Source organism: Coptis chinensis, chromosome 3, assembly GCF_015680905.1.
Source record: "Coptis chinensis isolate HL-2020 chromosome 3, ASM1568090v1, whole genome shotgun sequence".
Lineage (NCBI taxonomy): Eukaryota > Viridiplantae > Streptophyta > Magnoliopsida > Ranunculales > Ranunculaceae > Coptis > Coptis chinensis.
Window position 1 is genome coordinate 37,771,840 of NC_141458.1, and position 71,877 is coordinate 37,843,716.

Genomic DNA, 71,877 nt, shown 5'->3' on the forward strand with positions numbered 1-71,877 from the left:
AAATAAATAAAATAATAGATTCATATTGAAATTTTTTTTTTAAAAAAAACAAATTTCACAAAAACTGTGAGTATTAGATGATGAATTGATGATTAACAGTTTAGAACTCAAAAGTGAAATTGACAAATGGTTAAACTTGAAATTAGTGAAATAAAACAAGTGAGAGAGAAAGATTCAATGAGAGAAGTGTAATGACAATTTCTTTAATTAAGACAGTTTAATTAAGAGAGAGAATAAGAAAATGCATAAAATGTGGAGATTATTTCACTAAACGTGGGATTTCCCATTTGTTTTTATTCTTCCAATGAAATAATTTAATTAAATAAGCACACTCCTATAAAAACTGACTATCATAATCTTTTTTGGTGTTTTTTTTTATAAAATTAGATAATAATAAACAAATATAATAAATTAGGAAATATGAGGCCTTCCAAATTTGAGGCCTTAGACGGCCGCCTAACTCGCCTAAGGGTTGAGACGGCACTGCATATGCATACACTAGTTTGCGTGTGTTTTTTTCATCATTATGCATTTCTAATTCATCATTATGCATATGTATGCAACAAACATGCAAACATCACTAAACATGTGTACAACACACATGCACTGCATGTATATACCAAACATACACATGCAGTGTATATATAATACACATGCAAATATCATGATGCATATGTATACCACACATGCACACATCATTATCCATGTGCATGTACAACATACATGCAAATACCACTATACATGTATGCACATGTAAAATTGTATTTTAAATTATTTTATTTATTTTTTGAAATTTTAATTGTTTCGAAAATTATGTTTAATTTCCAAAAATTTCAAATATGTATCAATATTTAATATATTGGTTAAATATTAAATAAAAATTGCAAAAATTTTACATTTTGTGATTTTTTTTTTTTTTTTTTTTTTTTTTTTTTTTTTTTTTTTTTTTTTGCAAATTTTTAAAAAATTTCTAGAAGTAGGAGAGGTGAGAGGAGAGAAAGAGCGTACGTGAGAGGAGAGAGCGAGAATGAGAGGACGTGAGAAGAGAGTGAGAAACCCATGTCTGCAATCGGCTACAAGTGTTTTTTTTTTACATTAAATTACTTAAAAGGGGCAAAATTGTCTTTTTATGTTTTTTGTCCTAGGACCGTAATTCCCAGCCACACCTGCTTAGAGCCATAATTCCCACCCAATTCTTTCCTATGGGCCTGATCTATGTAGATAAAATGATAACCTATGAGCCCTAAACATATACAAAGGTTTTTCTATCACATACCTGCGTTTTAAATTCAAGGTTTCCAATCATCTTTGCACCTAGGCAATTTAAGTGCCTATTAATCGCCGCTTAATCGGCACATAAGCGCTATGCGCCACTCGACTGATCCGAGCAAAAAAAAATAGAGGTCTGAGCAGGTGTCACAAATTGGGCGATTTGTTCCGCTTAATCGGCCGATTTCCGATAAATTGGCATAACAAAAGCGCTGCTTAATAGTTCTGCCAGTTTTGTATGTTTGTTTTTTAAATTTAAATCCACAAAAAAACCCAAAATAGAAAAACCCACGAATCCATATTAAAAGGGGGAGGGTTCATGCTAATGATAAATCATGTTTTCATGTTAGGAAGCGGGATCATGCAAAGGCCATGATATTAGTTTATTTTATGAGATAAAATTCCTGTGTCAGTGATATTTATCATTACAGTATAAATTCATTAAGTGGTATGCTGAACGAAGAAAAAAAAAATCAACAAACTAATCTTGTCCAAATATATATATTTTAAAAGTTAAGCATGGGTTTTAGCAGACCCTAACCTGTATTCATGAAAATCTTGAGTACATTTTACCTTCCTTGTCCTCTTCTATGATTATTGACAAACAATCATCAAAAGGAGGGAAAAAATACATATATTTTTGAGGTGTAGAGCTAGAAAAGAAATTACCGAGGGAGGCTAAGTGATCAGCAGCCCTATTTGTTTCTCGATAAACATGCTGAAAGGTTATTGTTGGAATTTTGTTGTTAATTCCCTTATCTCCATTGTGATGTTCAAACAGTGCCATGGTGGTTTTGTTTCCTTGTTGAGAATATGGATCGCATTTAGGGAGTCTGAGGCTATCACGAGCTTGTAATTATCGATATGACTGCCAATGAGACCATATTTTATACATTGAAGCTCTTGAAAGAGCACTGATGGGTTTCCAAAGCTTCCAGTGTATACTAGCTTGACCTCTCCATTCTTATCTCGTAAAGTACCTCCAAAGCCAGTTTTGTCTTCTGTGACTGACCTATCTGAGTTCAGTTTCAGAACATCCTCTTCGAGCCTTGTCCACATGCTGGTGATGTGAGTGCATTCCTTCATTCTTGCTGTTACTCTAATCTTCTGCAGAAAGTCTCGATTTTGCACTATATCGGGTATCTCCTTGAGTTCAGATTGCAAGTATAACCTGGTGGTGGTGATGACATTAAGGGCAACTCCATGGGCTGGCATCTGCATATGATCAAACCTCCTAGAGTTCCTCTCGATCCAAATTCCATTCACAGTTGCACATATAAAAGCTTTCATGATCTCAACATTTATGGATTTCCCATTAACTGCTCTGAAGATACTAGACCATTCTCTATTCGCATTTCTTGCATCTGTTAGTATTCCCATGAACTTCTTGATTTCATTCCACACTTGTTTGGAGTAAGAGCATTCAAAAAAGAGATGCTTTGAGTTCTCTCGACTGTTAGCGCAAAATATACATTGTGAATGAGTGAGGCCTTTTTTGTGCATTAATCTATCTTGAGTTTGAATCGAGCCTGAGAAGAGTAGCCATGTACAGAAAGAGTTTCTAGGGTGTAATTTCCCCCATACCAATGATGACCATCTTGTGAAAGAAGTCTTGCTTTCCAGTCTGTGATTCTGGATGTGACCCTTTCTATTAAGGGTTGACAGTCTTTGATGCTCAATCTTGATGATACCAGTGGAATTCCCAAGTATGAGATAGGGGGTTTGATCAATTGGACAGATAGAAGATTTGCAAGACTTGAAGCTTCAACATCATTTAGTCCTCCAACTAGCATGGTAGTTTTTGAGGGGTTCATAGAAAGTCCTATAGCTGCTGCAAAAGTATCCAAAATGTCCTTGATGGCAATGATAGACTGAGCCTCTCCTTTGCAGAAGATCATGACATCATCAGCAAAACATAAGTGCGTGAGTCTTATCTTTTTGCATTTTGGATGCAACTTGATGGAGTTCATATTCATGCCTTGAGAGAGTAAACTTCCCAAAATTTTCATAACAATCACAAACAAGTAGGGCGAGAGTGGATCTCCCTGCCGTAGACCTCATTTCCCTTGAATATATCCTTCAACATAGCCATTTATAAGCAAGGAGAAATGGGGTGTCTTGATGCATAATTCTATCCAACTTAACATTTTAGGAGGAAAGTTAAGTCTAACCAACATGTTATGGATAGTTTCCCAGCTTACCATGTCAAAAGCTTTTTGTATGTCAAGCTTTATGGTGCATCTCGGAGATAAGCGATTTCTTTCATCGCTTCTTATTAGCTCATGGGAGAGAAGTAAGTTGTCTTGTATGCTCCTTCCAGGGATGAAAGCTGTTTGATTTGATGAGACTAAATCAGAGATGACCAATTGCAATCTGTTGGTGATGACTTTTGTAATGCATCGATAGATGACAGTGCAGCATGTTATAGGTCGGAATTGTGTCACTGAGGAGGGATGTTGTTGCTTAGGTATAAGGCATAGGAATGTGGAGTTTACCCCTCTTGGCATTCTTCCTACATTGAAGACATTAGTAACAACACAAATGAAATCTTGTTCCACAATTTGCCAACAAAATTTGTAAAAGAAGGAGTTGAAGCCATCAGGTCCAGGGGCCTTTGTATCATCCATAGAGAATAAGGCCTTCTTTATCTCTTCAGGCGTAATGTCCGCATCGAGAATGTGGATTAGATCATTACTGAGATGATTTTTTACTGTGAGGTTGTTGAAAAATTCAAGGTCCACCTGTAATCTAGCATTGCTACCAATCATATCTGTATAGAAATCAATGAACACTCTGATAATTTGGGCCTGATTGGTGACTGTGTTTCCTTCCTTGTGTGTTATGGACCAAATAGCTCTTCGGTTTTTCTTTTCTTTTAAGCAGTCATGGAAGTAGGCAGTACCTTTATCACCTTGAATGAACCAGTCATGTGATGATTTTAATTTGATCTCCAGTTCTGCTGCTTTTGCAAGATCCCCATATTTATCCATTTCTTGCTAGAGTTTGATCTAGCGGGTTCAACTGTAAGAGATTCTGTATACATTGTATCTCTTCTTTGGTCGCTTCTACCCTTGTGTGGAGGCTTGAGAAATGTAGCTTTGTCCAGCTTATGAGTCTCAGCTTGAGAATTTTGAGCTTTTGGAGAAGGACGTACATGGGATTAGCATCAATTCTCATCTCCTATGTTTCCTTTAGAATCGTCATGAACTCTGGATGATAGACCCAGCCATTGAAGAATCTAAAAGGGCTGGGTCTTTTCACAAAGTTATGCCATCTGAGTATAATTGGAGTGTGGTCTGAGGTCGTATGAGAGATAAATTCAGCTTCAGTCCCTCCATGCACACTGAGCCAAGACAAGTTAACCATGCATCTGTCTATCTTTGTCATAATTCTATTCTTTCCTTCTTGTTTATTAGACCACGTGTAAAAGTGACCTATAAAAACTTGAGATCCATGAGTCCATTTGATTGGAAGCAGTCAGTGATGTGCTCTATCTCACAAGGGTGGAATGGGGCTCCTCCAATTCTTTCCTCAGCTTTCATGACATTGTTAAAATCACCCATTAAGCACCAAGGCTGTGCATTCTGGGTGAGGCATGTAATATCATTCCAAAGCTCTTTCCTGCAAGTACTGTCATTTCTTGCATAAATAATAGTAAGGTAAAAAGAGACATTTGAGTGCAAAATTACCATGACATGGATGTATTGGTCACTTGCATTAATCTTTTGAAGTTGGACTTCAAACGAATCCCAAGCAACCCATATTCTGCCATTCGGGTCATGCTCATAATTGTTAATTACTTCCCACTTTGGGCAGCAGGCTTGACTAATAGAACCAAAATTCTCATCTTTTACTTTTGTTTCTGTGAGACCGAGAATAGTCACCTTATTCTCTATCCTCATTTTGTTTACTTCTTGCATTTTATGAGAGTCATTTATGCCTCTCGTGTTCCATAAACCTATAGGACCACTCATCTTGAGTTTTTGTGCTTTTTTTTCCCTCCTGACCCCTTGGGTCTGCCTCTATCTTTTTTCTTGGAAGTATTAGGTTGTTGTTTATACTTCTTGGATCTTGTGTTTGCAAAAGGAGGATTGGATTTGCTTGCTGGCGTTTCCAATATTTTCTCGTCGGGTGTAATCTCCTAGGCTGTTGGTAATGGATACAGATGTTCTTCAAAGTATTCAGTTTCTTGTTCAGAGACATGACCTTCGAGTTCAGCTTCATCATTCCCCAATCCTTCTATATCCAAATCTGTTGTTTCCTTGTAAATTTGGAGGCAGGCTTCCTCTGTGGAAGGAATCATATCAACAATCTCTGTTGTTGGATTCAAGAGAGGTTCCCATACCGCTACAGTTAGTAGGGATGTAGCATTAGATGTCACCACAGGGACATTTCCCTGTGTACTTGGGGCATTGCTTACCACTTCACAAGCACTTAGATTGTTACTTTGTGGAGGGGGCGTTTCCACCAATATTTCTGTTACTGCTGGTTCTTCCTCAGCATTTTCTTGTGATGTTGTAGTTCCTCGTGGTCTCCATTCCGCTGCTTGATTTTGTCTTTTTAATCTGCGTCTCTGGCTTTTGGAGATTAAAGGTGCAGGGCCTGCTGGGGCATTTGCATCCTCTTGGTTTGGAACTTGGTCTTTCCCTTTCTCTGATCTTAGTTTTTTACATTCAGCAGTTAGGTGACCAACCATTTTGCAATGAGAGCAAAATTTTGGAAGTTTACCCAATTATATTTCTTGCCAAAATTCAATGCCATGTTCCACCACTTCCACTGAGATTTTATCTGGGATCGGTTCTGTCCGGTCAATATCAACCAGTACACTAGCATGATATCCATTATCCCTGTCAAGAGTGTTAGCGTCAACTCTGATTGGGCATCCAAGTCCTCTTCCCATTGACATCAATATTTCAGCTTCCCAATTCTCGAGAGGGAGTCTTGGAAATTTCACCCACACAAGGGCTGAAGTCTGGCAATGTGTGTATGTGTTGAAGTTTGGTGTCCACTTTGTAAATCTCAGAAGTTGGCCTGCTATATACCATGTTCCTCCATAGATTTTGTTATAGTCATCTTCTGTTTCAAATTTGAAATTTGTATATCCTTTTCCCAAGGTTGAAACTTTAACTTTTCCAGTTAATCCCCAATCAGTGCTGACAACCGATCTAATTTTGTCCAGAGTTAACTTCATATCAACTCGTCCCACTAAGGATAGTTTACAAGCTTTAATGCCCTTTTCAACAGATCTTATGGGTAGTTTGATGGCTGGATGGTTACCCTTTTTAGTCGGCATAGGCAAAGTGGAGATGTCCACTGGGTTCTGGACTGGTGGTCTGGCCATATCCGCATATGTGCTTCCTTGATTTTGTGTGACAGCGGCATTTCTTCTTGCACCTTGGGCTGAGGATTCAGCACCAGATGTGGATTTGTAGAAAGCTTGGTGCCAACCTGGATCTAAACCAAGTTGTGAAGGAGCCATTTGATGTAGCAAGTTTTTGTAGTTTAAAGAGAGGAGAAAATAGAGTACTCCCCGTTGAGATCTTTGGCTTGCTGGTACCCAGGCAAAGAGAGTCTTTCTTTTTTGAACTCACACTGTTAACAGTGTAGGATTTTACCAGAAAGGAAAAGCAATTTCTATCTCTCTGAACTCAGACTTGAAGATTTTACCAGAGAGATTAAGGTATATTGAGAAATCAGTTGAGAAGAGAAGCTGATGAGTTTCATTACCTGTTTCAGTAAATTTTGGAGGGAAAACAGAGATAAAAATTCTCACCTACTAAAATTTGCTATTAGTGGTAAACATTGGTGCACTGGATCAAGGATTTAGAATAACTTAAGTAACCTCCTGTCGCCCACTAAAGTTCCCTATTGTTGGAATTTTCTAAAATTGGTCTTTAGGTTATCCAAATATTTGATAATTGGAAAAATTGAGCAAAATTATCTTGTCCAACAACCTGATATTTGATACATTAAACGGTTTACGAGCTATTCACTTTGTTGTATTAAGATTATGTGGCATATGTATTATAGATTAATTAAGGCGATTAATTCTGATTAATAGGATTAATCGCTTTGAGCTCTTGCCCAACTTGCTCCCAATTAGCGCTTAAGCTGCACATGACCAAGGCCTAATATTTCGAAATCAGGTGATATTTCAAACCCTTCAAAAAACAAAATATATCGGAAATGTCAATATATCTCTTTTTGTTGATTGGTCAAAAAAATATTGTGTCAATATATCGAAAAATATCATCGATATATAGCGATATATATCAGAAATATCGGGAAAAATAATAATAAATCAATCAAACATCGGTCAAAGTCAACAAAGTCGGCGGTCAAAATCATATATATCGGATATATCGATCAATATATATTGATATATCGGAAAACCCAATATATATCGGTTTGAAATTATATCAATATATCTATTAATATCTTAATATCTCTATATCGGAGGGGACAAAAACCAAAATATATCGCCGATATATCAATATATCGGCCGATATTTTCGGCCTTGCACAGGACAAATGACGATTTAACGAAGCTAGCGAATAATGATGGATTGAGCAGAAAAGCGAATGCATTTAAGCCCTTTGAACTTGGGGCTTTAAATGGGCTATGGGCTTAATCTGAAGCACAATTTATTCTGTTTGGCCCATGACTATGTCTTGTTAGTTATAGTCCAAATCAAGGCCCAAAATATCGATATCGATGAATATATCGATGTACTTAAAAACCGATATATATCCTATTTTTTTGGTGACCAGTCCAAACTATTTAAAATATCAAAAATATCGGAAATATATTGGAAATATCATATTTATATTAAAAAATGGTCAAAAAGTCAACCGATATATATCGTAAATATCAGATATATCGATTATATCAACGATATAAAGTTTTATATCAGAAATTCCGATATATATCGGAAAAAAAAGGTTCTATATTCGATGGTTATATGTCAAAAATATCGATATCGATGTACCAAAATACCAATATATATCGATGATATTTTGGTCCTTACTCCTTAGTCCAAATAATGAATGCCGAAATGCTGAACATTTTGATTTTGTGAAGCTTTTAACGATGGTAAGTGGCATTTCCAAAATTAAGATTTATAGAACGAGACATCTCCTGGACGTGGGCTGACATGAAAGCTGAAGTTTTGTTTTTAAGCAACGAAAACTTGTACGATAAATATTTTTACTTGATGTTTAGTTTCTAGAAGAAGGGATCAAATAATTAAAGTTGTTCAATGCATGGACCAAAATATCTCCGATATATCCGATATATTGCCGATATATATTGGTATATTGGTACACCGACATCGATATTTCGATATATATCCACTGAATATAGAACCTTTTTTTCCGATATATATCGGAATTTTGGATATAAAACTTTATATCGCTGATATAATCGATATATCCGATATTTATGATATATATCGGTTGACTTTTTGACTATTTTTTTAATATAAATCCGATATTTTCAATATATTTCCAATATATTTCCGATATTATATGTCCGATATTTTCAATATTTTAAATAGTTTAGAATAGTCACCAAAATAATAGATATATCCGATATATATCGGTTTTTGGGTACACCGATATATTGATCGATATCGATATTTTGGGCCTTGGTTCAATGATCCATGCATCCTTTATCTTTTTTTTTTTGATAATCTGCGTCCATGCATCCTAGAACCACACAAAATGCATAAATTTATAGTTGATAAAAAGTATAAAACACAAAGAGCGTGAGCTAAATTGATAATACATTATTCCATAGTATGAGAATATATTCACCTTCATTGTACATCTCTAACTTTTCACTAGCCCCTGCGTGATCACCAATTGTAAAATGTAGCTTTTTATTCTCCCCATCAAAATGCTCTGATTTGTATCATTGATTGATTTGATTCATTTCATCAACTTCATGTCGATTTTCATACATTTTTCAGTGTGTCAGTAGATATTCCGAAACAGCATTTTGTTCTTTGACCAACTGGCACCCTTCACACCCAGCCCATTGAGCCCAATACGAAATCGTTAATGTGCCAACCCTATTCCAAAACTTTGGAATTTATTTCACCCAATCCCGGTTTAATTTGGACTCGTGCCCATACTTAAAAAGCCAACCTACTACACTCTTCACTCGGTCTATAAATAAGAGAGGACCAGCAAATAGCCCCAACACCCAATTTCGCATCCAATAGGGTTTTGAGTCATCCCATAATTTTGTTCATTATTTTCTTGTTACCTTTAAAATTGTTTTGTCTAGTGTCTTAAAAATCAGTTGATTTTGACTTATTAGATGTCTGATCTGATCATGCAAAACGTGACACCCCAATCTCACACTTTTTTACTAGATCTGTAAAATCCTACTTGTTTACACTAAACATTATAATCTTTTACTTGATCTGTAATTTTCGCTTGTTTTTACCAATTCTTACTAAATTCTTGAAATGTTGGCTTGGATTAAACATATGATGACAATGAGAATGTGAAAATTATTACTTGGAATGGGTGAGAGGACAGATCATTATAATTTGTGTGTACGAATGTCTTTATGTTGTACACTCCGGAAGGTCAAGTTTTTATCCATCTGGTCTGATGTTCATTATGTTTTTTTAACTTTTTCGCTTGTTTAGACTTTTAATTAATTGTTGTTGGGGATTAGATTTCTGCAACTTAGTGTCCTTATATTATTGTATTGTGATGTTTAAATTGTGTTGAACTTATGATGATAAGATAATAATCATGGACGTTATAATGAGTTGGAGTAGATGATAGTGTAGGGTGTTAGTACTTGAGTGTATGATGATCATTTGGTCTTTCTATTTATGACTCTTGTTTCTTCTTATAAAGTGTATTTATATCGGTTATTTGTTCTGTTTGAAACGGTCGATTTGTTTTGTTTTTGTGGATATGTGTTCTATGATTGTTAAATCTATTATCGGGGTGTATAAAAGTTCAATAATGAATTTCCAATTATGTCATTTTATACTATATAAAGCTGCTTTGAATATCTACTTGCGTGTTTACACTCGGTTAATTTTAACTGGACATTTGGATATATGATGAAATTTGGGTTGGGCATAATTACTCTATATGTAGATGAGAGGATAGATCATGTGGATATTATTCAGGTTATCTTTTGGACATCCAAACATGTTGTGCTTCTTTAGTATTCTGTTTTAATTTTAATGGAACATTTTATTGGTTGATGCATGTGTGTTTGCTGTTCTGATTTAATGTTGCACTCTCCAGTTTTAATGATCTTTTCGCTCATTTTATAAAATTCAAATATATTTATTTGATGTTCATTTTATTTAGTGGTTCAATGCTTCTTGTTTGCTACTCTTTTTTCTTAAGAATTGAACTATAATTATTTCCTTAAATCAGCCTGAAATTAATGTTAAAAAGGTGTAACTCTTATTCGGCCGGATAAGATTTTCAAAATGAAAGGAATTGTGTTATCTTTGTGATTTTGCGAGGGTCAAATATTTCACACCATCTTTAATAATGTTCTTCTTTGATTCTTTTCTGAACATATGATGACAACATTGATGGGCATAATTACTTTGAACTAGATGAGAGGATAGATCATTATAACTTGTGAGTGCAACAGTCTTGTTTTGTGCTAGGTGAAAGTGGTACTTTAGGAGTGCATGAGAGATTATTGGTTGTCGTACTCTATGATTTAATGTTGCATTCTCAGGTTGTAATGATCTTTCTCCCATCTTATCGAGTTCCATTCCATCTGTCTGATGTTCGTCTTGATTTGTTTATGTAGTTTCTTCAACACATTTTTTTCCCAACCATTTCCTTTCAGCTTTTATCATCGTGTACTTGGGACTAACGTTTTTTGTGCCAGTATGCTTTATGATTTCACAGCTTGAGAAACAGTTTCGTTCTTATGGAATGCTTGAATATGTCAGGTACAAGTCAGTACATGTATGACAAGTTTTTGCTTTGGCTCCTAAAAGACTTTCTGGGTTTTTTAGAATCAATCTAATGTTTCTTGAAACTCTCTTTTCAGGTACTGTCATACAGTTCAAAACATCTGTCCCGGACTGGCACTCCAGCAATATTTGCAATCACAATGTGTGGATACTTAAGAGGTAGTTGATCAATTAGATTGAAGTTTCGGTGTACAAATTTGATCTGGCATACTGCAAGAGCGATGTATTGAAGTTGAGTTTGATGTCAATAGTTTAAACATGTGGCAGTGTCTTTAATGCCATTTGTGTCGGCATCGTTCAGAGAACTGAATTTATGAGGTTTAATGCCTACAAGTACCTTATGGAAGAACATATTATGTTAAGTTTAGTGTAGTTTCCTGCTTGTTTCTTATTTATGCGGTGGTCTGCCTCCTTTTAGAGCCAATCACATACACAACTCTTAGGCTTACCCAAGAAGTTTGTGGGAATTTTATCTTCTACAGATAAAGCAGAAAGTCCTTTAGAGCATTTTTAGCAGAGCAACCAAAAAAACACCAAGCAACTTTAGGAGCAACAAAAAAAACTACGCGGTTTTGCCAAAACCGTGCTGTATAGCCAACGCAGTTTTGGCAAAACCGCGCCACTAAAGCCCAACTAACAGGCCTAAGACCACGCGGTTTTGAGAAAACCGCGTCATGTATCGCACATAAATTTTTTTCTTTTTTTTTTTTCCCAATCTTTGGTAAAACTGCGTCATATAAGCCCAATTAGAAGTCCAAGCCCACGCGGTGTTAGCAAAACCGCGTGGTTTTGGCAAAACCGTGTGAGTGATTTGATACAGCACCAAACCTGGAATCAAATATTGGTCGATTTGGTGTTTGGTTTGGTGTTTTCATCAATATGTAGTTTTCCTGAAGTTGAAAAAACACCAAATTTTGGAGAATTTGGTGTTTGAGGCTAGGTTGATATCACTGCTAAAGATGCGCTTATGAGGCAAACTTTGTACCTTTTTTATTGAATCATTTCCAGAATGTCAGAATTTGAACTTAAACTCTGCTCAGGCAGAGAAATTTCCATGCATTCAGCCTTCAGAGAGTTCTGCACCGTAGCTCTCCTATATACTGCTCCAATTAGCTCACTGCTTGTCCCTCTACCAATGTTGCTGTTTCATCAAAATAATTCTTAGGCCAATCTTCTCTTGCTCAGCTTTCTCATGATCCATCCATTCTCTCTCAATGCCAACCCTGATCCAAACCCGAAGGCTCTTGACCATTCACATCTCAGAAACAAATAGTCTTCAGTCTCAAGCTCTTTCTGACGGTTGATGAAAAGATACATTTCAGTGGAACTTCAGTGTTAGGAACACCCTAACAATAGATAAAGCTTCCAGTTGAATAACTGTGTACCTGCATTCACCTTCAGTTTCCAAATGCTTCGAATAGTTTTATAGTTAGTTCTTGAACTGTCCCCTCTATGTAGTTCACCAGACAAGAATGTATACACTGACGTACCAGATAATTTTCCTTGTACACCCCACACCATTTAATCTTATCATTTGATTCAATCAACAACATTACATTCCATGGAGCTAAGGGCATCTCCAATGGAGGGTGTAAACAGTATAGTGTAAAGTTTACACTCCTAAATATCAAAAAAAATTTCCAATAGATATGGTATACCGTAGATAATAGAGTATTAGTTGATAGAGGAGGTGGGGAGTTGTCCATCTCACTATCAGTTGATAAATAGGTTAGGCGACATTTTAATCAACGTCCGAACAAAAAAAAAAAAAAAAATTGGATGTCACACTTTAAGTAATATCTTTTTCTAATTCTAAAGTAATTTTTTAATCTCGAACGTCATTTTAAGTGACGTCCTAGTTTAAATTAAAGAAAGGACGTCCGAGTTTAAAATCTTTTTTTTTTTACATTCATTGGAGAATATAGAGTGTGGATATTTATAGGCTATACAATAGTATATAATTAGAGGTGTAAAATCCTAATGGCACCTACATAAAGCCTAGGTAGAGGTGCAATTTTATACCCCCATTGGAGATGTCCTAATAAATAAAAGTCCAAACGCCTACTCTTAATCCTTGTAATGGTTCAATAAATTTGAAATAGTTTGCTTCGTAATGAAATTGAAATATTGGCTTATGCAGCGTGGGATTGGTGATTTTAACCAAGTTGTATGGGCAACCAAAATTTTCGTTAAAATTATTAGTTCTGATGGATGCCAAAAAGCTGTGGTTGGGTATTGGACATTTATGTAATTGGCAGTGTAATAGATGAATTTCCAGCCATTACACACGAATCTACCCATTATGTTTTCACAATGTGATTGTGGCTGAAGGCCTGCTGAAATTCTTTGGGGTCTATATTGGGCGCCACTAAAATTAGATTGGGCAGCCTTCAGCCCAAGCCCAAACAAAAGCCCAAACAAAAGCCCATTACACCCCCACTAAATTGAACAGGAAAACCTATTCTAATCGGTCATCTCTCTCACGCAAACCTTTCGAAACCCTAACGAAAAAACTCCAAATTCAAGTTTCAATTCGAGTGCAAACCTTCGAGTTGAATTACCACAAATCAAAAATCTAATTAAAACCATTCGAGTTTGTCCAACAATTTGAGTTTCTCACCGTTAAAAAACCTCAAATTCGAGTGCAAACCTTCGAGTGCCCGATTGAATTACCACAAATCAAAAATCTAATTAAAACCATTCGAGTTTGTCCAACAATTCGAGTTTCTCACCGTTTTAATTCCTGTTTGGACAAACCAATCACCACATTCGAGTTTTAGCAAAATTGAAAGTTGAGAGAGCGGTGAAAGCTTGAAATTTCGCCATTGAAGCAAAAAATACAATTCAATATCTTGCATTCATTTCTAATTTGAAGGTAAGAACTTTTGCTTGCTTTGTCCCTTTTGATTTTTGTATCTGTTTATTTGTTGAATTTCGTTGAGCTTGGTGTTTATTTGTTGCATTTCGTTGTTGTTAAATTTGTTGTTGTTAAATTTTGTTGTTGTTCAAAAGAGTTAGGGAGGAGTTTTTTAGTGGAGGTGGAGAGATGGAGTTTGTTTGTTTAGGTGGGTTTAGGAATGTTAGAGGTGTGTATGACTAGAATGGGTTGAAGTTGGAGTTGGACGAAACGCAATATGATTTCAGTATTAGTTATGAGATTAAATGTGAGAGTGATGATCCTGAAAATGTTAAGATAGTACTCACTACACCAGATTTGCTGAAATAGGACGAACTATCGAGACATTATTCCTTGTCTTAAATTTAAAACGGGCTTTTGAGTCCCAAAAATGAAAAAACCCGTCGCAAGGCTTTAGCTCGAATAATAAACGACTTATTCTTTTGTCCTAAATTTAGGACGGGCAAAAGTATCTCTAATCTTCTTTGATGTAAATTAAGCCATTCAATTGAACCCTATTTGCCTTCTAAAATCAAAACTAACATTTTGCCTTCTTCAATTCGGTCCTAGCTCCAGAAACCCTTGTCTTGCGCTTCTTCTTCCTCGAACTCACTCCACTTTTTCTTTTATTCTCTTCACTTCCTACTGTTAGATACAGATTTTTTTCCTTCTTGTTTGCACGACTTCATTGAGGCATCTTTCACTTACTTTGGATTAAAGAGATCGAAGGTCGTCAGGTTTCTCTCCATCACCCTCTTTTCTCTTTGCTTAAGCATGCCTTTTTATGTTAATTCAATTTCGTTTTTTGGTTTAATTAAAGTGGGGGTTTTCAATTTTCTAGGTTTTTAAAATTGGGGATTTCAACATCACCGATTGTAAGCTAGTTATTTTATTGGGAAACCACTGGTTTGATTAGATGTTAATCCTTGATATTGAAACAAAGGATGGTAGGGCGATGTTGTAAAGTTTTAAGACATTTGAATGTTTGATTTATGTGTGAACTTGTAGTGGGTAAGTGATAAACTGTAAAAATGTGATACTCGCAGGGATGGTGTCACAGATGATCTTTTCGCAACCCAACTGCCCAATTGATTCCATCTTGTTCATACTTCATCATGATCCTTCGAATTCTGACGAGGGTTCTGTGACATTTGTAGATATTGCGGAGTATAGAGTTGATGACAATGATGTCGAGTTTTTCAGTTCCCGTATGCCCCCTAAGGGGAGCTCTGGTCATGGCAGGTTAGTAGTGTTTTGATGGTTAAATATATACTCATTTTCTCATCGTGTTCATGTAGTTAATATATTTTGTGTATTTGTTTGCTTATGGCAGTAGTCGGAGGCGTCGTTCGTTCTTCTTCTACGACCATTAGGTATCTGATTACCATATGTATTTAGTTATCTTTCATGAGGCTTGTTTAATTGTGCCTTAATGTCTGTTCTGGTCTTATGTTCAAATTTTGAAATTGTAGTTCTCATTTTATCCGACGATACATTTGCATTGGTACTTTAAGTTTCAATTTAGACTATAGAGTACCAATTTTTGTTCGTTTTAATCGATGCTACATTTTTTATCTTGATAGGCCTCATAATAATCATTGTTGGAGTTGTTGTCTACCTTAGATTTGATAATTCATAATATCTTATAAACACTTGATTGCCTTGCTAGAGGTGTGAACACCTGTATACCAAATAGGATAACTTAGACTTGCCTTACCTTGATTGCCTTGCCTTGATTTTGACTAGACTTGATTTAGGTGAGTTGATTCTCATGTTTTCTCTGCTAAAATTGATTTGGGTTTGATATGTTTCTAAAACTTAGAAACTTGGGTTTGTAAAGTTTGAAATTATGACAAATAGTATAACTTAGTTTTGTTTGCCTTTCCTTTTTGTGGTCTATTGTGCTGATTTGTGGTCTATTATATGAAGCACCTGATGACAAAAGATAAATAAAGAATATTCCCTCCCTTAAAACCCTCTCTTTCAGTCATTGTTTCAGACCAAAACCATCCCCAACAAACTCCCCAACACCACCATCATCAGGCCACATTTTAAACCAGAAACACCGCTAGTCTGGTTTAATTGTAGGACCACTAGAGAATTCGATGGAGAAGGTCTTTGGAGAGATAGCTCCCAAGGACTTAGTTCTTGGCATAATGACCACAACAATAATCTTCGGCCTTTCTCACAATGTCCCTTTGCTCCATCGATAAAGTAGTATGGCCATGGCTTCTCAAGTTTCACCATAGTGTTCCCATCATTGTATTGAGCAATGGGGCTTGATACATTGCGGTTGGCGTAATCACTTTTGTTACTTGAAACACTGAATCATTCTTTGAGTCATACTTCCAAACCGTAAAAGCAGAGAAAAGCATAAGTATTAGAGAAAGAAAGAACAATATGAAAGCATATCTCAAGAAATGAGTAGGAGATAATAAAGTGGGATTTGAAGATAGTTGTTAGCTAGTACCGATGGTGTCGCCAATATTAAAAGCGAGATGCTTTAGACCATTCGTTCGGTGACTCGATGGAGAGGATGGGATCTTCCATGAATCTGTTTTGCCTCCAACTAAAACTCCCTAGCTTACGAGAAGCTAAACAAGAAAAGAAACACAAACACTAATGAAGAAACTAGAGTTCTTGTGGATGCCATTGAGAATGTTTCTTTGAAAGAACTTCAGTTAGCTTGTTTAATTGCTTCACGAGAGAAAAAAGACTAGAGTTTGAGAGTTGAGTGAGTGATGTTTGAGGTCTTTGTCCTCAATTTAAAGAGTTGAAATGAAGAAAACTAAACTGTTGGATTGGGTTTCAGATTTTACCATTTGGCAATTAGCCTTTGCATGCAATTTTGTTGGTACTTTCGAAAATTGAAACGGTCAAAGTTGAAAAAGTAAATCTAAATAAAGTAGAAAAATATGGCCGGTTGAAATTTTATGACGAAATACCCATTCTTTTGCGGTCCACTTAAACCGACGAAAGTAGTCGAGTACTATCTATCGTGCTAATGAGTTCAAGCCCATGCAATGGAAATTGGGCCTCCCCTTCCTAATCTTTTGCTCGAAGACTTTGTTGGTTGGCGCAGCGCACTTACGAATTCATCATCAAAGCGAGGAAAATAAAACCAACACTTCAAGGCATTTGATTTGCAATGGTTGCATTTTTATGGACACATATGGCACGATGCGGTGCATTTTGAATTGGTGGATTGAGAGGCTCGTGAGCCTTAGCGAGTTTAAGGTCGATATATGATTTAAGTATAACCCAGCGGGAAGTTAAGTAGTCTTCATCTTGAATAGTTTATGTTGTGCATATCCCCATAGAGCAAGGCCTTGTGGTCTTTAATTAACGTGCACTCAATTTTGTTTGAGGTATCCTCGGTCGAAGAAGTGTGGCAAATATATTATACCTGAATATTTTTATATTGGCGGATACATGTCCTTGTGTCTAGGGAATTTTGGGAGGCGATTGAGAAAAATATTTTTGTCGGGATCCGCTTTTGGAGAGTTGATCTTTGCCAAGGTTAAAATCATCTGTGATTCTGCACTTACTATCTCTGATCATTCAATTTTCTCCCATGGTAAATGCCAAACTTCATTCACTTTTGGACATTTAAGAAGTTTCATACTTACTTTGCCCTTGCAACCTCAGTTTCATGTTAATCTTGGGATTGCGCTCAAAACGGACTGTATGGTTTTAAGTGCTTGTGAGCATTACAGAGAGGCTGAAATACTTTGTCCTACATATTTTAGAGCTTTGAAGCTTTTGGGCAGTGCTCTTTTTGGTGTAGGAGAGTATAGGGCGTGAAGGTGAAGCTGTGAATGATAAGTGCATGTTCTTTAGTTTGCATTCGAAAAATAACTTCGAGAATGACCCTTGGCTTTTTCCATGATCCATTTTGCTACAAAAACTTATCTTCCTTTGTGATAATAGTGTGCACTCCTTTTACTGTTTGTAGGAACCGTCAGTCTAGGTGCTGTTATAATTTATTTTTTGTATTTTTAGATGAAATGAATGATCTAATATAGTTACTTTAATTTCATATTGTGCTACCCTATATTCTTTAGTGGCTTATGCATTGAACACTTGGGAAAGTAATTCGTTGACAAGGGCTTCATGCTTTTCTAGTGTTTTGTGTTTGTGGTGGAACTTGAAGATTGGACTGACAATGCAAAGTGTGGCACTCATCGTTGGAAGTACCTGGCTTGTTGTTTGATACAAGGTTAGTGACTATGTTATCTGTTATGTTTTTAAGAAGTGTCATTTGGTTTCTTACTAGTACATGCCATCATTTTTTTTTTTTTTTTATCTTTGAGAAGTAAATCAAGAAAGGATTGAAGTTTAATGAGAATATTATCTTTAAGAGACTTGATTGGAATAAGAAAAAATTCAAGTGAGAAGTATACAAGTAAGTTTTATATTATTTTTAGATTGTAGTGTTTATACCTCCAGGTAGGTATCATAGTTATACTATGGATAATAAAGGGGGAGGTTCAATTACATGAGGAAGAGTAGTATTCAATGGTTTCCATTAGTGTGTGTAGTGTAGTAGCTTTCCAATATTTGTCTTGAATTATAATTGAGGTGCCATAATTGAATTACTTGCTGGCTTGAGCTTTGAATATATTCCACTGATCCACTCCATTAAATAGTTAAGTAAGATATCTTTGAATGAAACAAACAATGGGAGGAAAAGTACATAACGTACCTAGACTACTCTCCATATTTCCCACTTTTCTTTTGAATTCAATATTATTGTTGGTTGTGATGATTTAATTTTTCTGATCTTTAATTTTAGTTGTGAACCTTTTATTTCAATGAAGTATTTTAGCTTGTTAGCATTTTAATCGTTTGAAGTTGAATTTGTTTGTTGGTTTTTGAATAAGGGTTGTCCACTCATCTTCTTTTTCTTGGACTTTCTATTATGGCCGGAGAGAATGAATTAAGGTTATCACCAAGTTGGATATTACAACATGGTTTAGTTAATCCTAAATTGATGGACTTGATTTCTAGATGGGTCGGTTTGTAGTTTAGAGTAGTATAATGGATAGCAAAAGGGTTGAGGAACCTTTACATCATTTTTTATTGCATGGATATGTACCTTTTTATGGTGAAATAGCCCTCACTAAGTTGAAATATATTACTTCGTTTTCAGGTTGATTATGTAGCAATGTATATAAAGATTGTTGCCCATGCTACACACCAAACTATCTAGTAAGCCATGTATTTTCAGCCATGTACCTACACAACCACTCAGAGTAGATGGACTGATTGTTTTAACTGATCCAAGTAAGTCATCTTTTCTTGTATTTCGGTATAACTAAGGTTATACATTTTTTTTTACATAGTAACTTATTGATGTTGACGGGATTCTAACCCTATGCCTCTGGTATCATATAAGCCAAAGGATTTACTGAAGTTAGGTTTATTAAAGGGCTAGTCTATTTATTATTTTATAAGGTTATAATGCATGTTAAAGTGTATGCAGCTATGTGTGTATTGTATTGACAGGAAGAAGACTGTTTTACTTCATACTTAGAATTGTCTAAAGAATAAACTATATTCTAGCTTTTTGCGTCTTCAAATCTGATGAACTCATGTATTGCTCCCTTAGATAACAATTTTTGTTTATTATATATGTCCTAGTTTTAGATTCTAAAATCAAGTTATATTTTGTTAAAAAAACTTTTGTCGGTGCAGGCTCCTTATGTTCTGAATAATGGGCTTATCGAGAATATGCATGGTGCAAGTGATGGAAAACTAAAGCCTATAGTTTGTTATAAAGTTTAGTTAATAGTTTTTTTATTTTAATTCATTTGTTCATTTAAATTATTTATTGAAAGAACCACTTAGCAAATAATACTACTTATGCAATGGAGTTACCATGTGATTTTTAAATGTATATTCATAGTTATCTAGCAGTTGAATTAGCCACTCTAGCAGTTGCAGGTCATTTGGCTTGCATATTTTTTTTTTAAATATTTTTTTTAAACAACGACGGCTAAGGCTGTCTTTTGTCTTTGCGACGACCTTGTGACGGGTATTTTAGTCGTCTTCTAATTCCATTTACGACGGAATTTCCCGTCGCAAATATTAACGACAGGGCAATTAACGACGGGAACCTGGGACACTAAAACCCATCGCAAATCAGAAAAAACGACAGACTTGACCGTCGCAAATCACAAATTCTGGTGTAGTGACTTGAGAAGTTTTTAAATGAAAATGGCGTGGAGTATTCGTATTCTAAGGTTTTGAAGTTTATCTGAGGATTGTAGTAGATATGGAAGTGAGAATGTTAATGATAACATTCTAGTTAAAGCTGTGTCTGTATATGGTGATGCTCGTATTCATATCGAGAAGGAGCAAGAAGACTTGAATAGGTTGTTATCTTCGCAGGTCAGATATGAGTATAATGTTGCTTTCGGTTTAGTATATGTTTTATGGAGGAGAATCTTACAATGAATTGGTAGACTAGAACTTCCTTAGCCTCCAATAAGAGACTCTAGAATTCTATGGTATGTTTCAAATTTTAGTTACATAGGAGAGATCAATATGATAAGGTGCCCTTTAAACATCATTCCCAGTACTATTGGATATTGGTGTATTGATTTGAGAGATAACAGATGTCACAAGGAAACTCTTTAAAGTTGGTACCTAATAAGTGGTTAGACCTAAAATGAACAAAGTTGCATAAAAGACGAGAGATAACTAGAAGTGTTGGTGCTTTGAACTCAAAAGAAAATATATTGTGATGTGATAGAGCATGGCGTGTATGATGCTCACAAAAGCTGCTATATTTTGTGATATGATAGAGAAGAAGAGAAGGCATTGAGCATAGTGATAAGATTTAGGGGAAATAGTGAAAACGGCTTCATAGGTACTACACTCTCCAAGGCACATATCACAATCTTACCCGACTTGCCCTATAAACGCTCTTAAGTTAGGAGCTTGTGTTGATGTTCTTGGAGGATTGATTCACATTGGTTTAGGGGATCCAGTTGAGAACGTTTGCTGTCTAGTTCTTGGAGGATTGTTAGAACTTGAAGCAGCTGTCTATCTTTGCACCACACTAAGGCTTAAGCTTCTCAACCTTAATATCTTCATTCCCCTTGCTCTTCAAGCTCTTATTACTTGTGGGAAGACCCCTCCACCTGGCTTCATTTGTCCTCCTCTTACATGATTGTTTAAAGAACAACAAAAGAGCTCGTTTGTTAGTCTTTTTATTCCTGTGTGTTGGTAACTAGCAGCACGTAGTTTTCCTTTTCTTTTGTAAGTGTATCATGACTGTTATGTCCTCAATAATAAGTGTCATTGTGACATGTGAAGTTGAGTATAATTTGAAAAAAGAAACTTGGTCGGGTTATTGTTGTCACATATTGTTAAGTATACTTTTCAAGTACCCTTATGTTTCCAATTCTCTTTTCATGTAAATAAGTTCTAAATAGAATGTCTGCACTCTGCAGCCCTTGATTGAGCTAAATGCTCTACTAAGAAATCGAATCCACAATCTCAGTTTACATACACTGTCAGTTTACTTTAAATTGAGTTATTCCAAGGTAAAAAAACAAAACAAAAGCCCAAAAGGAGAAGAATAAAAAAAAAATGTGGGGTTGGCTTGGTTTGGTTACTCACCACTCTACAGTGGTTCAAACATTTGTTTTTGGACGAAACGAGGTATTTTCTGAGCACCCTTTTGTTAATGAAAGGAGGGGCACAATGTAGTTGTGTACATTGACATGAAAGAAGTAGAGTAGAGAAACGACAAACAGGTTGGAGCCAGGCAGTATAGTTTTTTTTATTTCTCTATTTTATTAGAGTTCTTAATAAACAGAACAAGAACCATCTTATTTCTTACTTCTAGTTTTTGTTTAAAGGAGGACACTCTTTGTGGTCCGTAGAAATGTCGCCGACAGCATGGTAAATGGAGTATCTAATGTTTTTATGTAATGAAGAAGGTGAACCGTTTACATTGATGAGGATGATATATGTTTACCTCCATTTTCTATAGATTTTGATTTTTGTTATATGGTTATACACATTTCTTTTGTTGCATCTTCTTGTGAACCTTTTTTTATGTTTTTTGTTCTATGTTGAGTTGAAATGTGATTTGTTTAGATAAACTTAGAAAGATTGGAGCTTGGTTTGTGTTAATTTAGTAATACCCGGTGATGGTCGAGTCAGTTTACTTTAAGTTGAGTTAATTTGCTATGTCTAAGCAGTGTTTCTAATCAATGTTACAAATGATGGCATAGATTTCAAGAGTGTCAATTTGAGATAGATGATGATCATAACAAAGGAATAAAAGAGAGAGAAAAAAAAGTTTTAAGTTGAGTATTGTTAAAATCTTGTTATTTCTCTGCCATTGGATATCCAAAATAATTTTTTATGCCTCATTCTATTTCTTCATATATACTTGGAGTTATCATAGCAAGCTTATAAGTATATTAGTTTTACAACTGGGATGATCTCCCTTTTCTAGTGTTTTTCTTTGTACATTGTTTCTTTAAATATGGTTTACTAATACTTGTTTTATTTTTCTTTGTAGCGATGGGTCCTCGATCAAAGAATGTGAAGAATATAGCAAAAACTACATTCAAGGGTGTGAAAAAATTGTTTGGTGGCGGTTCCTCTAGTGGTGACGCAGTTGGAAGAAAGAGACAAAGAGCAGAGGGCTTAATGGCATCAGTGCGTAGGGGGGACCATTTGGAAAAAGAGGTTCCTGAAGTTGATTTATCGAGTGAAGATAGTGATAACAATGTAGGTTTAGATGTAAATATGGACAAAGAGAAAAGTATAGTGGAAGAGGAGAGTGAGGAGGATGATGAGGAGGGGGATGAGCAGGAGGATGAGCAGGATGATAATGTGGAAGAATATGAGGTAGAAGACGTACCACCAGTGGAAGAAGCACCTCCGGTATTGGATTTCGTAATAAAATCCAATGATGATTTGGAGTTTCAAAGAGGTGTGTATGGGGGTGGCCCGTATGAGTCAGAGTTGTTGTATGACTATACGGTGCATGCCGTTCGCAATATTTGGGAGAGAAGGGTAATATTTTGTTTTTCTTGGGTACTTTGATTTTCTTTTACAAAATCTTTTGTTTCTGCTCATATATATCTAATGCGTGCTCGGTTGTTTCAGGAGGATCGCGGAGCATTGAAGTGTGTTCTGCACTTAGCGAAGTTATCCCAATGGGATTTCAAGAATGAATGTGAAAGGTCTCCGAGATTTGCCCAACAGTTGAGAAGGACTGGGTTGTTTGATCTCGTGGAAGGTTATCATGAGCATATGGATCCACCATTGATCTCTGCGTTTGTGGAGAGATGGCATCCGGAGACCAACACCTTCCATATGCCAGTTGGGGAGATGACTGTGACTTTGGACGATGTTGTCCAAATCTGTCAAGGCCAAATTCTAACTTTCAGCAATATCATATCGAGCTCTAAGCCATTGGTGCATTACTAGAGGAACCGGACAATCTTCAATAAGTTCAACATTGACAAAATGATTTCCACCAACATGTGCACTACCCAACACTTGGGTCACTCTCTCAGGATTTGCTTGGGTTCTCAGCGGCATGAGAAGGAAGCACTGACGAGCTCCTAAATGCAGGAGGACAACATTAAATCTTGAAGCAAATAAATATCCAGCAAAGGGCATGCTCATCCACTTATTTAAGGGTGTGTAACCTTCTTCATGTAGGATTTCCTTCATCGCATAAAAAACCTCACTTTGATTGTACAAAGTACAATAAAGGGGGAGGTTGTCAGTAAGCTCTTCGTACAACTCCCTTCTTATCTGTGGCCATTCTTCTTGACTTTTTCCTAATGCAATGCAGAAAGCTCTATAACCGCAGTTGCCATCACCAACAGGGTCATGGACTATAACAATGTATTTATGCATTTCTTCAGGAATATCCAACCCATAATCCTTAGGACCCCTCGTCTTTCCAAAGTCTAACCCATCTCTCACATTTCATGGTGTGGTTGTTTTTTGTGTTTTTAGAGAAGGCTTATTTCTTGGTGTGGTTGTTTTTGGTGTTTTTGGAGAAGGCTTATTTGTTGGTGTGGTGTGGGTGTTTTGGGTTGGTATTTTTAGAGAAGACTTCTTTCTTGATGTGGTGTGGGTGTTTTGGGTGGGCGTAGTGTTTGGTTGTGACGAGAGCCACTCCTAATGGTCACGTTGAGAATGTTCAAAATGAGATGGATCTCGCTTTGAAGAGTTCTCATCTCCAGTTGGAAGCTTTCTGCTGTAGCTACTTTCGGCCGACCTTTGGTTTTGCTTCCTCACGAGGCGGTACTAGCCATGTACTTTCTGGTACGGCAATCTCCATAAGATTCCTAATCATAACTCTCTGCTCTTCTTCAGAAACCATTGCAAACCTATTCATGAACAAGTCCATCGAAGGTGTAACATCGGGACCAACACCCACTGACATATTGGGAAAAGCAGACAATATTTTCCAAAAGGGGTCGATAGCAGTCAAAGGGATGGACCGCTCTTGCTCTTCAAACTCAATTAATTCATGAGCACATGGCAGTCCATAGCTCGTGCGGAAATAGCACCAACACCTTATCTCTCCATCTTTAACACGCTTTACGCGGGTATCTATTTCTTCAAATAGCAAGTCCAAACCCTTGCGTGAGACAAGGCCTCTAAGTTCATGAAACAAAGGAATCCGGTGGTGGTGTTGAGTTGCAATCATACTTCTCTCGAAGGTAGCTCTAATCTCGGACATCTGGATCTCTAAAATCGGGTGGATTAAGCTAAACATACTCAAAAAATCATGATAGTTTGTATTTCCTAGTACACGCTTCACCTGAGCATGAGACTTTTCAACTCTATTGGTCGTTGTACTCCCAAAGTGAATGTGTTGGTCAGTCCAACAACATACGAATCGATCCATGTGAGGAAACCAAGTCTCTCGCAAATAACTAACAAAATTGGAATACTCAACCCTGTAATATTTTTCCAAAGCATCTCATCTATCGCTGGAAAATAACCTCTATCTTCGATTTGACTACAGTGTTCCACGAGAACTAGGCCCTTCTATAAGTTCTGTAGTTGGAAAAATATTGTAACATTTTGAAAGGACGCACGTCGCGATATGCCATCTACATAGATGCTTGTGTGCGTAGAGGGAAAACTTTGTCAGCGGCACTCATTAGGGCCAAGTCCCTGTCAGACACAATCATGGATGGGCTTATGTCACCAAGCAAGCCACTAAAATGACACAGAGCCCACTCATAGTCGACTGTTATTTCAGACTGAAGCAGCACCTGACACACGGTGAAAGACTTCCACGTTGAATTCACCCCAACAAACTGTACGAAAGGCCACCGATATATACCTGTTAGTTTTGTAGGTAGCGTCTAACATGAAAACTGTTGGAAAAGTCCGAGCCAACTTAACACCTTTTGGATGGGCCCATAACAACCCCGTTATCTCCTCGGTATTCTCATCTTGTCTCAACTCCTCAAAATAATATTTTTTTGCTAACAACTCACACAATCTCTATAATTGTGTGAGACCGTTCATATCCAATTTCCTCACTTTCTACCTTGCAGTGTAGACTTGGGATATACTAGATATGTTTTCATGATATCTATTCTTGATGGAATCCAAAATTTGTTTAGGATTCATTCCACACTTACTCATCTCTGACAAGTACTCGAACTCTGGAACGGTCAGACGAGTAGCAAATGCATGTCCTTCAAGGGTCTTCGCCAATACATGGTTGTGAATACCATTTCTAACTTCTATTTTCCAACTATCGACAGTGCCGCGTTAGAAAACACCTTTTAACTTAAATGGACATCCCGATTTCTTAGTTCCCGACATTCTCTTATTAGCCCTTCCTTCGCCTTCTTTCTTGTGTGACCGATACACACCCAAGCACTCGCAAGCCAAATTCAATCTTGCTACTCGATTTCCCTTGGCACACTCTGACTTTTCAATGACCACAACAACATTAACTTGTCTTCCTCTAGCAGTTGCCCAACCGATTGCCTCGCTTCGTGTATGAAAGACCTAAACACATAAAAAACAACAACTATTATTAATACACTAATAAAATTACATTTAGAAAAAAAAATTAAATAAAATCAATGCCTACTCAATCATACATCTTCCATAGTAAAAAAATTTGTTGTATCATTTAAAATTGGTTAACAATCCACATCATTCAAGTTTGCAGAGGATCGGTTCCCGGATAGCGACAAAGAATTCTATATATAAAAGAATAAAACAAGAGTCCCAAACAATTTGCATTTAGTTTCAAAGTCAAAAAAAAATGAACTTTTAACTAAATTTAATCCAAACGACCCAACCATGTAGTTTTATAAAGGGTCCAAACGACCCAGCCATGTAGTTCTATAGTGTCCCCAAACGACCCGGACATGTAGTTCTATAGTATCCCCAAACAACCCAGCCATGTCGTTCTATAGTGTTCCCAAACGACAGATCCATGTCGTTCTATAGTGTTCCCAAACAACCTAGCCATGTCGTTTGGGCTCGGGTTTTGCATTCATTTAAGTGTTTTGCATCTATTCATTCATTCAATCAATCAAGTATTTTGTATTCATTTTAATCAAGTGTTACCTCATTATTTAGGTTTGCACTTTGTCGTCGACAATTTCTCGGCATCTCATTTGCTCAACTAGTCGCATCTTCAAATTCTTCAAATTCTTCACCTTGACCTTCAACATTTTGTTCCACTTCTTCACTTTCAACATATCTTCTATTTTATCCTTCTCTAATTTGTTGTTGCACCTTAAACATTACCTCAAATGCTTCTTCTTCATCTTCATGTTCCATTTAGAGAAACTTGAGTATTCTAATATGTAAAGAAACTTGAGTATGTAGAGAAACATGAGTATTATATGTAAGGAGTAAGGATTTTGATGAAAAAAAGAGCAAAGGAGGAGTAATGAGTATTCTATATATATTTGAAATTTTGATATATTTTGAATAATTGAGTGAAATATGTTTGTAAACCCTAAACTTTAAACCCTAAACCCCAAACTAGTTTATTATTCACAATTGAATAAAAAAAAATGGAAAATAAAAAGTTTAGATATAAAACAAATTATTATTTTAGATTTGGATAATTGAGTGAAATATGTTTGAAATTAAAAAAAATTTATGTCGGTACAAAATTTGTAAACCCTGAACCTTAAACCCTAAACCCAAACCCCAAACCCCCAAACTAGTTTATGATTCAAAATTTGAAAAAGAAAATAAAAAATAATAAGTTTAGATAGAAAACAAATTATTATTTTGAATAATTAAGTAAAATATGTTTGTACGAAATTTGTAAACCTTAAACCTAAACCCTAAACCCCAAACCCCCAACCTAGTTTATGATTCACAATTTTAAAAATAAAATAAAAAAAAATAACAAGTTTAGATATAAAACAAATTATTATTTCAAATAATTAAGTGAAATATGTTAGTACGAAATTTCTAAACCTTAAACCCTGAACGAACTCCAAACCCCAAACTAGTTTATGATTCACAATTGAAAAAAAAAATAATAACAAGTTTAGATATAAAATAAATTATTATTTTAGATTTTAGCATGTTTGATTACATGTTTTAACTTGATTATAAATATACTATGTCATAACAGATAAAGAGTGCAGAGTATATGTAGTTGTGTTGGTGTAATTGTGTTGTTTCTAACCCAATTTTTTAAATCGGATTTCAATTTTCCTTATTCAATTGGAATGTGTTGATAATTGATCATTACTAATTCAATTTTGCACATAATTGTTTAAATAAATTATTATACACTTATGATCGATTAATTATTTGTATTATAAGAAAAATGTTAGTGTTTATGTATAAGAAAAGTGTAATTGGTGTTTATGTTCAAACGACTTCACCATATCACCCCATATAAGCCCTAAACAACCCAGCCATACTGCTTGCATGTGATACCAAATGATTAGCCAAATCTAAAATGCACACACAAATGATATGGCCACGTCGTTTGAATATACACTGAAACGACATGTCCACGTCGTTTGAGTGTATACTCAAACTACGTGACCATATCGTTTGAGTGTATACTCAAACGATATGGTCAAGTCGTTTGAGTGTATACCGTTTGTTATATCGTTTTGTTACACAAACTAACACTCAAATGACGTGATCATACTCAAACGATATGGCCAAGTCGTTTGAGTGTATACTCAAACGATATGGCCACGTCATTTTGGTATACACTCAAATGACTTAGCCATATCGTTTGAGTATACACTCAAACGATATAGTCACGTAGTTTGAGTGCTAGTGTGAGTAACACTCAAATGACTTGTCCATATCGTTTGAGTATACACTCAAACGACTAAGCCATGTAGTTTGAGTGTTACTCAAACTAACACTCAAACGACGTGACCATATGGCACTCAAACGATATGGCCAAGTCGTTTGAGTGTACATGTCGTTGAGTGTACACTCAAACGACGTGACCGTATACTCAAACGATATGGTCACGTCGTTTGAGTGTATACAGAAACGGCCCGGAGGATTCATTTTGGCAAGACCGGTTGAATTGGTTGTTGGGCCTGGGCTTTGATAGCAAACTTGTAATATAATAAATTTGTAAAATTGCTTATTTTTTGAGGAATTGCCCAATCCAATTTGATGAATGCCCGATGGAATCACCATTCTTTATACTAAAGATGTAGGATGACCAAAAGTTTACTTGGTCAGCCCTTTCCTTAATTCGGATACATGCTCGGATGCCCAGTTGAAACATAGCTCTGGTGTTCGGAATGATTAGTTTTGTCCTGTCATGATGACGACCAAAACCTGGATTCTTATCGCTTGGCAAGAATTCAGAACTTCATAAGAGCTCAAGGAATGCAAACTTAATGGGAATTGTGGACCTACTAAAAGCACACGGCACGCCAAACATGGGTTGTTTCATGCTCGGTTTCTTTTGTATTCGAGTCCACGACCTATGTATGGCATTGCAAGTTCCAGCAAATTTCCAGCTTCTTGCTTATACGCGTTTTGCAACTTGCAACTTAAATTTAGAGCATGTCTTCTTCAGTGCGCATGATGTATGGGTACGCATGAATGAGCATTTAGAACTTTCTCTCTCCTGCGCACCCTAGATTTACCCTTAAATTTATGTTTTTCAGCGCCGTTCTTATGATGTAATCTCTACCTGAATGTAATAGGTTTTGCCATTAGTTTAGTTTTTACTGCAACCATAAAATTTAGGGTTAACTAGTATTATCCCCCCACTAGATGAGCCAATTAGGATTTCCCCCCACTAGATGAGAAATTTGGGTCTCCCCCCTAAATACACACAAAAAAAAAAAGTCAAAGTGGGTTGACCGAAAAATTTTGTGTGTATTTAGGGAAGAAACCGTAATTTCCCATCTAGTGGGGGAAATCTAATTGGCTCATCTAGTGGGGGGTAATACTAGTTCACCCTAAAATTTATTATCAACAACCAATACAACATTTAGAGCTTAAATTTGGACAACGCTATTTCACACCCTCTTCCGGCAGTGGACTAATTGGGAACCCACAATACTATCCTATCAGGTCAAGAATCGGGGCCACAGCTCATCATAGAATTAAACTTGTGCTGAATACTTGAAATCTTGCATATAGTCTGGAACTAAAAAATTAGACATATTAGACGTTAGACCCTAAACAAGTGGTAAGAGTCAAATACCGGACTAACGAAGTGACAACAGACTTCACAAACAACGAGATACTTTTGCATTTTAAGTTTTTAACCAGCACTTGTTTCATCTCTGTGATACAAAACATTCAGCATGCAACTCTATTAAAAAAGAAGAAGAAAATTTGTTTGGGTGCTGCGCTAAAAAACTAAGGAAAAAAGCATTGACGCTTTGGAAAGTGTTGCGATTCCATGGAAATAACATTGAAGAACAGAAATTTCATGTTAGAAAGTCATCTTCAGATTAATCAACTGCATAATATTAGCAAGTCAAACCATCGTATATCCTACTGCATCCATTCATGATTCAGGTCCAATCTGAATAAGAAATAAACCAACTATGTTTACAGCTTTTCAATTCTAACTTAACAACTAAACAAATTGGAGGACTATTGAGAAACCAAAGAAAGCTAGAAAGTAGATTCATTGTTCTCCAGGTGGAATTGATGATCCTATCATCGCTATGTTGAACATAGCTTCTTCTTTGGCAAGAAAAAAAGTTAAGCATTTTGATGGATACATTAAGGAGGTTTGGAATGACTCAATGGGAATGACATTTGCTTGCATTGTTGCAGCTTTTTCCGAGACTTTGAGAAAACCCAAAGGCATATTTTGAAGGATCACCTTGCTTTAGTTAAACAATTTACAAAATAAAGTATTGTACTTCGATTGTAATGTTGAACTTTGAAGGGTGAATTGTGTTAGGCTCGAAGCCTTAGAATTTGATGTATGTCGAACCTCTCTCTAATAACTATACTCTTAGAGAGGTATGTAAATTTCTATGTTTTAATGAGACAGGTAGGGATCTGCCTTAACCGCAAATCCTATTCAAACAAAAAAACTTTAACAACTAAACAGTAGCTGAGTAACTGTTTCATGTTCGCACGGAATGCATAATAAATAAGTTTCTCCCTCCCTAGTGCTTACTGAGCAGGTTCGAAAAGCTATGTCGCTTCTTACAGAGCAAGGTCCAAAGTAGACATCATATCAGTATATCGTTATGTAGCAAATCTTGAGCAAAACATACATTGGCATCAGGGACCCGAATAATATACAGTAGATATACAACCAATACTTACCAATGTTTTTTTATATTTTTGACCCTGCAACAGAGAACCGTCAGGACAGTCTAAACTGAAATCCAGATCGTGACAGTAATGTAATAATCCGTACATATGATAACTATTTCCCCAGAGGGAAAGGAATAGGCAAACGTGCGTATTCAAAACCTTTAGACTTGTATCATTTTACTATAACCAAGACACCAGTGACTGAAAATGACTTTTTAGATTGTGTTAAGCATTCTTACATATCTGTGGGCCATCCTAGTTAAAATGTATGACAATACCAATGGAAACACCTAATTCTCAAAAGAATCCTGGATCAAAACTGATCTAAGCTCCATCAGTCAAGGGGTGTAACATTTAACATTTCCTTGATTTCTGCTGTAAGACTATCTATAACACTTAGATTAACTATATACTAATCTGGTTTTTATGATGGGAAGATCCACAAAGGCAGAGTGATGGTCTGCCTCCAGTTCGAAATTGGTTATGAAAGTGTTGATATGCGCAGGGAAAATGTAGTAGATACTTATATATGCAGCCAAGCTGAGTGATTATGCATCTGTGGAAGTCTCCTCAGATCCTTCATCCTCTTCGGCAGTGTTGACAGTTGCGAGGGAATTGTGCAGCTGACCGCCAGAGTTATCATAATTATCTTCAACAGTTCTGGACGCTTCTGATCCATGTCCAGAGGTAGAAATAGATTGATCTGTACTGACTGGTTGGTCCCGTCGCCATCGAAAATGGGAGACAGAATATGGTCTCTGAAAGACAACTTTCCTGATGGGCTGAGGCAACTGTGACCATGTAGGATACCCAGATGGCTGAGGTGGAGCTGATGTTACTACAGGTATTTCGCCCTTCCTCACAACCTGGGGAAGAGAAAGTTTTGGCAAATTATAGTCCGTTGCACATATATTATTAATAAGAAAAGTCTAAATAATCTCACTGATTGCCATAAGAAAAAACAGAATTCTGATTTGCGAGACTCTTATTGCAACCATCAATAATGCTGTCGAGTGGCAGCAAGGCATCATTTTTGCGACTTTTTCGCAGTAAAACTTTGTTAATATAGAAAAGGTTTACACAAATTACACTTTGGAAACAGAAAAAACATACAAAATATCACGGGTATATTAGCTATAGGAATTTGTACAGTTGGTATATAAAGAAAGAAACCTAATCTATTTTTCCTGGTCATTGTGAACCTCAAAACCACAGTGGAAGTAGATGCTTTGGTTTCCCAGTTTTCTTTGTTAAGGGTTATCATAAATTGATAGCAGTGTTACATGACTACTCTTCTATTTTCCCTTGCACTCCCCCACTTTTGCTCAATTATGGCATGTGTCTGAAATGGTAATCTTGGAAGCATTGGTTGCTTATTCAATGATACTTTACAAAAGATAAAACACAAATACTTTGAAGCACCAACCGACTCTAGTAATGAGAACACACAAATTTTTTGAAGCACCAACCGCTACGTTAACAGGGTAATTTATAGACACAAATTGGAATAGTCAGGGTCTCATAGAAATGTCATTGCCAATTGTTTGCTAGATGCACGCACTCCATTTTGTAGAAAAATCAAAATAAAGATGATATCTTTTCCAATTATTCGGTTGTACTTGTATTATACAGCTCTGCTTTAATAGTGGCAGGAAAAAGATACAGCTAGCAAAAACTTTTTTACCTAGAACAAAAAAAAAAAAAAAAAAAAAAAAAAAAAAAAAAAACACTAAATTAAATGTATCTAAAATATGACAAGTGACCTGTATAGTCCTGGACCAAAATGAGGTCCCACTCAGTGCAACTGCCTTGTCAGTGGACTCCTTGTGAGCAAAAGTTATGTACGCAGCCCTGAGATCACAGCAACACATAACATTACTGACCAATCTCACACCTATGGCAACATCAATCAGGGGCAGTAATACATTTTCCTTATCAAAGGAAGTAATACCGACAAGAATATATAGGTAAGAGTAAGAGGTTCACCCTTTAGGCTGAGCTGTTACGGCATCACTAAGAATGACAACTTTGACAACCAGCCCACACTTGGAAAAATGTAATGATAATGCTTCTTTGGTCGCTGCAAAATGAACCTACAGTGACAGCATCAGCATTTCAAAGACGGAAGCAAAGTTTAGCAGTATATATAACAGTATAAGTTCTACAAATGACTAGATCAGACATAGACATGCATTCTTGTTTTTATTCTAATCAAAGATTAATCCTTAGATTTCCTTCTCCCATCATTCGTCGAATAGTCGTCGTCATCATAGCCTAGCCTTGTCCAAGACGTTTCGGTCCTAGACATCAGAACGCTATGACAAGTCACTTCTTATGTCAAGCTATATCCTCTGCAGAGGCACGTGCTTTTATCATTTCTAATATGCTCTTGCTACCTCAATCTGCCCCTTTAACACTACTGCTTTCTTTAAATTAAACCTTTCTCAATCAATCTCTCCTACTTTGTCTCCAATACTTCTCTTATCTCAACTATCTTCTAAATCACAATGTTCCCATACACATTCTAAAATTTATTCTGGACATAAATACCACGAGATCGAGAGCTCTTACTACTAATCATAACTTTCCCATAAAATTCTTTGGCTTCTTAAAACCCTATTGTCCATATTCTTCAGCTTATCCTAAGAAACAGATATAGTAAATCGGCCATGACCACTTGGACATGAGATGTTTTATCTCATGAAGGTTACCTACTCAGAGAGGGAGCCAGTCAACAGCTTCTATAGGTAAAATTAATTAAAATAACAACCTAGATGAGCAAATCACTTTTTGGTGAACTACAATTGAAAGAAAACAATCAACGTACAAAAGAATAGGTCCAGATACCCTTCCGGACACATGTATAGACATCAGACAATAAAACAAAGATACCAACTCCAAGGAGTGAACCTAAACTAAACAGCTTACTACTCTAACAACTCACCCCACCAACATACAAAGAAGAAATAGGAATATTGAATAGCACATATACTTTTGACCATAGAATAACCGAATAAGACACTAAATGGAAATGATGAAACAAAGAGCTCTTCTATCCTTCTGAATGAACGTGTTTCTATAATTCCCCCGGGATAGAATAATAGGTGAATTAACATAGAAAGAAAATACATATTTCTCCATCACCTATAGATAAAAGATCATGCAAAGAGCCCATAAGTTCACATGAGCACAGCCACTAAAGTAGAATGAATCCATGCCAATCTTAGATGAAGATCGTATGAAAAGCAATCCTGTAAAATTGATCTCATAACGGGAGCACATGGATAATAGATTCAACATCCAACTTGCACAGAGTACAGTAGACTATGATCAACTTTCTTTTCCTCAAACTATTCACTTAAGATGTGACCCAAAAGAAGACCAAGAAAGGAAAATAACTGAGGTGAAAATAGAAAACTACGATGATGTTGGAGGGGAAAAAAAGATCATTTGCTGTTAATCCATCATCATTAATTAGGGAAAATAAGCCTAGGAAACAATTTATCGTCGTTAATAACAGAAAAAAGCTGCCAACCCAATACGTTATAGAAAAGTGTCACGGTCTCCATCTCCTAATGTTTCGTGTCCTATACAAAGTTTGAAACCAGTCCCCATGCTTCATCCCTCTCGGCCAGGAAATACGAATCCTGGACTGGGCAGCAGTTCAACGAGTTATCATTACTCAACACCGAAACAAAGGAAACTTGCCATCCAAACCTAACTCAATTTACTCACACAGACAAACACCTTACTTGCGAATAGATTCACAAGTGGCCCAAGAACGCTTCAAAGTCGTACAAAAGGCTTCTCAACACTCGTCTTGGTGAATTATAACCAAGGAAAATAGTGGTATCTTTTGTACTATTTTCTTTACTGTCATCCCCATGTTGGCCCACTTGAGCATTATAACCAACGCCCCCACCATCGAAATACATAGAAGAGGGAATACGCGAGCACAATCTGTAATGCTTTCATGCCAGGTTGTGAGGACAAAGTCCCTCACAATGAATTAGATTCGTTGAATCCTACTTTTTATATTCAGGCCTCTAAATACAAGGATAGATAATGTGGAAGATACCTCCAATTACTGTTTTTTTTTTTTTTTTTTTTTTTTTTGAGCGGTAAAAAGTATTAATACATTCCAAATCATAATCAAAGTTACAAAATGTTAATCCCCATTTAGCAAGATGCTAAGTTACAAGATTACCCACACCCTAAACATGAGATACCTTCAAGTACTAAATACAATATTATCCCAATCACACACAAAGTCTTGAAATCTTAAGGTCTTCAAATCGGCCACTTCCCTAGACCAATTGTAGAGTACTTCTTTGATCTCCAACAAGACTTTAAATGCCTCCTTGGTCTTTTGCTCAAATATTCTCCGATTTCTTTCATTCCATAGAACCCAAATAATTGCTCTAGGAAGGTGTTCCATAATCCACCTTGACGGGTGGTGATAGAGCATGTTTTATAATATCCCCACCAAGTGCATCCTCAATTCTAGTCGATTGGTGTCCAAGGTTTGTTGAAGGGCACAAAAAAAATACCTCCCACATCCTCATAGCAAAGGAACACCGGATGAAGATATGATCCACATCCTCTCCAATCCCTCCACACAAAGAGCATTTATTATCAATAATCATTCCTTTAGAAATTAGTTTGTCTCACGGTTTGAACCCTCCTCAGGCGCCATCCAAGTGAAGAATGCCACCTTAAAAGGAATAGAAGGCATCCAAATCCTCCTATATGGAAAATCCACTAGAATTTCTTGAGGTTTTAACACTTTTCTCACATGATTCTTGGCGAAAACCCCATACATGGATTTCACCGTGAAAACTTTGCTTTTATCCCACTTCCAAAGGCGCCCATCTTCCTCCCCAAACTTATCCCCCTCTTGATACATAATGCCCAACAAGCTAACGAAATAAGGTGCCTCCCAATCATTTAACCTCCTTCTCAAGGTAATTTCCCATTCCATCCCATTCGCGCTCCTTTTAGCATAATCTCCTACCTTGGCATTTTTGTTCACCACAATACCGTAGATAGCGGCATATTGTGTTATTCATACGGAAAAAAATTATCAATTTACAAGGAGCTTCTAGATGCTACTATCGCAATGCAACGTGATGTAAAAGAGCTCAACTGGAAGTATTTGAAGTTTTAAAAATTTCTTAATAGGTAATATTCTTTTAGCTTTTTACTTCTTTACAAGTAAATAAACGTATCATAATGATAAGAAAGAAACATCATCATATTTTTTCTTCTGGTCTACCACACACAAAACTTAGCCTCATAGCCATATTATACTGCTATACACAAAGTCTACCAAAAAACCAAGAATGAACAATTCATGTCTGAAGTGTATACCATCCCGAAAGATCTTTCTTGGAAAGCTAGACTAAAATCTAGTAAGCGAGATAAGTAAGTTGTATATATATAGCATATCAAAGTGAAACCATGCAAAATGAATGTACTGACACAATCTTACAGGAATTATGGTTTAGCTTTCAAGTTAAATCATCACAGATTCTATATATATGAACAGCAATTGTATTTCACAGGTTCGACAATATTACGGAAAGACTATTAAAAAATGCCATGCAAATGATATTATACTGTGAAAAAGTAAGTAAACATCAGTATGAAAAAGAAAACGTTTCAGCATTTTTACATTTGTTACAAATATGGTTCTGGACTCAGCATCGTCGTCAGAATGATTTACAGCACCTGCAAAAAGCACATGAGCAACAAATTATACTGCTCAATATTTACCTTTACTACAAGCATTCAATCATTTTAAAGGACAATAAATTCCGTTTTCAACACGGAAACCACTATCCAAAAGGCTATAAATATCGGAATATGGTGGATCTTTGCGAGGACAGTCTTCTCTCAATTGAAATCGTCCTCAACATATCTCTTCCCATCCACATCTTCTAATTATATATACAAACATTACAGTACATTTTTCTGTGTCTGTGTGTGTTGGCGGTCGACGAGGTGATGGATCAGGACTTTATGACATATGTATAATAAACAAATTAGTAAGTGATTCTGAAATTAGGTACTTGCAAATAGTAGTCATGTATAAAATAAGTATAAATGGAAAAGAATGAAATAACCTCTCCTAGACCAGTAGGATACTGGACATAATTTCTTTTCCCTAATGGGTAAAATCTATATGATATTATCCATCAAAAGGTTAAGTAATACAACAAAGTCTAAAACCTAGGAGCCAAAATAAAAGCAAAGCAAATAAAAGTATAAATCAAATGTATGTACCAGCTAGCTTAGTTGGTGAAACCTTTGGGTGATGATAATAGAGGTCTCGGAACCTTGCCAGCGTTATTGAGTTAATGAACTCATTAAAAACAGGTTTGCCAATCAAAAAAAGAAAAGGTAAAGTATGTGCCGAGCTTGGCAGGATGCCACTATAGTACTAGACATCTTCAATATGAAAATTCCTTTCATACCGAAAGAGTATATAAATCATTTTGTTTTTCGAAAGTGTATAGCAGGACAAAATTAGTTTTGTTCAAAATCAACAAGAGTGGAAAAGCTCCATTACTAGTGGAGAAACTAAATGTCTTTCGCAACATAACTAATAAGAAACTTTTATATTGGTGTCACAGATAGTCTGCAAATTATAAAGCAAATGTAGCCAATAGAGGGTAACTGAGAAATTAAAGGGTAGTAAGAAAGAAACACTCAAAACAATTGAAAAGATTAACAGATTCCTAATCATAAATTTCATTCAGTTGAGAATGTTAATGGTGAAGCAGGCTCATACCAGAACTTGACAGTAAGTCAGGTTTGCCATCATTGCTCTCCACTTGCTTTCCTTTTATCTTGGACATTTCCATTTCAATTTGTTGCAATTTTAGTTTCACATCTAACATTTGCTGCATGAGAATTTGCAGGATTATAGCAGGTCAAAATCAATCAAAAAGTTTTGTCAATGCAGAAAATTAAACTGGGCCATTTCAGGCACAACAGATCAAATCTATGCGCACATGCACACACACACTCCTTACCGCTTGCACAGGCTTGAGATCGGTCTCCACAGCATCTTCATTTCTCACAAGTTCTGATTTAGTGAGCGAATGATTTGAAAACAGAGCCTGACTAGGATCAGCCTCCAAGGCCTCCCTACAGAACTTTCTCTGAGCCACTCCATTGGCACCTGGAATGAAGGCACTATTGGGAACTCCAAGAGCCTGACATGTCTCCAGCCCTCCCGTCTGCCTAGTACCAGAGGCAATGCTGTTCAAGTTTTCTGAGCAACTGCGCTTAGCAGATGATCTTTGGAACTCTTCAAGTGGTTCTCTATCTTGGAGATGCCTGGATTTTCTCCCTCTCAAAGAAATTGATCCATTAGCAGGACCAGAACCAATCTCACTAAACTCTCTCTTCTTATAATGTGGTGAGCGCACTGCATTAACATCATGGTCCAATCTCTTATATTCGCCATTGGTTTTAGAGATGATAGTTCCATGGCCATTATCAGGAGCAGGAGTTTCTCCCATTGATCTCCTACCGAGTCTACCAAAAAGCACCGATGTTTTCTGATCATGTGCTTCTCCAGGATGCTCCACTATTCCATCTTTCACTAAATCAACATCCTCAACCTCCACTGTCTCAACCCTCACATTCCTTTGTTCATCGCATGGCTTACCTAATCTATCCCAGACATTACCTCGTGGCTTGGGATTGCGATGAGAATCAGAAGCAACAGGTTTTGAAGGAAAAACTGGTTCATCAGCATTTGTCTCGGCTGAAGGTACATTGTTTGGGTTTTCTGTATGAAGAAAATCAAAGAAATATCAAGATAGACTTCTAAAAATATATATGGACACTTGTACTGAAAGCTATATAAACTAAAATACCTCTCTCAACTGACTGTGAATTTCTGGGCTGTAGTTCTTTCTTTGCTAAATACCGACGCAGAGGAGGCACACCATCAGAGTAAATGCTGACTACCTGCACTATGAAATGCAAATTTGAAGTTAGACCAAGACTATGTTAAAAATAGATATAACAAACTAAAGACAGAGGGCTTAGCTCCTTCAAGGCGTCAACCTTATATTGATCCACATCTAGTTCTCCAGGCTCACCAACATATTTAACTCCAGAAGAGGCTATCACCCTAGAAGGCCCACACTTTGAGACTTGTCCGTACTTTTTGGAAATTTCATTTCTGAACAATTGTGTTTGCACCTCTCTGTCTTTGATTCTATTTCTGGAGTTATTGAGTCCTGTCGACCGACGTTGAGAACCTTCAGAAACCTCAATGTCATCTGAAGAAACTGGCTGAGGAGCAAAAGTGACAGGGCAGTATTCTTTCTCATCATTGCACTGGAAGAAGAAACGATTTATTTAACTCTATTTGTCCGATTAAATTGCAATATAAAATAATTTATGATGCACAGAGAAATTCAGAGAGTAATATTACCAATATGTTATCATTCCCTTTGGCATGACTTTGAAGACCCTTCAACATGCGAACTCTATGCTTATCGTTCACAACACCATCACAGCCTCTGGTATAAACATCTTTTGGATATGATGGGCAAATACGCTTACGCGTGCGATCAACAGACTTCAAAAGAAGATCCCATAGCCTACAGAAAAAAAAAAAAAAAAAAAAAAAGTAGGATCAGTACCATGAGACACAAATAAATATAGAACAATCAGTTGGTTTGTTATGTTGACTTAAACAACTGATCCAGAGAGAGAGAGAGAGACTTCCAACAAGGTGTGTGCCACTCTTACACTCAAATACACCCCAACCAATACCCTACAAATAGATTATCATAAATAAGGAGGAACCCCTCATTGCAGAGCATTTAGACATTTTATTTAAAAGTGAGATGATTTTTTGTTGGGTGCTCCAACTTTGTTCATCTTCAAATGTCGGTCTAAACTTCATCTAAATCAATCACACCCTTAGTATGTTAAATCCCTTGCTTTGGTATATCTTTCTTTTCTTTTGCAATCTAATTTCAATTTACCAAAAATCAAAGTCTAGATTTATGATCGAAAATACAATAAAAAGTTGAGAAACTGAAATACCAGGATACAAATTCTGCACTGTTTTCACCAAGAAACGCTTCTAGGTCATTCCTTGCTTGATTCTGATCCTTTCCATTACAAATAAGAACAATAATGTACTCCTAGTAAGAGAAACAGAGGCAAATCCTCCATAAGATAAGCACATGCACAAACTATCCAAAAAAAATGCAGATACGATTTTAAAAGGAAGAGATATCTTGTGGGGTTCTAATATATCTTCTAGCATTCTGATTCAATATTATTATCTACCTTAACCCCAAACTCAATATTCTCATATATAGTTTTTTTTGGCTAACAAGACCTCAAATAAATCAGAGAAATACTCAAATCTATTAACAGAGCAATAAAGACAAACATAACCCTCTTAAAAATGTTTCTAAATAAAACTCCTGATAGATGTACATTATATTTATCCATTTATCCCTACACCCAACAACACTAGACATATATAAATAACAAATGTGGAGCAACTAATAATAAAAAATACTTACAGCGAGAACATCATCAGTATAGTTAACGAGAAAATGATTGAGTTTAAGAGAAATAGCGGATTTAAGCTTGGTAGCAAATGTCGAGTTTTTATCCATCTTAAAACAACAACAACTACTACTAGACTTCATTCTCTCTCAAAAACAACAATAACAATAACAATAACAATGTGAGACTTGGGTAATAAGCTGAGGAGGAGAGAGGATAAAAAAGCAAAAGCAAGACAGTGATGGATAGTGACTTGTAACAAACCGACGAGTGACAGGTGTTTGAGGGTGGGCCAATAAAATCACCAGTCAAATTTTGTTTTTGGTAGGATTTAGTACTAGTACTAGCAGGTGTTGTGTTGTTTTTTACGTATAGGTACAAAAGACTGAGAAAAAGAATAATGGAAACTTGGTGGACACTCACATTTATCTCCAATTTCATTAGGGAAAAAGATGTTGTTAGTAAGGTCTTCCTACACGAAATTCCTGGAATAACAAGTAAAAAACTCATCAACTAGTACTTGCTAGTTCCTACTTCCTACTGTGCCAATTGTATCCCGAGTCTGATGAACTTCCAAACTCTTCCCTGTTCTTAATTTGTTTTCTACAACCAATTGTTTGCCTACTGAAAATATACGCATACGTCACTGAGATCACCCGTTAATTATTTGATTAAACAAGAAGATCTTTGTTGAGTTCATTATTAGTCGTCCTTAAAGCCAGGAAACTTTACAGAAGGCCTATGTCAACTAGCAGCTCAAAATAACTGCTTTGCTCACAAAACAGATGAGAAGAAACTTGAAAAATGAACAAACTAAAATTACAAAGAGACAGCGGCGGAGCATATAATATACACATGCTTTTTCAGCCTCCAAGCACGCTGTTACGATAGCCGTCAAGACCTAACACCAACCTTCACTTCATCCAGAAACATCTGATCTGCCAAACTTAGCATAAAGTTTTCGACATGGGATGGGACTACATCGTAGTGTCAGGTCCAACCATCCTTCCATAGACACCATCTCAACTGTTCTGCACTGTCGTTACCACTGTTGTTGTGGTGGCATCTTCGGCTTTAGCTCCATTAACCACAGAGGTAGCAGCATCAGTTACAATTTTTTCAGTCGGGCCTTCATTGCTGCTCTCTTCCAACCGAACAGCTTGTGAAAAGCTTTTGGACATCTGTTTTACGAACTCATTGGTCAATGTAACTGGACTATGGTACTCATTGCCGCCAACTACTGGAGCCGCCATCAAAGTTACTTGTTGTCTGGCCTTCCTCTCCTGCATTGCTTTCTGTCGTTCTTCATAATAGTCGAAATCATCAAGAATTGACAAGTTGGTTTCATAATTCTTGAATATGTTCAACATCTCAAGACCCTGTTCCAATTTGACCTACAAAAAAGTAGCATGCATACAACAAAATGAGGACACCCATTCAAGCAATAAAATAAACAACAAAGAGCTTATGAACAGCTTAAATGAGACAGAGTCAGCTCACTAACAGCTACTAGTAAGTTAAGTATTGACGCAAAAATAAGATTAGTAAAACTCAAATGGGAGGTATTCCCATTAACGTACAAATTTCCACAAACTAGTCAATCTGAATTGTAGTTGTTATGACATAAAATTACAGACTCAACACGGAAATGAGAATATACAAGTAAAGAGAAGCATCTAATAGTGATTCGTGCTGGACACAGCATCCATTCAATAGTACCCACCAGCTAAATATCAACCCGGAAACACGAAGGTTCAAAAAGCAAGGACACACAATTCAGTCATTGACCAAGATTTGACATGTCAACTGCTCGTCTAGCTATAATGTATCACCAGAAGCTTACATTCTAGTTCACCTTTCTAAAAAACATTAATACGAACATCTTTTCTCATCATGATATTTTTCTACAAGCATCGTCAAAACAAAATTTGTCTACACTCAGCATAAGTTAAAAAAAAAAAAAAAAAAAAACAGAAACTAACTACACCACAATACTCCCTCATTACCAAAAAGGACTAAAAAGAAAGAGAAACTAACTACACCCTAGCCCAATTTCTACTCCGGACTAGTGGACTACCGCCCTACTAGTCCACCAATCAACTTAGATGTCATCTTCCTAGTCCTCCTCTAATTCTATCTCTCCCTCCTCGTCCACCTTTATTGAATCCACATTTCAAGGCCTCAATTACTACATTTCGATCAATTGCACAAACACATAAATTAACATGGTTACTTGGATCTACACATTCTCAATCAAATCTAAATTGAAAAATCAATGAACTCTTGTTCTTCTTGAGGCGGCAAATCCAATATCTATTCCTACAATGAAGGTGGACGTTGGTGTGGGGATACAGCAGTTAAAATCTGGTCTAGATAACTGCAACGAAACCACTTACTTCGAAATCTCTAGTCTCAACTGCTGAAGTGTAATTTCTCTTTGGAACTCAAAAACCATCGAAGTTCCATTATCACAAAGCACAAACATTATTCAAGAAAGAAGATGGGTTTTTTGTGGCTCTCATTGCTTCTATTTCAGTAACATAGATTTTCTTTCTTTCTTGTTTTTTCTGCTCGGATCACTAACATACTATTTACCACTAATCAAATGTAAAGAAACTAAAGATTAGAAATAAGATTAAAAAAATATAACGTAACACTTCAATGTCATTCAAAAGTTTTGAAGTGCTAAAGCAAACCTACCTCCTGAGTGTCTCTGCTGTTGGTTACAGGCTTGCTATCGTTGTTTTCGAGTATAATGTGCCGAAACTGACTGTTGGGCACATCTTTTATAATATGCCACTTGACAGGAAACTGACCACTCCACTTATCTTGCTGCCAATAATCGACGCTCTTATCAAAATCTACAGGTCCAACCATCTGGCACACCCCACAGAACTGTGCACTAGCATTTACCTGCACATAGATTGGAAAAAATTCACAAGATCAGCAGATGGAAACAAATAACGGATGATCATTTACCAATATAATCGACTTATAAACAAAACTTTCATGGTTCTCTAGAATAGCAAGTAAGTTCTATTACTACATAACTTTCTTAACTATAGCTCTGTGAAGGTTATAAATAAGTCAATATGATAGGCAAGTTTTTTTCTCTTTTTTAGGGACAAAGTGGAAATTTTTTCAAACTTTCAAAGCATAAAAACAGACCAGACGGGATTCATAGCCAACAAAGAATAATTGAAGTAATTCCATTTAAAGACAAAAACAATTAGAGATCCCCTATAATTGCAAAGGGCATGATATCCACGCTCTGTTCCCCTTGGAGGAGTGGACTCTCATAATTCAAAATGCTAGCTCGTTCACCAGTGAGGAACTACTCCCAAACCACCTCGAGCCGATGAACGAAATGACACCAAACCTCCCTAGAATAATGATTTATTTTGGACCAGTAAAAGAATAATCTTATTAAAATAATGTGTGATATAGAAGAACACACAAACCCCCAATAACATCTTACATCGCTTGCCCAGTCAAACTATAAATTACATAAGAACCTTTAAACAACTCAATAATCCTGGTTTTAATCTTAGTACAGAAAATAGAAAAAATAAATAAAGATAATAAGAAGCTTTCCTTTCTTCAAATCTTCGCAATCTATTCTACATGGCAGTATGGTGTGATCCCACTGTAAGGGTGATTTTGACATCTAAGCTGTAGTTTCTCAAAGTACTTTTGTGCCATTAAGTCAATAGAGGTACTTAAGCCTTAAAGGCCTAAACCATGAGCTTGGCCCGGAGGCTCAAGAGACCCAATAGTTTATTTAAAACAAGTTGCTCACTTGTCACACCTTTAACCCAAACTTGCAAATCCGAAAGTGATTTCTAAGTCTTTATTATTTCTTTTCTTTTTCTTAACAATTTGGACCATTTCTTTATTATCATCCTTGCGGAGGGGCAATGCTAATCTTCTCTGTATTGTTCCAACTTTATCGGATGTCCCCGAAGAGATACGTCTATGACATCATGTCCTTAAAAAAATAGAATTAGGAGCTAGTAACATACCGAGAACAAGAGAAATACTGGGCATTGCTTCTCCTTAGCTTCATGATACGCAGCATCAAGTTTTCTGTTACCATTGGGTGTGCTCGCCCAAACACCATACTTGATACTCTTGTGAACATTATCCTCACTGTAAGATTTGATAACAAAAAATTTTGCATCATTGTACTCGGTGACAAAATCTGCCCGATTATATCGCTGATTATGGGCCTCGGCATCGGGTATGCCATCCTTATTGAGATCAACAGATGAACCATGTTCAGTGGTAGCCTGATTCTTTGGTTTTAAGGCTCTTGGTCCTCGGTTCTGCTCACTGAGAATATCAACCGCTCCATTACAACTACACAAAGCAGCACTATCCCTTGCACGGCGTCTGACCTTGTCTAATGCAAGCCAACGGTCGTTTGATCCCGAAGTGGAAAAGGATCCACTGTCAAAACTAGAGCTTTGATAAATGCCATTATGTGGGTAACGTCTAGTATGAGACCCCGATCCAGATCCATATAGTGGTCTTTGTTGTTGGGAAACCTGCAAATTAATCATGTATATAGTCAACATGTGTATTTACAAAGTAAGTCAAAACCTACATGGTTTGGCATGGGTACCTATGCTGCTAGTATATTGTTGTCTTTTGAAAAATATATTAAGTACTCTCTTTACTAGGGAAGTAAGAGACCTACATGGTTACATAAATTTTCAACTTGCAACAGTTTCAGTGATATGCATATAAAACCAACAACCATGTACAAGCTGCAAAATAAACGGAACCACAATATGGGCCACAGTTCCGGCGGGCTTCCAGCTTAGCTCAGTACCAGAAATGCAATAATTGTTATGACAGATTGACAATCCATAAAAATGGTTCCTTTTATTTTATTTTTTTGAATCATAGAATTGCATCTGAAAAACTTTCAGACATGTATTTCTTTAATTTATAAAAAAACTCTTGTTCTGGCGCATAAAGATGCATCGGCAATGAGACATATTCAGGATAAAAACTACTATATACTCTATATGTCATGCTAGTTTGTCGAGCATCCAGGCGAGAGAGAGATAGAAAGGAGAAGAAAAAGGGCACTAGTTAAGAAATTCTGGCTGTAAAATTTATAAAACAATTGGTCCCACATGACAAAAGAGTGGTGTCTTCTATGTTCCAGTAGAAGCATGTTTGATTTTTCTATTTTCAATCATCTTTAAGGTTCTCAATATCAATGGTTGGTCTTTGGGGATTATTAAATGAGAGGGAACCATTTTTACAATATACCCAACAGAAACTTATACATTAAATAGAGGTGGATAGGTAAGAACCATACCATTCCAGCATTACGACCAAATGGTCCAGGGAAGTTGACTGGTTGTGGAGAAACTGCTGGAGAAAACGGAGTCAATGACCTCTGTCCATCTGGGGATTTCAACCAGTCAGACCACAGTGCACCAGATCCGAACCCATCAAAACCCTGCCTCATATCATAAAAACTTGCATTACCAGAATTTCCATGAAAGCTGCTTCCTCTACCAGTTGATCCAAACTGAGGGGAGTAACCAGGCCTTGGCCCAAAAAGCCTGCCATCACCTTGTTGCTCAATGCCAACTGGAGTCGTCCGGTCAGATTCTGAAACTGGATTTGAATTAAAATAGGGCATGTTAGGATGAACAAGCTGCTGGTAGTAAGATGGGCCTGAGAATGGAATTTGCTGTCCGGAGTATAGATGGCCATCTCCCCTCACAGAAGATAGAGGTGTTGTCACTGGGGAATATGCTCCAAAAGGCATTTGAGGATTGTACCCGTAACCGTTGTGAAACACGAGAGATGGATTATCATTGTAAATGCCCTTAAACATGTCAAATAAAAGAAGACTTTAGTGATACTTAAAGAGAAACAAGAATACTGGAATATATAAGGGAAGGATCTGTACTTACAGGAGATCCAATTTCCATATTCTCAGCCGTAAAGTATTGACGATGTTCCCCCCATTCACCACTAGCATTTTCGTAACCTGCGCTGAAGCACAAATGAGAAAAATGGCTCCATGAACAGATTCTCTACAAATATTTGAAAAGACGTCTTATAGTTATTAACCTTTCAAAACTCAAGCAGCCCCAATTTGGATTATTTTACATTTCTTTCCTCGTGCCTCCTTGAAAGATTCCTTTTCACACGGTTTAATTAAAAATCTATTTGAACAAACCGAAAATATCTCACTTCAGAGATATTTTACCTCATAACTACGACTTTGAGTCTTAAGATGTTAAAGCCCATTTACAACGCTTGAAGGATAATTTTCAATTTCTTATGCTCATAGTGCAATCTACAAGACTACAACTTGATAGTACATATTACTGTTGAAATATTTGTATGAGCACCATTGGAGACTTCATAAAGATGAGATTGATAGAAAAAGAAAATAAGGAAAGGATATCTTGATGACCATATCGTGACGTCAATGAAAATGATGAAGGGGCAAGCGTTGAAGAATTTTCTAGTGGTGAATACAACGATAACAATACAATTAAACAACAATCAAATTGAATCATGTGAAGATTAATGCATATTGTCCTTTATCGGTGGATTTGCTTATATGTTTTTTTCATGATAAAAAATACATATTTGAGTTTCATTGATGGAAGAGCATAGTCAGTTCGACACATCCAAGAGAGGATTAACAGTGCACTAAGACATCCCAACTAGGTTTCTACCCCTCAGCCAATTCATCCTTTCACATCCCTCCACTTGCTCCCTGAGAAGACTCTAAGCTAAGCAACAGAACTCAAAGAAGACCCACACCATTAAAAAATTGCATCAAAATGTTACAACACCATTTGAATCCCAAATAACACGTATGAGGTTACTTCCTTAAAGATTTTTTTCTATCTTTTATCCTCTTTAGAATTAAAAATTACAATGGAGTAATGTTGGTTAAGTCTCAAGGCGAGTTACAAGAATCAATTACGTTTATGATGTGGAAACCTACCAAGGTAATAATGCTATATAACTTCCATTTAACTGTAAAACCTCGAGTTGTTAGAGAAATACATAGAAAATTACATTGAGCACAGGTTTGACAAGGAGGAGGCATATGCCTGTAGTCCTGTACCACAAGACTGGAGGCTCGAACCTACAACCTATGCTGTCAAGGCGAGGTGAGGTTAGGCGTAAGGCACTAGGTTTCCAAATTGACGCCTTGGAAATGCCATTTTCACTAAAAATTCCACCTTGGCAGCCTCAGCACTGCCTTCGACAACATAACCTACAACTTTTCCAGATTTACTGCCTCCACAGTTCCACCAGACACCAACCACCCAGCCTCTCAAACTTCTGTGTTTGCTATCTATTTTAATGATTTAATCACAATATGCCCAATCAATTTCATACTCTTATCGAGCTTCACCTTATCTTCTTCATCATGTAGATCAACGAATCCCTAACTTTCCAACATCATTCAACCCTCCCACCAAAGATTTTAAAAAAAATGCATAAGAGCCTTTAGGTGACGAGCCTCTTAGAGCCTTAAGGCAATCCTCAAAGGCGATTGAGGCATAAGCCTCATTGTCGAACAAAGAAAGGGCACAATTGAGAAATCCGGAAGAATAATAAATAAAATATGAGATATAACATGTCACAGTGAAGGATACAGCAGGTTCAAGAGTTCTTCTGAGTAGACTGAGTATTCGAGTTGAATTCAGAGAGGTGAACTTCAAGAAATGCACATGGATCAAGCCTATAGAAGACATATGCAAGCTTAATATTGATGGTTCCCTATCTGTGGATGGAGCGCGATATGGTAGTATTGTAAGAAATGCTGAGGGTGAGATCCTTTTATGTTATAATGGGGAAAGTGATACAAGGTCTGTTCTATTCCAGGAACTTAATGCAATCTCTATGGGACTGAAAGGTGTCCTCCTCATGGAGCAAAAGAAACTTATGGTGGCATCAGACTCTTTGAAGGGAGTGCAGATTTCAAATAGGAAAGACAAGCCACCATGGGCTTGCCTCAATATCTCGAATGCCATACTAGAAATTTTAAGTATGGCATTCGATATATATCGAATGCTGAACACTTTTGTATGTAAGTTTTAACCATGTCTATAGGAAGTGTAACAAGGCAGCAGACTACTTAGCAAGTCTAGGTAGAGGTCAAGAGTGTTTGTACTATGTACCTCCTCTTGATGAGTATCTCATGAAAATTGTTGAGGAGTACAAAGCAGGTAAGGTTTACATCAGATTTTAATATAGGTTGGCGTCTCCTTAACCCTAAGCTTTGTTCAAGAAAAAAACATGTCATATGAATAAAAGGTGCAAAACAATTTTAAAACGTATAAATATAAACATGTCATATAATTGAAAAAAAAAAGTTCAAACACAGTTGAAAATACTCAAGACTCTTGCACTACTGCGATTCTACTCTTGGTAACATTCACACCACAATACTTGCTAAAGCCTAACAGCTTGTCTACTTCCACAAGCTTCTATCCTTCCTTTGTACTTCTATTATTGCTACATTCGTCCACCCTCACTCTCTTATATGTTGCTTCGTGATCATTCCTACCTGCCTCATCAATTTCTCTTTCCCACTTGATAATGCCCACCAAATCAAACAATTGTGCCCTCAATCTCTTTCCTTCCTCAACCCTTTTAGCACGCCTCTTAAACCTTTTCAATCTCGCCTCTTCCCCTACTCACCTCCTTCTCTTTTGCCTCTTCCAGTAAAGGCTCCGATCTTTCGACAGATAGGCATGCAAGTATAGCGGTACAAAGTATGATACATTATTTATAAACCTTCCCAACAGACCTGGACTGTGATTCAACAAGAAGTTCATTTTTCCCCACCTCTCAACAGTTCATACTGAACATCTGAGTTCTAAATCAGCACTGCCTCCTCAAACAACATTACCAACATCCCACTGAGTTGTACAAATTCCTACCACCAACAGATCGACATTCAATAAAATCACGCAAAATAATTGTGCTCAAGTTTTTGCCCTAAACCAGATTTAACACAGGCTTAAATATGGCTTACTCAAAAAACGTCAGTTCACATCAATCTGTAAATCTAGTCAGTGTTGTTGTTACATAAGCTGGTTATTGAACCATTAATCAACAGTGGTCCAGAAATATTTGATGGGCTAATAGAAACATTCTCCCAAGTCCCACCCTATATGAGATCTCTACCCACCATTTCGGGAAGCCACAGTTTTCTCTCTCAGTTTAATAACTAAAAACTCTTGTGAATATTGAATGAAGAGTGGATTCAATGGAAGCTTCCCCACATATAACATTTCCCATAAGACCATTTCTAGACCAATTACATGTTAGCAGTGACACAAATCAAGGATATATAGAAGTTTAAAGTAATAAAAGGGGGACTAAAGCAAACTTTTAATTACTAATTCAGAAGAAAATCCCGTGGCCCATGAATTACAAGGAAAAAGTATCCAGATCAACAGATACCTGACAACATTATCTCATATTTATTGCATTAACTTATTTTGCATACCATTCAGCACAAGTGTGTTTAGCATCTGATGGGTAATTGTGTGTTATTAAATTTAGCGCAAAGAACCACATTGGACGTTTTAAATCTGAATCCATCTCATGATTACACTGAAGTCATGCTTGTGTCAGTTGTGTGTGTACTATGTATCAGGTTCCTCTATATATAGAATTAAAAAAATGCCGAAATGAGAAACCAACCTCCATAGTAGTATGTTTGTGCTTGTGGGGAATAGATATTGGCTTGATAAACAGCATTGTGATCACCTGTACCAATAGATTCCAAGTGACCTGCAACGTCTCTTGGTGGATTTACAGAAGTTGCATCCCTAGAAGGATTAGAGAGGACCAGCCTTTCACCTTCCGCAGAAAGAGGCTGATAAGAGCATGACAAAGAAAGACCACTTAATAAATTCACTAGCACATACATCTAAAACAATAACCCGAAATAAAAGACGTAAAAAGTTAAAAATAAAATACCTGGTCCTTGGAATTATTTGAATTAGAGGGTATCATCTCTATGTCAATCTTTGACATATTAAGGGACTCGGTAGACTCTGAAACAAGAAAATACCATAAAATAAGACAAAGCAGATGCAGATGGTAATGAATGCTTAAATGGTGAAGATGGAGAAACCAAGATGTCGGAAGTAGTCACTTCAAACAGTATAGATTGAGTTGACAAGTACATATTCTCTATACCTTAAAATGGATAGCGGCTTCCATCCCCATCTCTAATGGAAGTATTGTTATCAAGTAATAATATGTGACCTTTTATTAACACTAATAATTCTCGGCTAATTATTAACATGTAAACGTTAACCTAAAAAAATGTGAATTGATTGATTATTGAATTGGAATTGAAAATGGGTACCTGGTGAAGTGATTCGATCCGTGGGTTGATGAGGTGCGTCCATGAATCAAAGATCTCAGAATTTTTATTTTATTTTATTTGTTTTAATAAGAGAGTAAAAAAAAAAAAAAAGTTTTTATTTGATTGAATAATAATAAATTAATAATAATAATAAGAGTGAGAGGGACCCGACGAAAACGTATATAATGGTTGAGGATGGCAGAGAAACATCTTTGTTGGTTTTGTTCTACAGGTTTGATTTCTTCGGTGTGAAAATATATAAAGTTTGTCGTCAGTTAGTCAGTTACTGCCTCTTTTCGTTTTTCTGCTCATTTTTTACCCTGTTTTTTGTATTTACCTTTGTTAACACGTGTTTGTGTTTGTTTGATGTGCACGTGATTTTCTCTTGTGGCCTTTCAAATGATTGAGACTTTGAGAGTCAAGGTAGTCAAACTTTTTAGCTGCTATAATGGGCTGGTACAGTACTGCCATGTTGGATATTTTAGACTTTTTAGCTGCTTAAACATGAAAAACCATTCCAATAGGCCCATCTGTACAGTCTAGCAACTTCCAGTGGTTAGCTTTTATGAAATTGTATATTTATACACAACTCTCTCTCTCTAGCAAAAAATTTATTTACTCCAACAACAACAATAAATCCAAATGAACAAACAACCACATCAAAAGGAAAATAAATTAAATCTACTACAATAAAGTCTACAAATTTCTCAATTCAAGAAGACGATACTCTTTACAAGTCATGGATAAATGTTAATGAATATCTAATTGTTGATGCCAAGCAATGGGTCACACACGGGATCGATTATATGAGAATTATCAAAAGAGAATTGGCAAAAATATAACCAATGATTCGGTGTCCACTTGATTTGGACACATCTACTAATTATCTTAAAATTAGCTTGTTAGGTTAACTCAAGTCTTTATCTTTACTTTATAGAAAAATGTGGGGGTCGAGTAATAGTGACTTTTGGTGTACGTCCCAGGGGTAAAATTGTAATTTTACTTTTTAAATTTTTTTTGGAAGGTTAAAACGGTAATTTCATTCTTTTAAATTTGTTTTGAAAATAGGTTTTCAAAACTGGTGGGCCATTATATTTGTGGAAAATTAGACAAATAGGGCTATAATGGTAAATTCACTCTTAAATTAGTATTTTTGGTCAATTTGTAGGACACTAGGATCTTCTATGTTGAGAAAATACAACACAACACGTGTTTTTACACATGCACGTGGCTAATATATATATAACTAGGTGTAACCCGTGCCTTCGGCACATAGTAATATAGTCATTTGAAGTATATATATCAATTTCAATTGAAGAATTTATACTAAATAAGTTAGTGGATATAGTTAATTGATTGTGAAATAGTTAAATTAGTCGAAATTAATTTGTCGTAATATTATTAGAGACAAACTATACGTTGAAGTTAGTGGATATAAGAGCTTGTTACTTATAAGTTTGTGTAAGTAAAGCCTTGATACTTACGCTTGTCAGACTTATAAAGAGTAAACATATATATTAAAAAAGGGTGTACCACGTACTTATAAGTTGCTGGGGAAAAACACAGAAAAAGTTGTCAACCACTTACAATTAGAATAAAATCAAAGACGACAAAACAAATAATCAAGGACGCCCTAATCCTGCATGACCTAACTTATAGTCTATCAAACTGGAGTTGTTATATTTGATATGAAGATGTTTTAGAACAAATTCAATAATAACTCAGAATTTCATCAGCTTACACGGCAAGAAAAATGGGCCAACACAATAGTAGCGTCTATTTTAACAATAACAGTAATGTAAGACGCAGGATCAGTTGTCACTTATTTTTCACCTTTTTTTTTGTTGTTATACATCCACACTTTGAAAACATGTTTCTTAACTCCAATTTCCTAACAAAACTGACTAAGAGCAGTAGCATCAGATTTATGTGTTCTCCAACCTAATATATCAGCAAACTGTGTCATTCTATTCTGCTGCACCTTGGTGAATTTTGTTCTAAACCGTTTGCTCTTCACGCTATTATAATCACCACCCCCACCAACTTCTTCTAATATTTGATCATCAGGTTCTTGTAATAGGGGTGCTTGATCACTTCCAGCTGGACCAGAGAGCTCTTGACGGTGGAAATTTCTATGGCACCCACATGCGGCACATTTAAGATAAAAATCTCTATTTTCAACAACACGACCACCATGACTTATTATAGGTATGTATTGACCATATCCATCTTTAGCATGCCCGCCAATTGAAGCAGCATGATTTCTCATGCACTCTTTATAACTCACAACCTTGGGTTCTGATATAACGAATGATCCACTATTGTTTGACGCGGTTGTTGTATTCGTGAATGGAACTATGCTTAATTCTAAAACCCTTTCTTCCATGATCTTCAAAGATAAATGAAATTTTTTTGCTGGGGAAGAAAAATGTCTATGATAAAATGAAATTTCCTCAATTTATAGGCATAACGTGTTAGGGTTTTGGTAGCTGTTTCCACATTACTTTATTATAGTTTTATACCTAACAACAATTCGATTTTTCTGTATACAGCAACGATATTATTTTTTTAGACAAAAACTTCAATTTGTCAAACAAAAATATTTTATTTTCACGGGCACATAAAGGGAAACTTGTGTCTATAGGCTTTAAGTGATATGTATCAGTCCCACTTTGTTAATTTGTTGAGAGAAAAACTTTAGTGAGTGCTTTACTTTTTGCCTTATATGGGCCCTATTGTAACTCGAGCTCAATGCAATCCTAACTCTAGTGGAGTGGAATGAAGTTGAAGTTTCTTTCATTGCGTCATCTAATATTGAAACCAAAATTTTAACTAATGAAATATGTATTATTGTTTAAGTAGATTACATTAATTAACTTAACGTTACATGAGAAAAGTAAATAATAATTTATAGTTAATAGTGATTAAATAATAACAACATAAAATATCCTCTTCATTATTACATGTTTTTTTTGGGTTGGGTTTAATGTATAATTTGGACGTAGAGAATTGAATGTGTGCATCCGTGAAAAAATGTAATGGGTCAGAGACTCATGGTTCATTTTTTTTGTCAAATATTTTGGTCCCGCGGGGTGATATAATAGTCATAGGTATTAAATGCACTTTGACGCCGAAACTTTCTTAAATTCTGTTTCGACCAGATATGATCAAAACATTAAGTGTTGATAAAAAGACGAATAACGTAGAAAAGTAATTTAGAAAAATAATGGTGATCGGGAGAATGATGAGATCAGTACCTCTGGGTTGCCTCACGCATCCAAATTATCAATGGGATCAAGTCTCAGGAACGTAGTTCTGAATGAAAAATAGTTTGGTATTTATATAGGTAGAGTAGAGAGTCCTTGTAGCTCAAGTAATCTTGTAGCTTGAGTAATTGTGATAAACTATAACTTTCAACTGATAATTATCTCTTTTGATAATAAACGAATCTGGACATAAATTAACGTACATTAGTGGCAAGCCATATGGCTAAGGTTCAGCCTTAGACACATGAGTTAATAGGCCTGTACATCGATTCATGGTATTGCGAATTGGGATTTAGCCCTGTCGATTAAACGAATAAAGTGAAGATTCCTACCAATGGACGTTCGCCACGTAGGTGGGGGTTGAAACACCGCCCCCTTTTGGCATGCGAACAAAGTTCATATGGCAAAGAAGAAAGAAAAATGAGCGGAATGTACAACGAAGTGTCGTGCGAAAAGAAATAATTGGAAAATTGATTGTCGAAAAAAAATTCGTGAATTATCATAAACGAAATAATGTCAAATTAACGTATACGGGACGCAATATAGTTAAATAAAAGATGGCCGAAAATGTACAGAAAAAATAAAATATGCACAGAAATAAAATTGCAAAAAAAAAATTCAATTGGCGAAAACTGTACCGAACGCGTCACGTAATAATACGAAATTTGAATTCGACGATGCGTGCCAACGGAATAGCGATACTTGGATTATACCGTTGAAAATTAAACGTAGGGGCAGTTTAGTAATAATAGGAAGAAAAAGACGTTAAAGACGAATTGGATTCGAAGGTGAAGACTTTAGCGACTAAAACTGGATGCCAACTTCGATTTAGATAAGAATTCAGATTAGATAAGAGTTTAGATTAGATAAGAGTTTAGATTAGATAAAAATTCGGAGTAGATCAGAGTCCAACCAACAATGTCAAAACTAGATCGAATAAATATTATATAAGCACTTGCTAAGTTCTAGATGCAAAACAGTAGAAAGAAAAAACTAAGTGTTTAAAACAAGACCAATGAGATTAATGGCAATCATAGAATTTAAGAGATGGAAAGAAGTGGTAGATATAGAGAACACATGAGGCCACAGCGAGGCGAGGGAACTGAGATCCGACAACTCGTCATGATGTCGAGAGAGACTACAATACAATGCTCAACCCAACTAACACGAAGTATGAGATGTTCTCAACAAAAGAAAGAAAAGGTATGTATAGTAGACAAAGTGATACAGGTGCTTCTCTCTCTACCTTTCTTGGTATTTGTTCTGTACGTGGTGTGCGCTTGTTGTTTGAATATATTTATTAATTAAGGGCAACCAAAGTGATACAAAAGAGAAGGTATAAACCAAGTAGGGTCATTAAACCAGGGGAATCAAAAGCTAAAGTAGTGGGACTATGTTCTGAATATCAGAAAATAGAAGTAGGACAGGGACGTAAGAACTTGGGGAAAGTGAGGATTCTATTTAACGAGTGCAAATTGCAAGTTGCTGAATTAATGAAGTGTATAAAAAGAAAAAGACAATAGAAGAAAGGCTAATGAATCAGTAACAGAATAAAGTCTAAGTATGATAAGGACAAATTGAATAAAATAAAATTTGTAGGAAAACAAAAAGTATAGCAGCTTGGATTGGTGATATAATGGGATTGTTGAACCCGGTTTTTGAACTATCTTACCCTTTTTTTTTTTTTAGGTAGAAACGACCATATTAAACGGGCGAAAGATAATCGAGAAGAAAAAACTGGATGACGATCGTAGATATGGTGAGGGTGGAAAGAATGTGACAAATACAACGAACACACGACGCCACGGCGATGGTCACTTAAAGAACTAACGAAAAGATTTGTATTTTATTCGCAAGTTGAAACGGCGGAATTACGAGCAAAAGATATTGACGAAAAATTTCGAACGGAAAGATCACAATGCCGTAGAGAAATAAATAAATAAGCTGAATAAAGTTTTCGCTTACAAAGTTAACGTAAAGCGAATTTTTGCCGCACAGAGAAACGACGGTTGTACGAGCCTCGGAAAGTTTCGCTCAGAAAGTTCGGCTTAATGTCTTAGAAAAAATAATGAAGCTGTCAAAAAAATTCACTTGGTAAATTTCTCATAGAAAGATCGGCAGAATGCCTTAGAAAAAATAATAATGACGCTGACGAAAATTTTCGCTCGGAAATTTTTTCGTAGAAAGATCGGCATAATTCCTTGGAAAAAGAATGACTGCGGAAAATAGTTAACCGAAAGCACTAAGCGAAGCAAATGCAGATTTCGAAGAAGAAAATGAAGATTTAATCGAACAACCATAAAACAATTGACAGAGACAATTGATTAGGTAATTGTGTGAATGTAATAGCATAGAGCTAAAACCTCTTTTGATGAAAAATAAAAATAAAATATGTTTTGGCAATTGAATATAGTTGCGATGTCTGATAACATACCTGTGTAAAACTGACAATATTGTTGATTTATATAGATGACACGAAATAGAATAAAACGCCCCCAATACTAACTTTAAGCTTGCAAAATTAGATTGAGCAAACAAATGCTCCGGACGCCTTAACCCATTTAAAGCGAAGCGGGGTAACTTCATCGGATGTTGACATAGCGAAGTAACCGACTAAGCGGCGTAAAATCGTTCAATTTAGACCCATCGAAATTAAATGTGGTAAGTTCGTCCGATTTTGTCGTAAACGATAATCGACTAAGCGGCGTAACGCGTTCAACTTAGCTGCCGAAATTAAGCGTGGTAATTTAGCGGATTTTGTTGTAGTGATAGTAACGACTAAGCGAGCGTAAAAGCGTTCAACTTAGACTAACGAAATTAAACGTGGTAATTTTGCAGATTTTGTTGTAGCGATAATAACGACTAAGCGAGCGTAAAAGCGTTCAACTTAGACCGAAATTAAATTAAACGGTAATTTCGTCACGATTTTTTATAGCGATAGTAACGCGACTAAAAGCGTTTAAAAAGCGTTCAACTTAGACCGACGAAATTAAATGTGGTAATTTCGTCCGGATTTTTGTCGGGCGATAGTAACGACTAAGCAAGCGTAAAAGCGTTCAACTTAGACCGTGAAAATTAAACATGGTAATTTCGCCGATTTTGTCTGTCGGGCGATAGTAGCGACTAAGCGAGCGTAAAAGCGTTCAACTTAGACTGACGAAATTAAACATGGTAATTTCGCCAGATTTTGTTGTAGTAATAGTAACGACTAAGCGAGCGTAAAAGCGTTCAATTTAAACTAACGAAATTAAACGTGGTAATTTCGTCATATTTTGTCGGAGCGATAGTAACGTTGCGATGGAAACAAAATTATAACATTAGAACTCAGGTTTTTCATTCAACTTGTTAATTTTGTCCGCTCACTTAGTAAAATAATTTGTTGCGACGAGCAAGAAATGAACACTGCCAGGGGCTGTTAGAAATAAACCAAAAATGTCAAGGCCCCATTTTGCAAATGACCAAGGTTTATGGATTGGATGACGCTTCATCGCGAGAAGTTGACCCATATCATATATCATGTGTTTGACAAGGCACACACTTCTCGAACAAACGCTTAACATCCTTTGGCATATATGGCCACCAATACTATTGGGTCATTGCTATGTGAGCGAGACTTCACCCCCGAGAATTCCTGAGCATCGTCAGCTGCATGATCGTCGTCGGTAGATACCGAGACATTATTAGTGTCAAGCTCGTTGGAATCATCTGACAGCATAAGTGGTTAATCTAGTGTTGTCGTTACAGTGACGACTTGATTTTTCACTGATAAGTATGCGATAGAATCAGGATGTCTTACATCATAACGCGGATACTGTACAATACTGATAGATATAAAATTTCATACAATTTGTTGAACGAAGTCCAAATAAACGTCAATTCTATCATTGCGAGCCGCATATTATCATTCAAATTGGCTAATGACTAACTTAGAATAATTAATCGTAACTTAGTAAGCCACCGGTGAAGAGTTGTCGTATACCACAAATGACGGTTTAGGACGCCGCCATATTATTTGACGCGTCAAATCCCCAATGTAGAGACCTCTCAATTATGTCTTCATTCAGCTTCAAGATAACACAAACAAGACCGGAGGCAGACTTATTATGCGAACTATCGGTGTAAATCTAGCAAGTAGCTGATATATCCGATAAATATTTCAAGTCATCGCCCCGGAAGGTAATGACAATTAGAGATCGACGTTTTCGTAATCGAGTAATGCTTTCGACATAGGAATATCATCAATAAGAAAATCAGTCATTAGCGAAACCAAAGTTTGTCTATGTTTAATTGTATGAGTGTCAGAGACAATGTTGTAAACGCCAATGTAACTTTTCCATTCTGCGACTCGATCCATAGACGTTGCGAAAAAACTTGCGCAGCGGATATTCGACAAGTATAAACTTCGATTATTCCTTATTTGAAATAAGCTTAAGACGTCTGACAGCATGAAACAAGGCTAGTGTAATATTTTCAATACAAGAATGCCTCGAGACATATGATGGACATTATCCGCAACAGATGACGAAGAATCGTCAGAGGCAATAACTTCGTGCTAAATAATTTGGCGCATCGGTGGAACGATAGCCGGGTCGTATGCAATCAGATGTTGAAAAGGAATAGGAGGGAGTAGTTTGATACCGCCAGGTTGACCTGGAACCGCACATTCGCGATGATCGTCAGTAAGTGCATCGAGAACTTAGGCTCGTCGAGTATTCGTCATAACTTTTGTAGAACGTAATTGTCGGTTTTGCATAAGAACCGCAGACGGCGCCAATTATGTTTCGACCAGATATGATCAAAACATCAAGTGTTGATAAAAAGACGAAGAACGTAGAAAAGTAATTTAGAAAAATGATGGTGATCGGGGGAATGATGAGACTGTACCTTGCGGTTGCCTACGTACCCAAATTATCAATGGGATCAAGTCTCAGGAACGTAGTTCTGAATGAAAAATAGTTTGGTATTTATATAGGTAGAGTAGAGAGTCCTTGTAGCTCAAGTAATCTTGTAGCTTGAGTAATTATGATAAACTATAACTTTCAACTGATAATTATCTCTTTTGATAAGAAACGAATCTGGACATAAATTAACGTACATTAGTGGCAAGCCATGTGGCTAAGGTTCAGCCTTAGACACATGAGTTAATGGGCATGTACATCGATTCATGGTATTGCAAATTGGGCTTTAGCCTTGTTGATTAAATGAATAAAGTGGATATTTCTACCAATAGACATTCGCCACGTAGGTGGGGGTCGAAACAAATTCCACCAAAGGCAGTCAACATTCTGCTTACCTTTAAAACAACTCTTCTACTCTAGTAGCTGCCGAGTTCCATCTATTAGAACAATATTGTATTCTAACTAATCTACATAATTAAGTGTATTTTTTAAATTATTTTGATAAGTTAAAAATTTAGGTGTTACTATATTATGTTTTGAAAGTCTTAATGCAAGAGGCGGGATGATACACTATTTTGAAATGCTATTGTGATGTTGGCTAAGTTCAGTCAAACATGGGATATATCAAATTATGGAGAAAATGATATAGCTATTCTGAGTGAGCCGCACCAATATCTTGATAATCTTTTTTCACAAACTTTTTTGTGTTCTTGGAAATGTAATTTGGAAAATATAATGTGATAATTTGTCAGTTAGTTGAAAAATGAATGACATTGACGTAGAAATATGACGTGGTTGTATAGTAACTTACGCGTACGATTAAATGAGAGTTTAATTATTTTTGACATGCGTGGTACGAATGGTTGTTAACATGTAACTTTTAAAATTGGTTTAACATTATTTGCAATAAGTTAGTCAGCAAAATGTTTATATCAATGAGAATAATATAAGAAAATTATCAATAACAAATAAAAATTAACTAAATATATTAACATGATACAATAGATTTATTTTTAAAAAATTAAAACAAAACTCAGGTTCCTTGAATGTTCACATACATTTATTTAGGTCTAGACACCTATTGCTACCTTCCATAATAGTAAAACAACACAAATAAATATAGTTAATATGACGACCCTCTTTGCATCTTCGATCTCCTGAGCATAAATATCAACTTCATAGCACATGGTTGATGTTAACTGTTTATTTAAACAAATAGTTACCAATATAAAATCATTAATGTGTCTATTTGTTCACATTGAAAAAAAAAAAAAAAAAAAAAAAACACACACACACACACACACACACAGAACAACAAAGAAAGGGACAATACAGTAATCTTGTGTAATAAGCATTCAGGATTGTAATGAAATGAATTACTTTAAACAATTGGGGAAAAAAAATAAAACAACTTATAATTTTTTTTAAGCAACTATTTAGACCTACAATATCAAAATTTGGTATATATATATTGGAGGTCTCTGAAGAGCAATATATACCAGAAATATTGTTTTTTATTGGAAACATCCATATTTATTGGTGACTAACGCATATATTTTTTTTACCTGACATTTAGTAGAAGCTATTTTATATATTACAACATTATATTGTGACAGTCTAAAATTATCATTAAGACTCAAAAAACGAAATTGTGAAAAATAGTGCAAGTTAAAGAGTATATATTGAAAACTCGGTATATATAATAGATTCGAAATGATTTAATACTTGGCTCTGATTTAACTCATTTATTCATATTTGGTAGACGATTTTGCTATATATACTAAGTATATTAATAAGTAGTTAAAGAAATTACATTAAACAGTTAAAACAACGTAAGACATACGACCCATTATTAATAATGATGTTCATTTGTTTGTTTTGGTGTATGTTTTTTTCAGAAATCGTTGTTGTAACTATAGAGGCTTACAATATCAAAGTTGAAATTGGGCCAACATGGGAAATAAATAAATAAGATGAAAGAGCAAAAGAATTATGTATACATTGAGGAAAAGTCAGATCTGGAAGGAGAAATGAACAGTAACCTGATGGGGTTGACGGCTGCTTATAGTCGAGGAAATGAGACGAATTAACGTAGTTGTTCAGGAGCCTCTGAAGAAAACCCAAAATTGGCGAGAGCTTCTGACCAGAGATCGATGGGAGGGAGAGAACAGGTGTTGAAGACAAAGCAGATAATATACTTTTCTTTCGGTTTTTTTTGGGTCTTCTTATGTGCTTCTTATAATAAACTTAACTATTTTAGAATTAAATTTTGCAATTAGCTTAACCATTTGGAGAGTTTAAGGTAGCTTTTATTTTGAACCAAAATAACAACATTTGTAATTTTTCACTGCTAAATTCAATAAATTTATGAAATGTTAGCTGTGTTTCATTGCATTGAATTTTTCTTAACATTAAGTTATTTATAACAACTAATGATATATGAAAATAAGCAAGGTTTATGAACTTGTTTTTATTGGTTTATATTTTGTTGGAGAATAAACTAACTGCGGAAGATGTAATGGTAAAATGCACATCAATTGTCGTTGTAATTAATGCTTTGTAGATACCTAATAAACACCATCATGTATTTTCCAATTGTGTAGAATTGAAACAGAGAAATAAACTGTATAAACCTCAACTTACCCTTTATTTAACGGATATAATCAATTGTTTTCAATAAGCTAACAAAATTAGAATTTTGGATAAGTAAAAAAAATGGTGGTGTAATTAAAAAGGGTAAAATAATAACATAATATACAATTTTGTCGATTAACTTATTACTATATTTTTTTTTTGTACATGGAAAAGAACATGCCAAAAAAGAAAAAGAAATTTAACTTATAAACTTAATAGGTTGCACAAGTGTTAATGGGGGGCAAGATTCTTTGAGCAATTACTGGTTAAAAGTGGATTTTTCTGGAAGAAATGCTTTTCCAACTTTGATGTTCATTACCGTCTTAATGAACAAAGGAACAGAGTCCTTTGTCTGTTCAAAGCCGTTTTTCATGGTGGTCACATTTGAAAGTCCAAAGTCATGATTAAAAAAAATTATAGGTTTTTAAAAGTCGAGTGTTCGATGAAGGGGTGGTGGGAGTAATTATTGGATTTGGGGGAAGGAGCTAAAGAGACATGTGGGGTTGCTGTTAATAGTATTTGATAACTATGCTTCGAAAATTGAGCGTGTAAGTACATATGCAGAAATTGTTTGACCCAAACACTATTTAGTTATATTGTATTTTTAAATAACAACAAAGTTGAGTATACTTTTCATTTGAAACGTTGGTTTACATATTATTTATATGTGTTATGCGTTGGGAAGATTGTTTTATTTCCCAGTTGCCTTGGTAGAGCAAAAATGGATCTTCCAGATGTAGTCAGGTCTGTTTCTCCTTACAACGATGAAATTATGGGTGACGTTGGTGCGTTGTCTGATTGTACTGTTATTGTTCAATCCGAGGCAGTAACATCTGCTATTACGGAGAAAGGTAAGTGTGAAGATATTAAAGAGTATAAGAAGTGAAAGGTCATGGAAGAGGTTTTAACACGTTTTCAGCATCCATGTGTTGGTAGTAGGTGTGGTGGAAGTAGTGTATCTGCTGCGGAATCAAACATCAATCAAGAGAGGATGTTACTTACCGATAGAGTTGTTTTAGGACGTGGAGCAAGCGCTGATAATGTAATTTTGAAATTTGTTGATGCTCTTAGTGGATTAAGCCTTGTAAGTTTAATTTAAATTCCTATTTTTTATAACAATTTATTTTTTATGAGAAATGGTCTTACTTTCCTTTAATTATCAATTTTATTTAGGTGCAACTGATTCTTCATGGTGTGGGATGCCTTTATAAAGAATTGGCAGATTTTCAGAGTGACTGCCTTGTTAGTTTGAAGACTGTAAACGAAATGGTGGGTGTGAAAACCAATGTTTGTAGCACCATTATGAAAGAAACTGAAGAAACGGCAACGAAAGATAACGAAGAAGCCCCAACACTGAGAGTTGAAGATCCTCATTTGGAGAAGATGATTCGTCGCATGACTAAGTTAGAGGAAGCACTAACTCATTATCACATGCGTATGGAGGAGATGGAAGAAGTTATAACCACTATGAAAGCTGAGACTGAGGCACATGAATATGATCTCAGATGGTATGATGGGTATCGCTCACGGGGTGAAGAGCAGATTCATAAATTGGAGTCTGAGATATCGCGGTTAGAGACTGAGGTAGTCAATCTTAAGGAACATTATGACCTCTCAGTTGCTCGCCTGGGTAACAAAGATATCGAGGTTGTTAGAGGTCTGAATCAATTGGAAAAAATAAAGGTAAGCAGGAATCATACCATTGTTACATACAACCAGCTGTTTGAGTTGTACAGGAAAAAAATTGGGAATGGATCCAGAAGGTTTTGCCTCAATTATTGTTAAGGGTAAGAATGATTAATGGTTATTTGTTGACAATTTACATTATGTTTTTGTACTAAGAGAAGATCTGAACTAATATATATATATATTATATGCTTATTGTTAAGGACATGTTTTTATTATGTTGTATTTTTGGAATTTTATTGTCTAAATCTTGGTTTCCATGTAGATTAAGTTATAACCAATGAAATTTTTATATATTAAGGACCACTTAATACGTCGAGATGTATGCCTTTGATAATTTTTTAGAGCATAATGGCCAAAGTTTGAAGTGGTTTTCGTTTGAAGACATATATTGCATAAGTATGTAACATAATAATGTGTGTTGTTGTTTTAAAGTTGGGTAGCGTAACAGTGTTGTCTTGAAACATAGCTAATAAGGAAGATGCGCCTACTATCCAAGGAGGAAATAGTTGTTAAACTATTTCATTTAAAAAAATATATTTTAATCATTTATATCACAATACAACTTTGACAACACACTATTCCTTTGGCTACAAACTATTGTGACGTCGAGTTATGATGTGACATTTGTAATGCTTGTATTATTAAAACTAACATTTACTTTATAGAAAGTGTTTTTTTTAATGTTATGAGGACTTTAGCTGTATTATAAATAGGTTGCTATTAAGATAATACTTAAGTATGGGCAGTTGTTTAAATTATAAACAAAATTGCATTATGAAGTTTAACAAATTGGAGATAACTTTTATTTTTGAACAACTTATAATAGGACACAATACAATTTAACGGCAATGAAAATACAGTATAATGGAAAGATGATTTATTTTTGTGCAGCCAACAGCTGGTATAATATTATTTGACAGCTTAGAAACACGTTCTACTCGCGCGCAATAGTAGCATTATTGGTTGAGGCCTTGCTTCATTGGTAGATTCTCTTTTGATGCATCCATAATGTCTCGTTTCTGGTTATGGGAAAAATGGTATATTAGGAATTTTGTTACAGGCAAAAATGAAATATGTATTACACATACCAAGTTGCTCAATTGTGTCAAATTAATTTGATTTGCCATCATCAAATGTCGTTGTGCTTTTGGATTCATTTGAGGATGGGTGCACACTTGTCTGAAAGTTTTACATGTATAACGTACTGTTAGGTTACATAAAAGTTTAGAGAATCAGGATTAATTTGGGACTTACGTTTTCTACCTCGGGCAACACTTTTGAAAGAGTTAGGTATTTGTTTTTCTGTCTTTTGTTGAAGTCTATGACTTTGATTTGAAATGTAGCTTTATATCCTACAATTTTGTCAAAAACTTGCAACACTTTTTCTGTATTATTTTCCTGCACAATTATATATACATATATCTAGTTGTTTAATTCATGGGGGAGTATAAAACATGCATAGGGAGCATAAGATAAAAAATATTGTACCTCCAAATCCATATTAATTAGATCTTGTGCGGGTAGTTGTAATAGTAAAGTTGCCTCACAATCCAGTGCAATAACGCGTGCAGAACATGTATCATCTTCTATTTCCATTATTAGTTGATACCTACACACATTATATAATTTGAAATCTGTAAGTTAAGTTATGAAGAAATAATTGGTTTGTAACGGATTTAACCTTTTATTAGGGTTGACAGCGCCGTGTTTTGGACATTCGTAGTTGTTCTCCTCGGTTATTTTTTTTTTTGGCAATGTGGACATGCATCGTAGGACCACCCGTAGTCATGAAGCACGCTGGAAATTGTTGCTTTGCAAGTAAACTTCATCACCTGTGAGCATATATAGGTGAAGGTTACATGTAGGGTGTTCTATAATTGAGATGGAAGAACTGGAATTTTTTTTAAAAAAAACCATTGTACTTGCGACGAAATTTCGTTTGTTGCCGCAATAATTTCAGCCAAACTTTTCTTGTTTATATCTGAGAATTCTTCAATGCTTTGCAGGTTTATTTTACGTGGCATCTCGAATCGAATTGCATTTGAATTGGATTTGTTGAAAACAAAATTGTTGTTAACAATGTTAGTTGTTGCACATATTTGGAAGTTTCTTTACAATTTTTTTTTTTTAGTTGAGTGTTACCTGTTTAGAACATTCAACACTTCTCGAATTTGAAGATTAACGTAAATCCTGGTAGCAGCTGTCGATGAAATTGTGTATTCAGCTGCAATTTGTTGTTTTTTTATTATTATATTCAAAATGGTTAAAAAATAAAGAATAATGTCAAATTTCTTTTCTTAAATAATCAGATACCATTAAAACTTTTAACAGTTGAAGCCGTCACTATGACTACTGTTTTGTTGGCATGATTTTTGATCGTTTGGTCATCAAATAGGACTGCACAGTTTCCCCATAAGATTACTTTCAGCACATATCCCCTACAAAATTTCACAAATCAATTTGCGTATATCAAAAGTAAGGGCATATAAAAATAAATAGTATATTATGACTCACTCTTCATCTTAGAGCTCCATTTCTCTTAGCCCAGTCTCTTTTTTGTTTTTCTTTATTACATTTCTGAGTTCGCTACATGCGTAGAGGCGCCCGACGACATCTAAAAAACAATATTTACAAAAGACAAACAAACGTATGTATAAAGATTTGAAGTAAGAGTTAATGAATCTTTTGTAAACAATCGCATATGTTGTTACCTGTGAGGTACTTGTTATCTACTCTCATTGACAATTGGCTGAAATTTGTAAATAAGAATCCAAATTCTGGCAATTCTATGCATCCGGATTCAATCATTTTTAGCATTGTGCTCCATTTGAAGTAAATAATATAGGCATGAGATGTTAGGCCATATAATCCTTTGAATTTGGATGGAGAAAATTCATCTCAACTAACTGCCGGTTGAATTTTGATATCAATTATTTAGGCACTCTTCTATGTATTCGATGTCCCTGTTATACACAATGACCTTGGTAAGTAAAAAATTGTGATGAATTATCTAAAAATTATAAAAGTATGGTGATATGCGATATATACTTATGTGTTGGTCGATGAGTAACATGTCTAAAGACTTTAATTCATCTGTGGAGTAATCAGTTACTTCCCATATTCTACTAACCCTAACAATAATTTTCCAACTTCCGTCAGTGGCAGTAATGTTGTTAATACAATGTCGTGGGACCGTTGCCATTTGTGAGATCACTTGAGGTTGAGACCGGTTGTATAAGCGTGGAGGAAATATGCTGAAATTGCAGAAATGATGATATGTAATTGTTTGAACAGATAGTGAGAGCCATTGGAAGGCTGAATATTTCCCACAAAAGATTATTTTAAAATTTACCACTTTGACCCTCTTATTTTTTATTCAATATACAACATAAATCACAAATAGACTAAGTTAATTCAACTAATTAATGGTAAGATAAAATAAAAAAATCTCGCAATTTACTTCTTTAACTATCCCCAGTCAAATATGTAAATAGGCATTTAAAAAACATTTTGTTTTCCAAAGTCAATTTCATTTTTAATTATAAAAAACCACTAACATCAAAGACACACTATTAAATTATATTTAAGAAATGGATACATAGGTAACACAACTCAAGTGGGTGTCAACATAAAAAGGAGAAAAAGTAATCATCAAAATTTTATTTTTTTATTATTATTAATATATATGTGTTAAAAGTTAAAGAAATGAAAAGCAAGTGGACAAAAAATAAACACTTCTTTCGATGTTTTATAATTTTCTTGTTTCTCAAGCTTGTTGCTTCTCACTACTCAATAGCTACTTTATTTATCTTAGCATCTTTTGCGTTGGATGAAGTGATACTCCATAAATGAAATTTGTTTCAATAATTGCAGAAGCGATTAAACCTTAAAAACAAAATTGGGAAGTTCTAAAATGGAGTTTTGCATACCTTAAGTTATTTATAGAATGATAGGAAAATCTTGCTTTTTGAATTATATAGGAAGTTTGGTGGGAGGGGTAACGCAATATTTATAGCTGGGAAAAACTGCTACGAGAAATAGAGTTGGAAAGCGTTGGGTCTATCATGGGAGATGTTCCAAATGACACAAGGCGAATTTTGTCTTCTTTACTGTCAACCACTCTGCAAGTGGGAACAAAGTACTTTAAAAGTATATTTGATCCGTATAGAATGTAATATTAGGGAGGCTATGCAGCTTTCTTTTCACAACTGATTATGTTGGCCTACATTCTAGTATGGACCATGTTCCAAATAAAGTAGAAACTCATTATCTTATTTCTTGTCAACCACTCTTAACTAATATTCAATTTGCTATTTATATAGTTAACCAAGTTTTGGCATACGAAAATTTGAATGATTTTCTTTGTAAATAGTGCCTTTGCCTGAGAACGGGTTTTTCTGTAATAGTGTCAATTTTTTTTTCATGTGTATTGGTTTATACTATTTTTCTTGTCGTATCAAAAGTAGGCGCAACTTTTTCGTCAAGTTTGTTTGACTATTAGTGAGTCATTTTTTTTTGAATCATCTATAAACTATAAAAGTATGGTGATATGTGATATATACTTACGTGTTGGTCAGTGAGTAACATGTCTAAAGACTTTAATTCATCTGTGGAGTAATCAGTTATTTCCCATATTCTACTAACCCTAATAATAATTTTCAAACTTTCATCAGTGGCAGTAATGTCGTTAATACAATGTCGTGGAACCGTTTCCTACATGTGCACTAAGTTGAGCAACTTTTGTGATTTGTATACACAATGCATAGTTCCAGGAGAAAAAATTAGTAGGAAAACTATTTGCATAGTCCGGTTGTTAGTGTTTATTGAAAGTTAGTAGCAGAACTATTTATTGTCGTGGGACCGTTACCTACATGTGCACTAAGTTGAGCTACTTTTGTGATTTGTATACATAATGCATAGTTCCAGGACAAAAAGTTAGTAGGAAACTATTTGCATAGTCCGGTTGTTAGTGTTTATTGAAAGTTAGTAGCAGAACTACTTATTTAAATTATGTGCATAGGTTAGTTGCATAGGTAGGTGGTTCACATTGAGGAACCAAAATAATTTTATTGAATCCACAAGGGTCAATATGTTGGGATGGCATAAGAAAAATGGGTTAGTGTTAGGCTTTCAGTAGTGTAGATTTGAAAATTGTGGACTTGAAAATAGTTTGGATATTGAAAAAAACGAAAATGGCATTAGAAGACGTGCCCAGGAAAAATTAAGCATTGTAGTCCTTTCAGGGCATAGTGCAAGCATTGATTAATGCGACAACAGCTAATATGTCGTAGTTCTTACTTAAAAAACGGAGGTTTAATAAACAAAGTAGGCCTACTTTGCAATAGGAAGTCATAATAATTTTAGATGTACAGATACTCATTTCGAAATAAAGCGTTAGCTTGAGGAAGACACATGTACGATCTACCTTATTTTCTTTGGGAGTTAGTACATTTTCTTAAAGCAGGTAGTTCTGTTTTTCATTATTTTCTAAACAATAATTGCATGTCATAAGCCCACTTCAAAAATTATATCGTAGAAAGTCCGCATCTTTGCAAGGAAAGCATTATTGATTTGAACATGACCGATCTTAAAATTGTTTGAAAATTGATTAAAGCGATATATGCAAAGCATTATTTTGGTTTCTCAATGTAAACTACCCACCTATGCAACCAACATGTGCAAATAATTTCATTAAATAGTTTTTCTACTAACTTTCAAAAAACACTAACAACCGAACTATGTAAATAGTTTTTCTCGCTAACTTTCTTTCTTTGGATCTATGTCTTTTTCTAGAACTATGCAATGGAAGACATCATAACAAAACAACGCTTGTTCATTATTGAGGTAATCAAATTATTTTAGTTCGTCAATGTGAACCACCCACCTATGCAACTACATAGGCAAATAATTTAAATAAATAGTCATGCTACTAACTTGCACTAAACATTAGCAACCGGACTATGCAAATAGTTATCTTACTAACTTTTTTTGCGGGAACTATACATTGTGTATAGAATGCACAAAAGTGGCTCAAAAGAGAATCCGGTGTATTGAAGAGATATTATTTGTTGCACAGTGAGTAGATGTCGACGATACAAAATAGGCCTACTTTGCAAGTAAAAACTAAGAATATTTTTAGATGAATAGATAGTCATTTGGAGAAACAGCGTCAGCTTGAGAAACAATATGAGTACACATTTAGGAATTAACTTATTTTGTTTGGGAGATTGTACATTTTCTTAAAGCAAGTTGTTATATTTTTTTTGTTTTGGTCCTCAACAATAATTGGATAGCATAAGGCCACTTGGAAAATTAGGTCTAGCATTCTGTATTGCAAGAAAACCATAATTATTGTTTAGTTGATTCGTGTAAAAAACAGGTACGGACAGGTACGGATAGATTAATTTCAACTTTGTAGGATGGAGAACAGTGTTAAAACTTTATCAAAGCTTTAGAAGGTGTGTGAAGGAAACGCCAAGTACATTTATTTATGTTTTCAAATGTAAATGTATTTAACAGCATGGTAAATTACAAAGACCTAAAGCATTTTATAAAAAATCATGATAAAAAATTAATTAAGCATATCGATCTGTTTGATTTCTTATAGATGCAATTGTATTTAACAATTATGTATGTTTCATCGAAAGATTAATCAGTTGAATCTATTTATGAACGAACAACAAAAGTATAACGCCCACCATATTTCAACGTACAATAGTTCCCAATAAACAAAGTAGGCCTACTTTGCAACATGAAGTAATAATAATTTTAGATGTACAGGTACTCATTTCAAAATAAAGCGTTAGCTTGATAAAGACACATGTAAGATTTGCCCTATTTTCTTTGGGAGTTGGTACATTTTCGTAAAGCAGGTTGTTATGTTTTTCATTTTTTTCTAAACAATAATTGGATGTCGTAAGTCCACTTCAAAAATTATACGTAGCAGTCCATACTGCAAGAAAAGCATTATTGATTTGAACATGGTCCACCTTTAAACTGTTTGAAAATTGATTAAAGCGATATATGCAAAAGTATTATTTTGGTTTCTCAATGTAAACCACCCACCTATGCAACCAACCTGTGCAAATAATTTCATTGAATAGTTTTTCTACTAACTTTCAATAAACACTAACAACCGGACTATGCAAATAGTTTTTCTGGTAGCTTTATTTGCTGGATCTATGATTTTTTCTATAAGTATACAATAGAAGACATCATAACAAAACAACACTGATCATTGTTGAGATAATCAAATTATTTTGGTGCGTCAATGTGAACCACCCACCTATGCAAATAATTTAAATAAATAGTTCCGCTACTAACTTTTAATAAACATTAACAAACGGACTATGCAAATAGTTATCCTACTAATTTTTTTTGCGAGAACTATGCATTGTATATATAATGCACAAAAGTTGCTCAAAACAGAATCCTATGCATTGAAGAGATATTATTTGTTGCACAGTGACCAGATGTTGGAGATAGAAAATAGGCCTACTTTGCAAGTAAAAACTAATAATAATTTTAGATGAGTGAATACTTATTTGGAAAAACAGTGTCAGCTTGAGAAACAATCTGAGTACACATGTAGGAATTAACTTATTTTGTTTGGGAGTTTGTATATTTTCTTAAAGCAAGTTGCTATGTTTTTTTGTTTTGGTCCTCAACAATAATTGGATATCATAAGGCCACTTGGGAAATTAGGCCTAACATTCTGTACTGCAAGAAAACCATAATTGTTTAGTTGACCGGTGCAAAAAAAATGTATGGACATATTTATTTGAACGTTGTAAACTGGAGAACAGTGTAAAAACTTTAACAAAGCTTTAGAAGGCGTGCGAAGGAAACGTCAAGTACATTTTTTTAATGTTTTCAAATGTAAATGTATTTAACAGTATGGTAAATTACAAAGACCTAAAACATTTTAAAAAACATCACGATAAGAAATTAATTAAGCATCTCGAACTGCTTCATTTCTTATACACGCAATTGTATTTAACAATCATGTATGTTTCATCGGAAGATTAATCAGTTGAATCTATTCATGAACGAACAACAAAAGTATAACGCCCACCACATTTCAACGTACAATAGTTCCCTGAAGTTGTTACATATACAATATAATTTTCATTTGTAATAAATCTGTATGTTCATCCAACGGTTAAAAGATGTTTCCCGTTGGGGGTTGTAAAAAACAGGTATGGACAGATTAATTTCAACTTTGTAGGCTGGAGAACAGTGTTAAAACTTTATCAAAGCTTTAGAAGGCGTGCGAAGGAAACGCCAAGTACAATTATTTATGTTTTCAAATATAAATGTATTTAACAGCATGGTAAATTACAAAGACCTAAAGCATTTTAAAAAACATCATGATAAAAAATTAATTAAGCATATCGATCTGTTTGATTTCTTATAGACGCAATTGTATTTAACAATTATGTATGTTTCATCGGGAAGATTAATTAGTTGAATCTATTCATGAACGAACAACAAAACTACACCACATTTCAATGTACAATAGTTCCCAATAAACAAAGTAGGCCTAC

General features: G+C 35.5%; 5 protein-coding genes and 1 non-coding gene across 12 annotated transcripts; 2 read left to right on the forward strand and 4 right to left on the reverse strand.

Moving 5' to 3' along the window:
• Positions 1–9,389: 9,389 nt before the first annotated feature.
• LOC147509481 (uncharacterized) lies at positions 9,390–19,767 on the forward strand. Of its 5 annotated transcripts, XM_086601757.1 has the most exons (7): positions 9,427–10,998; positions 11,155–11,234; positions 11,320–11,401; positions 15,185–15,380; positions 15,472–15,511; positions 18,264–18,357; positions 19,291–19,767. In XM_086601757.1, the coding sequence occupies exons 2-5, from the start codon at positions 11,163–11,165 to the stop codon at positions 15,509–15,511; spliced, it is 390 nt and encodes a 129-aa protein (XP_086457883.1). In that variant the 5' UTR covers positions 9,427–10,998; positions 11,155–11,162; the 3' UTR covers positions 18,264–18,357; positions 19,291–19,767. The 5 variants fall into 5 exon arrangements, 2 of the variants coding, with proteins under 2 accessions (XP_086457883.1, XP_086457885.1); XM_086601759.1 differs by having other exon boundaries at positions 9,429–11,234; positions 15,296–15,380; positions 19,291–19,755; XR_015218503.1 differs by having other exon boundaries at positions 9,431–11,218; positions 15,296–15,380; positions 19,291–19,522.
• A 2,915-nt stretch (positions 19,768–22,682) lies between these two features.
• On the forward strand, positions 22,683–23,597 carry LOC147509482 (uncharacterized). Its single transcript, XM_086597828.1, has 2 exons — positions 22,683–23,180; positions 23,274–23,597. The coding sequence occupies exons 1-2, from the start codon at positions 22,683–22,685 to the stop codon at positions 23,595–23,597; spliced, it is 822 nt and encodes a 273-aa protein (XP_086453954.1).
• A 7,509-nt stretch (positions 23,598–31,106) lies between these two features.
• LOC147509483 (uncharacterized) lies at positions 31,107–40,633 on the reverse strand. 2 transcript variants are annotated; one of them, XM_086601760.1, is made up of 11 exons: positions 40,475–40,633; positions 39,984–40,084; positions 39,364–39,532; positions 38,991–39,266; positions 38,798–38,891; positions 37,946–38,709; positions 37,702–37,813; positions 36,583–36,638; positions 32,895–33,001; positions 32,672–32,759; positions 31,107–31,774 (listed from the first exon to the last, which is right to left on the reverse strand). In XM_086601760.1, exons 1-11 carry the CDS (start codon positions 40,601–40,603, stop codon positions 31,457–31,459), a joined length of 2,214 nt encoding a protein of 737 aa, XP_086457886.1. In that variant the 5' UTR covers positions 40,604–40,633; the 3' UTR covers positions 31,107–31,456. The 2 variants fall into 2 exon arrangements, with proteins under 2 accessions (XP_086457886.1, XP_086457887.1); XM_086601761.1 differs by lacking the exon at positions 40,475–40,633 and adding an exon at positions 40,233–40,304.
• A 470-nt stretch (positions 40,634–41,103) lies between these two features.
• ECT5 (evolutionarily conserved C-terminal region 5) lies at positions 41,104–51,074 on the reverse strand. 2 transcript variants are annotated; one of them, XM_086601763.1, is made up of 9 exons: positions 50,845–51,030; positions 50,451–50,527; positions 50,172–50,346; positions 46,400–46,476; positions 45,966–46,311; positions 45,793–45,881; positions 44,483–45,007; positions 43,161–43,373; positions 41,104–41,854 (listed from the first exon to the last, which is right to left on the reverse strand). In XM_086601763.1, the coding sequence occupies exons 1-9, from the start codon at positions 50,885–50,887 to the stop codon at positions 41,483–41,485; spliced, it is 1,917 nt and encodes a 638-aa protein (XP_086457889.1). In that variant the 5' UTR covers positions 50,888–51,030; the 3' UTR covers positions 41,104–41,482. The 2 variants fall into 2 exon arrangements, with proteins under 2 accessions (XP_086457889.1, XP_086457888.1); XM_086601762.1 differs by having other exon boundaries at positions 45,793–46,311; positions 50,845–51,074.
• Positions 44,334–44,431, reverse strand: LOC147509485 (U6 spliceosomal RNA). Its single transcript, XR_015219715.1, has one exon. It is a non-coding gene; the product is annotated as a U6 spliceosomal RNA (small nuclear RNA).
• A 1,661-nt stretch (positions 51,075–52,735) lies between the features above and the next one.
• LOC147509486 (zinc-finger homeodomain protein 2-like) lies at positions 52,736–53,230 on the reverse strand. Its single transcript, XM_086597829.1, has one exon. The coding sequence runs from the start codon at positions 53,228–53,230 to the stop codon at positions 52,736–52,738; it is 495 nt and encodes a 164-aa protein (XP_086453955.1).
• Positions 53,231–71,877: the final 18,647 nt, after the last annotated feature.

What these genes read in the sequence shown, in the direction of transcription:
- LOC147509481 (XM_086601757.1), top strand. Translation starts at nt 11,163, where the DNA reads ATGATTTCACAGCTTGAGAAACAGTTTCGTTCTTATGGAATGCTTGAA. An exon ending in TCAGGTACAAGTCAGTACAT is followed by an intron (nt 11,235 to 11,319) that starts GTATGACAAGTT and finishes CTCTCTTTTCAG; the next exon opens with GTACTGTCATACAGTTCAAA. An exon ending in GGGAGCTCTGGTCATGGCAG is followed by an intron (nt 15,381 to 15,471) that starts GTTAGTAGTGTT and finishes TGCTTATGGCAG; the next exon opens with TAGTCGGAGGCGTCGTTCGT.
- LOC147509482 (XM_086597828.1), top strand. Translation starts at nt 22,683, where the DNA reads ATGGGTCCTCGATCAAAGAATGTGAAGAATATAGCAAAAACTACATTC. An exon ending in GCAATATTTGGGAGAGAAGG is followed by an intron (nt 23,181 to 23,273) that starts GTAATATTTTGT and finishes CGGTTGTTTCAG; the next exon opens with GAGGATCGCGGAGCATTGAA.
- LOC147509483 (XM_086601760.1), bottom strand. Translation starts at nt 40,603, where the DNA reads ATGAAGTCTAGTAGTAGTTGTTGTTGTTTTAAGATGGATAAAAACTCG. An exon ending in AGTGCAGAATTTGTATCCTG is followed by an intron (nt 39,533 to 39,983) that starts GTATTTCAGTTT and finishes TTTTTTCTGTAG; the next exon opens with GCTATGGGATCTTCTTTTGA. An exon ending in GAACCATATTTGTAACAAAT is followed by an intron (nt 33,002 to 36,582) that starts GTAAAAATGCTG and finishes CTGTCACTGTAG; the next exon opens with GTTCATTTTGCAGCGACCAA.
- ECT5 (XM_086601762.1), bottom strand. Translation starts at nt 50,887, where the DNA reads ATGGACGCACCTCATCAACCCACGGATCGAATCACTTCACCAG. An exon ending in CAAATAATTCCAAGGACCAG is followed by an intron (nt 50,347 to 50,450) that starts GTATTTTATTTT and finishes TGCTCTTATCAG; the next exon opens with CCTCTTTCTGCGGAAGGTGA. An exon ending in ACAGCAGAGACACTCAGGAG is followed by an intron (nt 41,855 to 43,160) that starts GTAGGTTTGCTT and finishes ACTTTTTTGTAG; the next exon opens with GTCAAATTGGAACAGGGTCT.
- LOC147509486 (XM_086597829.1), bottom strand. Translation starts at nt 53,230, where the DNA reads ATGGAAGAAAGGGTTTTAGAATTAAGCATAGTTCCATTCACGAATACA.